This window comes from Physella acuta, unplaced genomic scaffold (genome assembly GCF_028476545.2).
Source record: "Physella acuta isolate Inbredline_101_S28 unplaced genomic scaffold, ASM2847654v3 ptg001219l, whole genome shotgun sequence".
NCBI lineage: Eukaryota > Metazoa > Mollusca > Gastropoda > Physidae > Physella > Physella acuta.
Genome location: NW_026732736.1, coordinates 62,108 through 134,196, shown reverse-complemented (window position 1 = coordinate 134,196; position 72,089 = coordinate 62,108). Strand labels below are relative to the sequence as shown.

General features: G+C 34.8%; 3 protein-coding genes across 6 annotated transcripts; 2 read left to right on the top strand and 1 right to left on the bottom strand.

Moving 5' to 3' along the window:
• Nucleotides 1–18,244: 18,244 nt before the first annotated feature.
• On the bottom strand, nt 18,245–36,568 carry LOC131957194 (CCAAT/enhancer-binding protein zeta). Its single transcript, XM_059321922.1, has 27 exons — nt 36,448–36,568; nt 31,912–32,004; nt 31,121–31,411; nt 30,738–30,840; nt 30,044–30,232; nt 29,781–29,848; nt 29,444–29,569; nt 29,071–29,116; nt 28,864–28,907; nt 27,181–27,259; nt 26,737–26,821; nt 26,159–26,255; nt 25,525–25,609; nt 25,147–25,261; nt 24,348–24,489; nt 23,951–24,031; nt 23,695–23,742; nt 23,318–23,501; nt 22,839–22,975; nt 22,367–22,466; nt 21,720–21,849; nt 21,101–21,189; nt 20,626–20,689; nt 20,029–20,222; nt 19,595–19,679; nt 19,108–19,229; nt 18,245–18,521 (listed from the first exon to the last, which is right to left on the bottom strand). The coding sequence occupies exons 1-27, from the start codon at nt 36,529–36,531 to the stop codon at nt 18,358–18,360; spliced, it is 3,045 nt and encodes a 1,014-aa protein (XP_059177905.1). The 5' UTR covers nt 36,532–36,568; the 3' UTR covers nt 18,245–18,357.
• A 1,171-nt stretch (nt 36,569–37,739) lies between these two features.
• Nucleotides 37,740–46,804, top strand: LOC131957198 (pre-rRNA-processing protein TSR1 homolog). The gene is made up of 20 exons (XM_059321928.1): nt 37,740–37,895; nt 39,889–39,950; nt 40,071–40,151; nt 40,512–40,624; nt 40,806–40,998; nt 41,089–41,159; nt 41,249–41,432; nt 41,547–41,747; nt 42,520–42,646; nt 42,748–42,812; nt 43,046–43,171; nt 43,324–43,394; nt 43,547–43,639; nt 44,033–44,198; nt 44,331–44,382; nt 44,665–44,870; nt 45,249–45,351; nt 45,609–45,749; nt 46,192–46,266; nt 46,367–46,804. Exons 1-20 carry the CDS (start codon nt 37,799–37,801, stop codon nt 46,579–46,581), a joined length of 2,442 nt encoding a protein of 813 aa, XP_059177911.1. The 5' UTR covers nt 37,740–37,798; the 3' UTR covers nt 46,582–46,804.
• Nucleotides 46,805–47,405: 601 nt separating this feature from the next.
• LOC131957197 (phospholipase DDHD1) lies at nt 47,406–64,296 on the top strand. 4 transcript variants are annotated; one of them, XM_059321924.1, is made up of 17 exons: nt 47,406–47,487; nt 48,574–49,297; nt 49,757–49,915; nt 50,100–50,228; nt 51,185–51,323; nt 52,029–52,144; nt 52,589–52,695; nt 52,893–53,004; nt 53,611–53,687; nt 54,117–54,184; nt 54,905–54,980; nt 56,185–56,334; nt 56,972–57,194; nt 60,096–60,224; nt 60,918–60,941; nt 61,690–61,710; nt 63,120–64,296. In XM_059321924.1, the coding sequence occupies exons 2-17, from the start codon at nt 48,832–48,834 to the stop codon at nt 63,278–63,280; spliced, it is 2,157 nt and encodes a 718-aa protein (XP_059177907.1). In that variant the 5' UTR covers nt 47,406–47,487; nt 48,574–48,831; the 3' UTR covers nt 63,281–64,296. The 4 variants fall into 4 exon arrangements, with proteins under 4 accessions (XP_059177907.1, XP_059177909.1, XP_059177908.1 ...); XM_059321926.1 differs by lacking the exon at nt 60,918–60,941; XM_059321925.1 differs by lacking the exon at nt 61,690–61,710.
• The last annotated feature ends 7,793 nt before the right edge of the window (nt 64,297–72,089 follow it).

Genomic DNA, 72,089 nt, shown 5'->3' with positions numbered 1-72,089 from the left:
TTATGATGTCGTATTAAGTCTAGTCTGAGGTTGTCTGCTCCGAATAACAAAGTTTGATTGCTCCGAATAACAGTGGCGCCTATTTAACGTTTGTATGCTCCGAATAACATTGGCACCTAGTCATTGTTTGTCTGCTCCAAATAATAGTTGCATGTAGTGAGAGTTTTAATACTTCGAATAACATTAGCACCTAGTCAGAGTTTGAATGCTCCGAATAACAGTGGCCCCTATATACACACCGGTTCTTGCATCTTGCTAACAGTGGATATTGTTGATTATATATATCTGTATATAAAATAGAGTATTCTTATTAAGGTTTAAAAACCAACCCACTCTTTTATTATTTAAAGCCAAAAATATAAATAATGGCATATAATTATACTTAATGAAAATGCTTCGATGTTTATTTATTACTTTTTTTTATAAAAGCGTGTATTTCTGTATTATTATTATATTTTTTTTATTTATATACCAAGTTCAAACCTCGTTATGCAATATTAGTACTTTACATCATCATCATCATAATTTTCTTTTCCCGTTTGTTCCAAACACACATTAGGCAGATGAAGTAGAGTTAATCTGTATCAGTGACATCGTCATAAGGGGAACGATGTGGTCAGCAGTATGCCCAGCTGTCTTGGTGAGTCAGGTACCCATAAGAGCTGGGTGGACTCAGGGACGTCGTACGGACTAGAGCCCGGTTTTCGAACTCGAGATTTCGAGAAGAATCTGCATTGACACGTAACCATTTCTCCGCTTTCTTTGATGATGCCAGCATTCCCGAGTAATTACAAGATGAATTCTTAAATTTGCGGTATGATTCCCCGTTACGTTTCGTGTAAAATGAAAAACTGCTCACACAATTTTGGTGTAGTATGCACCGTTCATACCCAAACGTGACATTGATTGCCTTTCGACTTTTAGTTCCTTTTGTGTCTACATATCTTTGCGAGAATAGATTTTCAACACTTCTCCAATTAAAACCAAAACATAGAAATAAATTAAAAGCTGAGAATGACATGAGGTTGGCGTTAACAAAAACTCAACGGCGAATTTTGAGGCTAGTTAATAGCATGCAATTTTACCCATCGCTTTAAAACAGTTATCAAGAATAATTCATATAAAAAGTCTACTAGATAATCGTATTTTAGTGTTTATTTTCCTTACTAATTTCGACTTTTTAATTCTATTGGGGTCACGGGTCACTTATTTTTTATAAAAGGAGGTCGCCACTCGAAAAAGTTTGGGAACCACTGCCTTAAACCAGAGGCGTAGTGAGGGGGGGGGTGCAAATGAAAAGTTCGAGGGGGGGGTGGAAATTGAAAGTTTGAGGGGGGTGCAAATGAAAAGTTCGAAAGGGGGGGGGGTGCAAATCGAAAGTTTGAGGGGGGGGGGGGTTGTTAATCAAAAGTTCGAGGGGGGGGGGGGTGCAAATCGAAGGCTTGAGGGGGGTGTACATCAAAAGTTCGAGCGGGGGGTGCAAATCGAAAGTTTGTCCTCGGGCGCCGGGAAGGGTCGCTACGCCTCTGCTTTAAACTGTGCTCCGATAATACTAACGGTTATAAATTCAGCATGTTTTCTTTATCATTAGCAGATTTACGTCATGGTATCAACCCCCCCCCCCCCCCACACACACACACACACATACACACACACACTACCCTTCCATTCGTATAGGGATTTGTCCACTTTCTCTTAAAAGACTATTGAATTCACACTAATTAATCATTTAATTAAGTGAAATTATCATTTTTCTGTATCTATTTTGCTATTTTTTGCCTTTGTGTCACTCCCTAAATGGTGTTTTTCGTGAAACTGGTGTTGTATTAAAAATCTTTTTTTTTTATCTTTTTTTTAATCCATTTTATTTTCTTTTTTTTTTTTTTTCCCCTCCGACATGTAATTTACAGCGTCAGTTGTGTGTGTTCGCTTTAGTATTAGTTTTCATCACCGGCTTGTGAGGACTGATACAGATTTACAATAGTAATATTTCTTTCTTACTTGTAGCATACTTTCATTCATTTAAGATGGTTTACTTATACATAGATCTAATACAAAACGTCCAAATGTAAAACAAGGTAATTAAAAAGTCTAGTGACAATTTTAGCGCAATTTCCTTATGTTATCTAAAAATAGCTCTGTCGTATCGTAAATCAAGAGCAGGGTTAGTAAAACCATTGGTTAGTTATTAAAACATTTTTTAATTTAAAAAATTTTTCAGTATTTTACATGTTTTATTTACAATAGAGTTACATGACTAAAAACCATTGCGCGCCTAGCTACCGAACGTGATGTCGCAGCCATTGAACGTGATGGCGCAGCTATTGAACGTGATGACGCGTGTGGTGTGGTTGGATAAAAATGCCTACTAATTCGGTCCAAATTTTAATTAATTCAAAAAAATTTTTGTGACCGAACGAAAGGATATTTTTGAAATCTTTCTTCGGCAATATTGTTCTAAATTATGGCAGGAATCGATTGGTACATGTTTCAAGTCGCTAAGTGGTCTGGTTGCCGAGATATGGGCCAAAAACTGCATTTTTTAAAGATTTTTTGGCTTTTCCGGGAAATCCATGATAAGAAACCCGGAATTTTTTTTTTTGCCTATGTTCATCCTCGTAACTTGCTTAACATAATTGCTTTTGGAACTAGTCCTCGATATTGCTTCGTTGAGGAGGAGATACAACTTAAAGCTGCGGACACACATCCATTCATTCATACATACATACATTCATACATCCAGAAATGACGGGTTAATAAACGCAATTCTCCAGAATGTAAATTGCGCTAAAAAAAAAATATGTAATGTCAACATAGTAGCAAAGTTAGTCCCTTGAAAAAGTCTTTCCTCTTCAGTTTTTCAACGTTTCATCTAGGTAGCTAAATCAAGAACATAGCCTCAAACACGACGTTCACAAACAAAAGCTATTGTTGCTAACACCACAATAATTTGATCCAATCAAATCAAGTGGAATGCGTCAGGTGATCTCCCCCCCCCCCCCCCCCCCCCCCGCGCCGCGAGAGACCGCACGATTGATCTCCCCTTTCGGGAAGATAGATGTTTTAATTTGTGAAACAGCGACAACTCATCTCTCAATGGCTGCTCTCCCCTTGGGGGCGACATGTCCCATAATGTAATTGTTCGTGCCTTTAGGGGTCATCCATAAATGACGTCACACTCGTAGGGGGGAGGGGGGGTCCGTAATTTTGTGACGATGTGTGATGAGGGGGAGGGGGGTTCAGATGTTGCGACGTCACATTTTTGCATTATAAAAAAGCAATGTTAGAAAACGAATTTTAGACGTTATTTCGCGTTTTAGATAACTGTTTTAATAAATTGTAATAGTTTAGACAAGATTTTGGAAAAATATCAATGTTTAAAAAAAATTCAACTGCAATTTTGAGGGGGGTTGTAGGTTGAGGTGTGACGTCATTTTAGGGGGGGGGGTCTGGCTTTTTGTGACGACGTGTGACGGAGGGGAGGGGGGAGGTAAAAATCGTCAAAAAAAAGCGTGACGTCATTTATGAATGACCCCTCAGTCAACACTTATTAAACCAGTGTGTGGGGGGGGGGTGGGTTGGTTTTAGTTTAGAGAAAAGAGACAGCACTATCAGCCTAGCGCCCGTTGTACCCTTCCTCAACGGGACATTTTTCTCGTAGAATAGAATCTCATAGGAAAAAGAATTGCGCACCAAGCGAACGCCAAAACAAAATGTGAATAATAGTGCGCAATATTATTTGTACTTTATAACAGACAGACAGACAGACACATACACACACATACACACACACAGACACACAGACATACGGACAAGATTGCAAAATTATGTTTTTCCGTATCAGTGAGGCGTAAAACGTCGAGATTTGTAAAAATCTCGATTTTTTTTTTGCACGATTACAAGACTTTCTCTATATTTCGTATATACGAGAAAGTAAAAATTCAAACCAATTTGATTTCTTTAATAAGAGTATTAATCGCGAAAAAAATGCAACTAATACTTTAATTAAAGAAAACTGGATTGTTTTTTATTTCTCTTTTTTTCAGTGCGTTTAAAAGATACTTTTTAGAAAAGTATTTAAATTTGCTTTATTTTCAACTTTTTAGTAATTCGTTCCTATTGAACTCGACACCACATACGACTAAAGATATTTGCTTTAAAACTGGACAAAGGTTTTTAAATTTGCTTTATTTTCTACTTTTTAGTAATTCGTTCCTATTGAAAGTGGATCAAAATAATCTATATTACTGGATTTTATTGTATTCGTCTACTTTGACTATTAAATTCTAAACGCTAACATTATTACTACTCTATTACTAAATATAGATCTAAATCTTGCCCGACATTAAAGTCAAGATAACAAATTTAAAATACTATAGAAATAGCATTAACTTATTTGTGCAACAACAACGACTTTACTTCCAAGTATTCTGCATTTCATTTGTGTTACAAGCCCATCAGTAAAGTAAACATAAGACTTCAGGCTCGTGAAGTTTTTCATTTTTACTTTTTTTAGTTGAAAACACAAAATAATTAACAATGTCAATATTTTGAATTTTTTTGCCATATATTTAATATCATCCACGAAACTGTCAATACGAAAATAAGGATCTTCAAATCCTGAGGAGAGTTCAAGTTTTTTAGCGTATTGTTACTGTTCTGCGGGTGCGAGGCTCTTAACATATAATGAACACATTTTCAGACACGACCAGCGATAAGCATCAGCTGTTTGTTTACTGGCGGTGTTCACCACCAAGGCGGCGAACGTAGGTATCACGTGATTTAGGTCCCCTGTTTGCAATGGGTCTATAAGGCTCAAACCAATAGCTCCTGGCAACGGTATTCGACTAAAGAGCCCAAAACAATTGGCTTTCTGGTAAAGTTAGACAAAACAGTAAGTTTCACGACATGGGGCAAAACAAAAGCTCAACACTTATTACGACAGGAGCAAACGCAAAGCCAGAGCTTAGTATAGGCTTGAGTTTAATATTAAGTAGCGTTAGCAGTGGACAGCCTCTAAGACACGGCCATCGGAAAAACTCCCGAGTACGACGATATCTGAACATCAATTTTGTCTTTTATGAAGTGCGGAGCACGTTTAAGAGTGCAAACGCAAACACAAAAGACAACACAAACACAACGCAAACACAAACAAAAACCCAAACGCAAAGTCAAACGCAAACGCTTTATCAAATGGCTTTATGAAACAAACGGCCGTGTTTCCAACTTAAATGCTCATCAGCGAAATTAGCCCTATTCCCCCAACCCGCGATGTAATTAGAACCCACGCCGAACAACACGCTTTCCTGGGCGTCCGCGCCCAGAGATAGCCTTTCCCACATTCTGTGATTGTCCATCCGTTTAAATAACAGAAAAACAAAAAATAAATATCGTGATTTTAAGAGATTATAGAAATATTAAAAAATAAAGCGGGAGTGATCTCCCCTAAACTTTCTCAAATATTCTTATATAACACTAGATCTAGAACTCAGGGGCGGGGGTGCGGACCGCACCGGGTGACACCATTGGGGGGGGGGTGACACCAAGGTAAAAATTGCAAAACGTACAGACTATAGATAAACATCGTTAACATTAAATCAGCAGTGATTAAGCTTACACACATACATGTACCCATACACACACACACACACATATATATATATATATATATATATATATATATATATATATATATATATATATATATATATATATATATGTATTTTTTGGGATGGGGGGGGGGGGGTGACACCACGAAGTGCCGCACCGGGTGACACCCGACCTAGCGACGCCGCTGCTAGAACTTTAATTATCATAGCCGAACTATAAACAGATCCAGCCTCGAGCTGTTTGAAAATGTACCAGATTCTAAAGAAGGTTTCCTGTAAGTTCGAGGGTCTATGTCATCATTTTATGTTTTAAAAAATTAGCTCCGGTTAGCTCCGCACACCGTCAATTAGGCAACTTAAAAGTTACTTTAGTGGCAATCTGTGACGCAATCGGATTTAGGCGTAGGGATAGTGCTAGTTGACTAGATCTATATCAATAGGAACTAAATTATTTAATCGAATCCTTTTAAATCACAGAAAACCACTATCGTATGGGGGTTCTTGATTGACGTTGACTGTTGAGCAACCCTTTTTTTTTTTGTAGAAATAGTTAGAAATAGTTTAGGGGGGGGGGGGGTAGAAATAGTTTAGGTTTTAAAAGTAGTGTACATGATTGTTAGTTTTTAATGTTTTAGATTTAAAGAATATATAATAGAGAGTATAAAGTATAATAAAAAAATTGGGTAGTATTTAGCCGTGATAATCTCAGTAATCCTACTGGGTAGGCCAAGAAATGTCCATGAGTTTCTCACGTGTATCTGCGACCACCTCGTACAACGTATGTGGAACTCTTGACTTCAAATCGAGAGCAAAAACTTATTGTACGACTAAATCACAGCATGTTGAGCACCTTGTCGTCATTTCTACCTGGTAGTTTAGAGGACTCACATTAGGGGGTTGGGGGGGGGGGGGGTAGCGGGTATTTGGTTAGAAATAGTTTAGATCTTCTGGGATAGTGAAATGTGGTTAGTAATAGTGTAAGTTACCGTAAGAAGAGATGTAGGTATAAAAGTAGTGTGAATGATTGTTCTATTTAATGACTAGGTTAGAAATAGTTTAGATACCTTAGTAGAGTATCGTGTGGTTAGTCCTGTCTTGTGGTTAGTCCTGTCTTGTGGTTAGTCCTGTCTTGTGGTTAGTCCTGTCTTGTGGTTAGTCCTGTCTTGTGGTTAGTCCTGTCTTGTGGTTAGTCCTGTCTTGTGGTTAGTCCTGTCTTGTGGTTAGTCCTGTCTTGTGGTTAGTCCTGTCTTGTGGTTAGTCCTGTCTTGTGGTTAGTCCTGTCTTGTGGTTAGTCCTGTCTTGTGGTTAGTCCTGTCTTGTGGTTAGTCCTGTCTTGTGGTTAGTCCTGTCTTGTGGTTAGTCCTGTCTTTTACGTTACCTGAAGGTTGAATATGGGTTTAAAAGTAGTGTACATGATTGTTATATTTTAATGTTTTAGATTTGAAGAATATATGATAGATTAAGATAGTATTAAGTATTAAAAAATTGGGTAGAATTTAGCCGTGATAATCTCAGTAATCCTACTGGGTAGGCCAAGAAATGTCCATGAGTTTCTCACGTGTATCTGCGACCACCTCGTACAACGTATGTGGAACTCTTGACTTCAAATCGAGAGCAAAAACTTATTGTACGACTAAATCACAGCATGTTGAGCACCTTGTCGTCATTTCTACCTGGTAGTTTAGAGGACTCACATTAGGGGGTTGGGGGGGGGGGGGTAGCGGGTATTTGGTTAGAAATAGTTTAGATCTTCTGGGATAGTGAAATGTGGTTAGTAATAGTGTAAGTTACCGTAAGAAGAGATGTAGGTATAAAAGTAGTGTGAATGATTGTTCTATTTAATGACTAGGTTAGAAATAGTTTAGATACCTTAGTAGAGTATCGTGTGGTTAGTCCTGTCTTGTGGTTAGTCCTGTCTTGTGGTTAGTCCTGTCTTGTGGTTAGTCCTGTCTTGTGGTTAGTCCTGTCTTGTGGTTAGTCCTGTCTTGTGGTTAGTCCTGTCTTGTGGTTAGTCCTGTCTTGTGGTTAGTCCTGTCTTGTGGTTAGTCCTGTCTTGTGGTTAGTCCTGTCTTGTGGTTAGTCCTGTCTTGTGGTTAGTCCTGTCTTGTGGTTAGTCCTGTCTTGTGGTTAGTCCTGTCTTGTGGTTAGTCCTGTCTTGTGGTTAGTCCTGTCTTGTGGTTAGTCCTGTCTTTTACGTTACCTGAAGGTTGAATATGGGTTTAAAAGTAGTGTACATGATTGTTAGTTTTTAATGTTTTAGATTTGAAGAATATATAATAGAGAGTATAAAGTATAATAAAAAAATTGGGTAGTATTTAGCCGTGATAATCTCAGTAATCCTACTGGGTAGGCCAAGAAATGTCCATGAGTTTCTCACGTGTATCTGCGACCACCTCGTACAACGTATGTGGAACTCTTGACTTCAAATCGAGAGCAAAAACTTATTGTACGACTAAATCACAGCATGTTGAGCACCTTGTCGTCATTTCTACCTGGTAGTTTAGAGGACTCACATTAGGGGGATGGGGGGGGGAGGGGAGCGGGTATTTGGTTAGAAATAGTTTAGATCTTCTGGGATAGTGAAATGTGGTTAGTCATAGTGTAAGTTACCGTAAGATGAAATGTAGGTATAAAAGTAGTGTGAATGATTGTTCTATTTAATGACTAGGTTAGAAATAGTTTAGATACCTTAGTAGAGTATCGTGTGGTTAGTCCTGTCTTGTGGTTAGTCCTGTCTTGTGGTTAGTCCTGTCTTGTGGTTAGTCCTGTCTTGTGGTTAGTCCTGTCTTGCTGTTAGTCCTGTCTTGTGGTTAGTCCTGTCTTTTACGTTACCTGAAGGTTGAATATGGGTTTAAAAGTAGTGTACATGATTGTTAGTTTTTAATGTTTTAGATTTGAAGAATATATGATAGATTAAGATAGTATTAAGTATTAAAAAATTGGGTAGAATTTAGCCGTGATAATCTCAGTAATCCTACTGGGTAGGCCAAGAAATGTCCATGAGTTTCTCACGTGTATCTGCGACCACCTCGTACAACGTATGTGGAACTCTTGACTTCAAATCGAGAGCAAAAACTTATTGTACGACTAAATCACAGCATGTTGAGCACCTTGTCGTCATTTCTACCTGGTAGTTTAGAGGACTCACATTAGGGGGATGGGGGGGGGGGGGAGGGGAGCGGGTATTTGGTTAGAAATAGTTTAGATCTTCTGGGATAGTGAAATGTGGTTAGTCATAGTGTAAGTTGCCGTAAGATGAAATGTAGGTATAAAAAGTAATGTGAATGATTGTTCTAGAAATAGTTTAGGTCGAATATATGTTTAAATGTGGTGTGTATGATTGTTAGGTTTGATGTCTATGAGGAAAGTAGATGTAAAGTGTGTATAGCATTCCCGTTTTGTTTTAATTTTAACCTAAGGTTGAATATGGGTATAAAAGGGACGTGGTTGATTTTCCGTTAGATGTTTCGAATGTGAGTAGATGTGAAGTATATTATAGAGAGTGGAAATTACTAATATAGTGTGTCGTTTTTAGTTTTAAGCTGTGATAATCTCGATTTAAAAGATATTCGTTTAAATCAATGTTGACTTTTCTTTTATACAGAAGCTGTGTATGATGATTATGAGATGGAGAGCATCGACACATCTATGTAGAAGTTAACTCAGTTGGATCTCGTTTAAAGAAAGAGAAACGAAGGTTGAGGGGAGGGATGTTGCAAAGGACCATCTACGGCGTCGTACACAACTGTCGATGGACCCATGGACTACAAGAATTTGCGCAACTTATCAAGGGAAATAAAAACTTTGCTGCGGACATTTCATCTCGAGTTTTGTATAAGAATGTCGAAATCCGAAAAAGGAATAAGTGTATATGATTGTAAAAGAGTTGCCTCCCTGTAGGGGTGGAGCTGATGGTTTATGATTTACGTCCTGGTGGCTTTTCAAACCTTGGTGATGGACTACTTGGTGCATGCTGTTGTTTTGTACCAATACTATTGTGTTGATTCTATTTCCTTATATTCTTCGTGAATAACATGGTTTCTAACAAGTCTATTTAAAACAGTGATAGTGGGAAATGGTTGTGTTTGTTGTATTATGTATATAATTAAAATCATGTATTATGTATATAATTAAAATCATTTTACATGTTTACTTAATATCAATGGCTTTTTATATATATATATATATATATATATATATATATATATATATATATATATATATATATATATATATATATATATATATATATATAAACTATTGTAGAAGTGCTCAGCTTGTTGTATTACACTATTGGCAGCTGTGCTAGTCGGTCGACTATAATTATATATAAATCGCAGAATTTATTATTCTGTACGCAAAACCTTGCTGATTGGAGTTTTTTTTGTGTGGCTATTTGGGTTATTCAATCTGCAGCTTTTTGAAAAATTGCAAGATCTAATTCATCACTTACCGATAAAACACACGCACACACTTATACACACATACACGCGCACAAATGGGCTACTCATATAAAAACATTAACAGAAATTGTACGAGTCTGCCGTACGATGCACACTAAACGTTGTTGCGAAAGTCCCGGAATTATCCAGAATTGTTGTTTATGTCAGTGGAGTGTGTAGATAAATAACATATATTGTTACATATATTGTTACATATATTGTTACATATATTGTTACATATATTGTTTCATATATTGTTACATATATTGTTTCATATATTGTTACATATATTGTTACACATATTGTTACATATATTGTTACATATATTGTTACATTCATTGTTTCATATATTGTTTCATATATTGTTACATATACTGTTACATATATTGTTACATATATTGTTACGATTATTGTTACATACATTGTTACATATATTGTGAAAGTTGCTGGGGGATCTAGGACAAAATAGTTTAAATAAGGGACAAAATACGTGGACAGTGGGTAAAGTGAAAGGGACAATGGGACAAATGGATTATGGGGTTGAAAAATTAACAACGTGAATTGACACACGGTAAAGTAACAACGTCTAGGATTATGTGTAAAGTTACAGTGGGCAATATGTCAGGTTTGAATATTGGGAGCCGGACGCTCTCCTAAATGCAGCTTTCCCGAAGGCCATTTTCCAGAATTGGGGACACTTGCCTTTTATGTCTTTCACTTTCATACAGGTTGAAGGGTACCGCAAAATGTGCTAAACTATACAATACAAACACAAAATGTGCTAAACTATACAATACAAACACAAAATGTGCTAAACTATACAATACAAACACAAAATGTGCTAAACTATACAATACAAACACAAAATGTGCTAAACTATACAATACAAACACAAAATGTGCTAAACTATACAATACAAACACAAAATGTGCTAAACTATACAATACAAACACAAAATGTGCTAAACTATACAATACAAACACAAAATGTGCTAAACTATACAATACAAACACAAAATGTGCTAAACTATACAATACAAACACAAAATGTGCTAAACTATACAATACAAACACAAAATGTGCTAAACTATACAATACAAACACAAAATGTGCTAAACTATACAATACAAACACAAAATGTGCTAAACTATACAATACAAACACAAAATGTGCTAAACTATACAATACAAACACAAAATGTGCTAAACTATACAATACAAACACAAAATGTGCTAAACTATACAATACAAACACAAAATGTGCTAAACTATACAATGCAAACACAAAATGTGCTAAACTATACAATACAAACACAAAATGTGCTAAACTATACAATACAAACACAAAATGTGCTAAACTATACAATACAAACACAAAATGTGCTAAACTATACAATACAAACACAAAATGTGCTAAACTATACAATACAAACACAAAATGTGCTAAACTATACAATACAAACACAAAATGTGCTAAACTATACAATACAAACACAAAATGTGCTAAACTATACAATACAAACACAAAATGTGCTAAACTATACAATACAAACACAAAATGTGCTAAACTATACAATACAAACACAAAATGTGCTAAACTATACAATACAAACACAAAATGTGCTAAACTATACAATACAAACACAAAATGTGCTAAACTATACAATACAAACACAAAATGTGCTAAACTATACAATACAAACACAAAATGTGCTAAACTATACAATACAAACACAAAATGTGCTAAACTATACAATACAAACACAAAATGTGCTAAACTATACAATACAAACACAAAATGTGCTAAACTATACAATACAAACACAAAATGTGCTACACAACATATTTTTTATTTTCCGAACGTATTAATTTAATTAATGTCATTTAACCAGCATCAAGACCAACGGACACGGAAGAAACCCAGAAACAACCGGCACCGGCATGGACGAACATGAAATTGTAGGACGTCCTTGAGTGTCCACCCAGCTCTGATCAGAGGCGTAGCGACCCTTCCCGGCGCCAGGGGTCAATCTTTCGATTTGCACCCCCCCCCCCCCACTCAAGATTTCGATTTGCACCTCCCTCAAGCTTTCATTTTTATTTTTCCAACCCATTTTGGCGCCCCCTAAGATCGGCGCCCGGGGACATGTGTGTCCCGTCCCGTCCCCCCCCCCCCCCGCCCCGCCCCCCTCGCTAAGCTACTGGCTCTGATCGTTAAAACTTACGCTTTCTAAAAAATGATGGGAAATTTAAAATTATTCTTTTTATTTTAAAAATTGGGAATTAAAACCATTTTTTTTTTAATTTTTTTTTTAATTTCTGGGATTAGACGAAATTATTTTAGGATTTCGCGAGACAAGCTGTGATACAATATTCAAATAAGGTTCGATGCAATTTTCTCTTAGAAACGCATTAAACTATTATTTTAAGTGTTACGCGTACATTTCTGAAAAATCTGTCAAATCCTGTCAACTTTTTTTTGCCAAATATAGTATGCATCGTTTCAGTGTCGTTTATTCTATAATCCGCTCACTAGATTCGAATTGTTCAAAGATAGTGAACAATGAAATGCCACCTGACAGTTTTTTTTATTTCGGTTAATTTTTTTAACAAAAAATGGGAGGGGGTCGTCTTGTTGATCCATTATTACTTAGCAATCTCACCCTTTATTCTCCCCCCCCCCCCCCCCACTTGACTAATCATCACACCATATTGACCAATACCAAACCCTTAACTAAACTCTACAGTACCAGATCGTTACCGCCGGGTGCGTCTAATCACTTCATCGATTCCACCGCCTGACTTTTCCTATCAGCCCCACCACCAGGAGCGACGTTATTACCGTCGGCTTTGGACCCCCTGGGGCTGGGGGAGACTCGCCGGAATCAAAAGAGCTCGTCTATATAGTAGGTGGTCTGGGGTTTTTTTTTTTTGTTTTTTTTTGTCCCTACCGGGCGAAGAAAGGGAAAAAAAAATCAACGTGTGACCTTAGTACCTATTTCGGTGGTCTGTTTCCGGATGGGGTAGATTTGACTGCAGTGAGTGGGGGATTATGGGAGCGGCCAGGGCTGATGGGCAGTCGGACACAGGAAGTCGTGACGTCATTAGGGGAGAGCTCCACCCCGGAGATACAAATCTGAGAAGCGACATAGCGAGACGCTCCGGGAATACCCTTTCCACCTAAATAGAGTACCAAAAAAAAAACGAAAGAAGCGGATAATGATTCTACATAAATGAGATCACGCAATTTTGGCTGATTCTTACTCCCCCAACTCCCCCCATCCTTTCTTCTATACGTACTTTATTTCACCAGTCAACCTCCTTCTCCCCCCTCCCATCATCTTAAAGTCACGACATTATTTAATGACGACACCAAATTCTATTTGTATTTCAAGTAAAAAGTTCAACTTTTATTTAATTTTGTCTGGCTCATTTATCAACGATGAATTTAATGTGCGATTGATTTAGTATTTTTTTCCCCAAATAATTTAAAAAATACGCCGTTTAATTATTTGATTCAACTTGGAGACAAGTTTTTCAGTTTAGATCTTTCAAATTTTTTTCTCTTTTTGCTGAAGATTGGCTATAGATAGAGTCTTTCTGCTATTTAATTGGTTTTTTTTTTAGGAAGCTCTTTATTAAACTACAATTCTGTTTCTTTGTTCTTACAGATACTAGTAGGGATAATTTGCTCTAAAATAAATAAATTTTAGGCATTAGCATGTTATGCGCTATACAGGTCGTTGACTCCAATTTCAACCGGCTTTTTTTTCTGGGTTTGCCCCATTAGCTTTATCGCCCCCCTCCCCCCTCCCTCCAAGAGCAATCTGCAGTTCAGGAGTGTTTTAATTGATTTTCACATTAATCACCCCCCCCCCCCCCCGAAACGTTGGTCAATAGGCATTAGGCACGTGGGCGTCCGCAGGATTGGCGGTTTTTTTTTTTTTTTTTTTGCAAGGCAGGTTATGCTTACAGGCGTAGTATAAATATAATTAGGATATATATATATATATATATATATATATATATATATATATATATATATATATATATATATATATATATATGAATATTTTTATCTCGTTTCTTTTTTTTTTGTCTCTTTAGAGTTTTTAAAATACATAAAAATACATAAATTATTCGGGAGCAAAAATAACAAATGCAAGGCATTGAAGTGTTAAAGTGTCGTGCGATACGCGCCATATTCATCAATCTGATAATGAGTCGTGTTTCCCTCCTCATACCCAGACCCCAAAAAAGTCTGGAAGAAACACTGATCCCACCCACGCTATATTTATCAAGTAAACCATATTGTTGTAACAAATAGAGTCGCATTTCCTTCTTAGACACATCCCCCTCACCGCAACACCATCTATCCTACCCAGGCAATCTTTTTTATCTTAACCATAATCTTGTAACAAATACAGTCACATTATCCCCCTTACCCCATATAACATACCCTGGCATCCTACACATCTTAACCTTATCTTGTAAAAAATAGTAATTTAGCATAGTATTTACCATAGTAATATTTCCTTCCTTCCTCCCCTCCCCCTCCCCTCCCTTCCCCCCCCCCCCCACTTCCAGACTTTTTTCTTCGGGGGGGGGGGGCACTTGATATGTTCGGGGGGAGGGGGGGGTCTACATTTTCCGGGGAGGCGGACACTAGTAAAAGTATATGTTTACTATATAAACTCTGTTCCCCCCCCCCCTCTACACTATCCGCACTAAACATATCTTGTAATAAATACATTTAAATGTTAATTACGTCTGAAATAGAAATAGCCCGACAACTTTAAAAAAAAAAAAACCGCCCACTTTTTCCGGAGCGTACCGACTGACCCGAGTCTATTACGTGAAAGTTCCGAGTCTAATTATTCTTGACCAATTAGTCTAAGAAACAAAGGTCGGCCTGACATTTGGACTGAACTAGAGCCACCCCGGAGTTTGTGCCCCCTGGGACGTGTTGCTCCTGTATCGAGTTAACCATGTAATTGGTGGTGTAATGGATAATGTAAGCCCGGGCTTCATTTTAAACCTTTAATTATAACCTTTGTCGATTAGATGTAATCTTTTAATAATAAATAAAGTAATCTTCTGGTTAAACAAATTTAGATGATGTAGAAAGTAGATCTTAGATAAGGTGAATGGATTTCTCTACTCCCCCCCCCCCCCCTCCCGACTCCCTTACTGGTTAGCTTGGAGCAATTAACTCCCACTCTCGAAAAGTCTCCCCCCGCTCGTGAAATGTCCGAAAAAAACTCGTGTCTAAGTAATTCTAAGCACACTGTGGCCAGGCTCTTTCAGGTAAACCCCCCCCCCCCCCCATCCCACACGAAATAATATATATATTAAATATAGATATAATTTATAAAAAAAATACTGTCTTCCTTCCTCCCCCATCTTTACTTTTCCTATTCCACTTCAGAGTTTCTTCCAGGCATCTCTTCAAGTCAGAGGCGTAGCGAGGGGGGGGGGGGGGGGGGGGGGAGGGGGGACATATGTCCCCGGGCGCCGACCTTAGGGGGGGGGGCGCCAAATTGAAAGTTTGAGGGGGGGGGTTGCAAATGAAAAGTTCGAGGGGGGGGTGCAAATCGAAAGTTTGTCCCCGGGCGCCGGGAAGGGTCGCTACGCCTCTGCTTCAAGTGCACCCCCGGAGAAAAAAGTCTGTAAGAAACATTGTTCCACTCCCCCCCCCCCCCTTCCCACCGCGGTGAAAGAAACCCTAAGACACTAAACTTTAAAAACCCAAACCATACAAGAATATAAGAAAAATAATTCAAAGCATTATGTAAGCCTACATTTTGTTCTTTTTTTTTTTTAACACTGCATGTTCTGTTAGGTCCCTGGGGAATATCAGCTATTCAAAATTCTGCAGCAATATCCGGAGTGCCCAAAAAATTGCTTGAAATTTTGAAGAAAATTAAAATTTTCCTTTCACTTTTTAGAATAAGGAGTCATCCATAAATGACGTCACGCTTTTTTTGGACGATTTTACCACCCCCCCCCCCCCCCGTCACAAAAAGCCAGACCCCCACTAAAATGACGTCACACCTCAGCCTACAACCCCCCTCAAAATTGCTGTTGAATTTTTCTTGAAACATCGATACTTTTTCCAAAATCTTGTCAGAATTCTGTCAACAGAGTATTTTGATCAATTCCTATTATAATTTATTAAAACCGATTTCTCAAACGCGAAATAACGGCTAAAACTAGTTTTCCAACATTGCTTAACTGTTTATTATAATGCAAAAAAAGTGACGTCACACCATCTGAACGCCCCCCTCCCCCTCATCACACACCGTCACAAAATTACGGACCCCCCCCCCCTACGAATTGTGACGTCATTTATGGACGAGCCTAAGTGAAGGATGGTTGACATTATGTAGAAATACATTTTTACTTCAAGTGAAAAACTATTTCTAACAATAAATTAGATTTTATCAATTTAATTAATTTTAGCATATTTTTTTTTAGTTTAATTTAAATCCAAATAATATAATTTTTTGTTTCCAAATGCCAATAGTTCATAAGCAGCGACGCAACGAAACTCGATTAAATTTTAAGTTTAATCAAAGCAGGGAGATAACCGAAACAACAAAGCTTTAAAACTGAATTAAAAGCGTCCAAAAAATGGGCAAGAGGAGATTTAGAACACTGAATGAACTATCATTAACAGTGTCTTGTCCACTTTTTTCTCCGCGGGGAAGGGGGGGGGGGAGGCACTTGAAATTTTCGGGGGAGGGCGGACACTGTTAAAAGTATATATTTTCTATATAAATTCCATTTCGTACAGGGGTGTAGACAGAAGAAACTGATCATTAACCTGTGTTATTTTAATAACAAAGAGGTTATCCCTGTCTATTATCAGAAGCTCATTCATTAGAAGCTGGTTGTTTTATTTTACTGTGACGTAGAATCCTTGCTAAACTTTTTAACAGGAGAGAAGCTTGCTATTTTTTTTTTCTATCTTTTTTTTACATAAATTTTGTTTAAATAACGGCATTAAAATTTTATTTGAAAAAAAAATGTAACCATGTAAAACTACTACTTCAAATTGTTGTCTATTTCTAATTGTGATTTGAGAACTGATGTACTGTGTGACCTTCAGTGTATAAGCCACTCCCCACCCCTTCTGATTGGTAATTATGAGCTTTGCCACTCATTTCACTTGAGAAAATGTTTTTTTTAAATATGACGAATATCTTTGCCCATATTACCTTAGACCCCCTTTGAAACATATTTCAAGTTAAATGTGAGATGTTTTACAATTGATGGTGTTACTTTCTAAAACTATAATAAGACTTTAAAATCCCCTCAATAGCTTCATGTTTGAATAGATATGTAGAGATTCAAACCACAAGGACACATTCTGTACCAAATTTGTAGGTTGGTCTTTAACTTTTTATCTCAAAATGGCAAACTTTTACATAGAGAGGGATGAGGGTTGTGTTGTTTCTTTCAGACATTTTTTTTTCAGTAGGAGGGCAATTTTGAAGTCATTTTCAATATAAATTATTTATTTTTTCTCTATCATCTGGTGGCAGGTGGTGATAGGCATGGGGGAAGGGGGGGGGGGGGGGGAAAGAAAAAGCATGTGCTTGTGTATTCACCAGTTTTTATAACCACTGAACTAAGCTGACCAGTGTAACAAAAAACAAATGTACTATTGCATGCCCTTACATTGTCCCAGCAATGTGGCTATAGACAACAACAGGTCATCATGGACAGCTCTTGTCAAAGAGTACATCACTCACATCAGTCTAATGTAGAAATGTTTATATAAACTTTGTATCTGGATCTATTGTGTCAGTCTCATCAGTACAACACACATCAAAGTTACTGATATCTTGTAAACAATTTGTTTTCCATGTGGCATTTGTACTGTCAACAACTCCAAAACATAATTGTGACATAGGCCATTATTTCATCACCTGCATTTTATAATTGAGTTAATTAAAAAAGTTTTTTTTAAAGTGTGGACAAGTTATGTGGCATTTGTACTGTCAACAACTCCAAAACATAATTGTGACATAGGCCATTGTTTCATCACCTGCATTTTTTAATTGAGTTAATTAAAAAAGTTATTTTTTAAGTGTGGACATGTTATGTCTAGCAACAAAATCTGTAATTTGTTTTGTGCAACAATAATTGAGAGGGGAAGAAATCAGGTTAACATTATGCTGTATTCACCAATTAACATATTCATATTCGTTTTTTAAATTATTTTTATTGACAGTTCATAGATCAAAACCAACAACTAACAAAGCAGACAAATAAAATAAAGAATTTAATTAAAATATATTCATCATCTTTTAAATTTCTTTTTGGCTACCAACTTTTTCTGCCCTTGTGAGAATTTGTTTTTAAGTGGCCTCCCTTTGCCACCTTTATGACCTGGTTTACCTCCCTTCCTCTTCTTGTCCTTGAGCCAGAATTCCCTTTGTTTCTCCCATGCCAGTTGTTTTTGTGCTGTAAACAATAACATACACAATTGGTTCATGTACAAACTTCTCCAGGTTTAGCATTTGTAATCAAAACACATTTAAATATTGGGTGCTACCAAGATAGGAAATATCTTCAAAATATTTAAAACATTAGAAAAGATTTTAAATTATTTTGTGTAGGGGAGGGGGGGGGGGGGAGGGGAAGGGTTAAAGGTTCACTAGTGTTATGCTATTACATGCTTGTATATTTTAATATTAACATCCCGAGCCTTCATTCATAGTTACACTTTCGGACTTGGTGGTCTCACATGGGAGCTGAAGTAGAGTTTACCTGCTTCTGCAACCTTGGCATACTAAAGGATCAAGTGGTCGATACTACTTTACTCATAGTCAGGTACCCATCCAGAGCTGGGTGGACTCGACACCCTACAGACTTAGGCCAATTATCAGAACCCAAAACTTTGGGGTTAACAGTCATGAGCTCTACCCCCCGACCACACCACTTACATCCCTAGCATTGTCTTATAATGATGTACCTATTCTAACCTTAAAAAAACCTGAAACAACAGTCCATGAAAAAAAAATTCAAACTCTCAAACTGAATATTTTACCTGCTTTGTCTTTGTTTATCACATCACCAGTGCCTCCCAGCGAGACCTGGTTGCCTTCTGTTTCCTCCTCAAGCAGGTGAGCAAATTCTTCAGCAGACGCAAACAAGTTTGTAGTGTCGTCTCTGAAGTTAAAAAAAAACAATTGTTTATTCTTCCAATTGGTAGAATACAGCCAGCAGTTACAAACAGAACAAAGTGCAAACATGGAAACTTCTCTCCCTTTTTAAAAAAAATATAAATAGACCAAATTTGTAACTAGGGACAAAAAGTTTTAAGAAAAGAAATGTTGACAACACTGGTGAATAATAGATTAGGTTCATTCTATACTTTACATAATACATAATTTTCTTTCAGTTAGGTTTTGCGTTATTAAATACTCCATACAGATTTCATAAGCCAGGTAAATCAATGAGTATTCCAAAATCCCTTATTGACTCCACAATAAAATAAATTTGATCTCCACTTTGGTAATATAAAAAAACCTTACTTGTTTTTCTTCTTCCCAGCCATTTCTTTTCTCCCTTTTTTCTTGTTTTTGCCAAGGCTTGGCTGCATCATTGTTTGGAGTTCATCTATGGAAATACAACAATATTTTGGTTTGTTGTAATGGGAAGGCTGTTTTTAATATCTTTGCCCTTAAGGGTACTAGTTTTTACGTACATATTCAAACCACCCTAATAAAATGTAACCATTTTTTAATAAAAATACAATTTGATGATGAATTTAACTACCACACAAGGTAAGCTATGATTGTACTAGAATATATTTGTGTGCTAAATTTTTACAATACCAGTTAATTGTATTATATAATATAACTGTTAGCTGTAAATTTGTAAATGATTTCAAGTGTTAAAGATATGATTGGTAGTGACAATCCTCATGAGGCTGGTGACACTAATCAGCTAATTAATGACTAATTACCGTCTTCGTCCGGTGAAAACTCCACCTCCATCTGGCTGTCATCGAAATCCATGCCAGACATTTCCTGATTAAACTCCGCAGCCAGTTCATCATCAGAGAAATCCACATCATCATCGTCGTCAACATCATCAGCATCACTTTCTTCACTCTCAGACTCTTTAGCCTTAGGGGTTGCCTTGTTTTTATGTTTGTCTCTGTAAGTAACAAAGGCGTTATGCAGATTTTAGACAAATCTAAAAATAAATCATTTATATTCCGATACCTTAACACAAAATATATCATTATCGTATCATCTAAAAAATTACAATTTTGAAAAAATTGAACTGGATGTAGTTTCAATTTTTACACTTCTTTTCGAAAGAAATAATTTAAAAAAATGTTAAGTACTATCATGTTATATTTCAACATAAAAATAAAAATTTAGTTTGAGTAAAGTTTATTACAAAAATAGTTTTAAAAGATATTTAAAAAGTTATGCATGCAGATGAATTAAAAAATCCTGAAAACTACAAAACTAAGTATAATTTAAATCAAGAGGTAAGGGAATTAACCCATGAGGGAAAAGTCATCAAGACATGAGTTGTCTCATTAACTCACCCAGCAAAATCTAGATCCATATCATCCAAGTCATCATCTCTGTCAACATTTTTTTCAAAGTTATCTGCAGTTAGAGAAAAAACAAAATGACCATGAAACACCCAGGGGTTATAAAATTGTTAATATTTTCTTTGGTATGTAAGTGGTATGATTGATTTTGCATATATTATTTAACACCTTGAGCTCATTTATCTTATTTAATTATTTATTAAACTAGATTTACAGCACAGAATATTCCACACACCATTTTTTTAAAAAAATTTAATTTTGATTTCTGCTTTTTACATTGAATTTTATAATTAGTTTTAAATATTATTATAAATTAGCAATATTTCAAGAGTAATCTGTCAAAATGATTTTATTTCCTATGACGAAAGTTAAATTAGTTGTTTGAAAGTGCATCTATAAGCTATGTTTTTAAACATAATGATAAAGAATCAGAGAAAAAATGTCAACAGCGAATGATTTAACTTACCCAAGAAAGCATCAAACTCCTCATCTCCCACACTCCCATCATCACTGTCATCATTGTCTTGGACCCTGTTGGCTCTTTCATTGAAGTACCTGAAACATCAATAAACATTTTAGTACTGTAAAGCCATGTAACCATTTGGATTATAAGTCAAGTAAAATGTTGAATGTCTCAAGTCTGTAGGATGTCAATGAGTCCATCCAATACCTGACTCATTTTAGGGAAACAAAGACGGCTGGGCATAGTGCTGACCACACTATCCCCTTTATGTATAGATGATTGAAACAGATGAACTCTACTTTATTTACCCCATGTGTCTTGGGCACGAACAGGAAAAGACGATGAAGATGAATGTCACATACTTGTCAAACATCAACTTATGTCTACTAATGTTCTGCATCATTTGATAGTGATATGTTGAATGTCATGTAATGTATTGAATACGTAACATTTTGAATGACATCTGATCATTATAGAACGTAATGTAATGTATTGAATTTCTTTAACATTACGGATGTTGTCTGATCATGCTGAATGTCAAGTCAAATGTTTAATCAACGCTATAAGGCAGACTGAACGTCACCTAGATATGAAAAGTAAAACACCTGGCTGTAACTATTACCTGTAAAAGAACTTCTCATCCTCAGGTACATTGCTCTCCCCCAGTTCCAGAAACTCCCTAGAGTTGACAGGTATGGCCCTGATCCCTCCAGGTCCCGCTTTCTTAAACTGACCCCACTTTTGTTGTTGTTCTGTTGATGGTAGGGGTGCAAACAGATCAATAAAAAATATTTTTAATGGGTCTAAGAATGATAATCAAAAATTACATTAAGAGGAATGTAATTAACACAATAATTTTTTAACTTCAGGTATGCATCAGAATAAATAATAAAGATATTTTTACAGTAAAAACTTCACATTTAGGATAACATGGTCAAGCAATAAACACATGCACACATAACTAATAGATAACCAAATCTGATCAGAGAAAGCTTAAGTGGGCATAATCATACAATCCTTATACATGGCAAAGTTATATAAACAGAAAACATATTTTTGCACTGCATAGCTAGGCCTTGAAACATGCCAATTAAGCCTACTGTCTTATAAACTAAAAACTTATTCCATAATTTCAATAAGTTTTACTGTTCTTTAAATAGTTTTTCGGAGAAGTGTAGACTGTAGTGTATGAATATACCTGACCAAACAGAAACACAACAGATATCTGTGTTACACGGTACATAAAGAGGAACTAAGGTAGAAACGTACCACCCAGATTTTTCTTGGGATTCTTGTAAACAAACCTATCCAGAAAGCGGGCCAAGGTGAAGTCTTTAACTGGATCACCATCGTATTCTATAGGCTCCTCCTAAAACAACAAAGAACAACTACATTTAGAATTTAAAATTAAAATGTTGTGCATTTATGATTAAAAAACTGCCTTATATTTGCAGCATAAAATATAAATATGATATACTTTATTTTAAAAATTACTATTAAACAAACAACAAATAATTCATATCCTGTATAATAATTGGCTGTAACTTGAGTATGGGGGGGGGGGGGGGGAGAAGAGAGAGAAAGAGGGAGGGTGAACACAACAAATATTTCAGAATTAAACATATGCTTTTTGTTTTCTTTTTTTTTCTCCTTTTTATGCTTGTTATCCAACAGGTTGTTATGCTTGTTTTAAAATTTCTATATAACTAGTATTTATCCTGGTACAAGAAACGTGACAGACCTTAAGGATAGATGCAGCGTACAGCCTGACAGTGGGGTGGTAGTGTCTGGTTAACTGCTGCAGCTCCCACACAAGTTCCAGCTCGGCACGGGAGTACAACGGGTTTCTGCTATAGGGGTCATAGTCTGCTGCATGACCTGTGAAAGATGTTGCCATACGATCACATCCCAATCATAAAACATTTGAGACAGTTTTATACATTATTCTTAATTGTTATAAAAACTTCTGCCAAGGGATCATGCTTTGCTACATTACTAAAACTAGCTAAAGATAAATGACAAAAGTGCACAGAAAATATTTTTAAACACTTTTTGTATAATATAAAGGAGCAAAAATATAAGCCCTGCATACAATCCCATAATATGCTAGTCTACTTCATATGGAGGTCTAAGAAAGCTGAAACATTATATTTAATTTGTAAAGGGTAGAATCTACATTTAATACTTAGTTTTAACTTAAAAAAAAACAAGGTTACCTACCTTGTCCACCAACATTTTTCCGATGAACCCAAGACGACTGGGTTTTAGTCTGTGTGTTGGTCTCAGTGTTACCCTTGTCCACCTCCTCTGTCATGCTGACCTCTATACTAGGTGTCACAGTACTATCGTCAGGATCTGGTTGGTCAACAAAATGTTCCTCGTCATCATCATCAAACCACTGACCCTGCAATAGTACATCAATATCCCAATTAGTGAGCTGGCATACAACTTCTAACCAACAATATCCTAATTATAGAACTGGCATAAATCTCTGACTGACCAACAATATAACAATTACTGAAGTGGCATACATCTGACTGACCAATGAATACATGTGATAAACTAGTTATGAATACTTTTTAAAAACATAGACTTGCCTTTGTTATTTGCTTTGACTTTATAAGGCCGGGCTTCTCTTTCAAAATCTGAAAAAAAAATATTTCTTATAACGCTATGTTACAATCAACAAGATTTTTAAAAATGAGAAATAAATTAATAAATATTTTTTAATGTAAAAAGTAGTTGTACATTTCATTTTTTAATATTGTAAAAACAGTAATGCCTGAGAGTAATACAAACAAACAAAATATATATTTAAAAAAAGATTTATGAGGTGTGTTAGTTAACTCTTACCTGAGACAAGAGGATGAGAACACCACAGATAATCTGAGGGGGCTGGGGCGAATACACTTGCAATATCCTCTTGATAAATGCCTGGAACAACAGAAACAAAAAAAATATTGGTGCTATTATTAACGCTATTTTCATGTTAAGCAGTCATGAAAGTACCTGTTCATTTGATTTCATGACAGATCCTCATGTCATATATTACAAGTTTACTGAATAATATGTTTAAATTTTAAAGAAAACTTATTTCCCTGTCCATGCAACATATATTTTAAAAAAATCAGTCTAAGACAAATCACATTATCAGTTTCTCTAGCATTGTGCTGACCACACTATTCCCTTGCATGCAGAGGTCACTGAAACATGAAGAAACAGGAAAAGATGATGATGATCAGTCTCTTACCTTGACTCTACGATCCACTATATCCCTGCGCAAACTTTTAAACAAAAGATTCATAAAGATGGACTGCTTAGAAGAGTTGCTTAGCGCTGGGTCAGCCAGCTTGCGGTACAGGCACATATAGTAGCGGTCAGAGGTGCTGGAACTAAAGGATAAATTGAAAATTACTCATAAGAAATATTGGACTTGGAATTTTGGCATTTAAAAATAGTGTTCAGCTGGTTTGTTTGTCCTAACTGAGAGTTATGCTATAGGTAGTAAAGTTCCTGTTAAGACCTAGCAGTACATTAAGTAGATGATCTTGCATATGAAGGGATAGTGCTAGTATGCCCAGACACTTTTACTTTCCCCAAAGTAAGTCAGGTACCCATCAGAGCTGGATAGACTCAGGAACGTACAACAATCACAAGTCCGAACCGAGATCCGAACTCGAGACCTTTGGGCTAGCAGCCAAACACTCTACCATTCGACCACAACATCCCATGATGCTAGTAGTAGAGGTAGTTCTTGATAAAGCCATGTATTGGCCTATACTGGTAAACATATGCTGAAATTTAGCCACAATGAGAAGTATTTTGTCAAGATTGTTGTTTTCTACCAAGAATTGCAAGATATCATGGCTAATGGGCATGTATTAGAAGAACAAATATTTTCTGAAACAAGTAAGTCATGTATTGTGACATGACAAAAAGGGCATATATTGTGGAACACCAATACAGTGGCAAAAACTTTACATGACAAGAAGACAGTGTCATTTATTTTGACATGACTGCCATGGGTAGAATGTCAGAGTATCACCTACGTGGAGTCTGTCACCTGGTACAACAACATCAGGGCCTGGATACCTGTGTGGAAGTTGACCGACGGAATTATTTTATAAACCGCATCCATCTGCTGTGCCAGTTCTTCTTTGTTTGCTGAAAACAAATTCAGATATTTCTTTATGTATACATAACTGAAAACAGAATATTGTTAAATGAATACACCACAAGACATTGTGGAAATTTTAAAAACGTTTCACAATTTTAGTAGTGATAAATTTTTTTATTGATTTAAATATTACCTGATGAAAACATTAAATAAATGTGAAAACAGATGTAAGTAAAATTACTGCAAAACAAACAGGACATTACAGTAAAAGTTTTAAAAATGGGATGACTCAGAGAATAAATGAATTAACCTTTAGCAAAGGCATATGCCCTGTTGACGCCAGAAAGCAGAACACTCATCATCTTGTTATCCACCTCACCTTTCTTTAAATAACTCTGTGTACAATAAATGAAAGATTTTTTTAAAAACTGTACACACTTAAAAAAAAAATGAAACAAAAAAAAATATCTCTAAGGAATAAAATAAATTATTGGCTCTGTCTGGAGTTATTACAAACAAGTTAAATTTTAAAACATATTTTTTTTTGTTGGATGGGGTGTCAAATGGTAGAGCACTCAATGGCTAGCCAGAAGGTTTTGAGTTTGGATCTTGTACTGGAGTTGGGAATGCAGAACGCAGCTGAGTCTACCCCGCTCTGATGGGTACCTACTCACTAGAGGGCACAGTGCTGACCATACCACCCCTTCATATGTCACATGGTCAAGAAAAAATAACTTTTTTATCTGCCCTAATGATCATTAGGTCTAAGACTTTACTTACTTTAAATTTTGCATTCCAACAATCCCAATTATTTTACTACCATAATGCTTAATAGAAGTCAAACGTTAAACAATGGTACATAAGCCAAAAAACAATTTACAGGCAACCTGAAAAATTATTGCTTTTTAAAAGAACAGTACTTGAAAAAAATTAAAACAACTCACTTGGAAAAAGAAGAAATAAATCTGGATAAGTTTAGAGGCAAGTTCATTCTCTTGGTGACTCAAGTGTAGCTGAGTTAAGTAGCAGATAGCATAGTACCTGTCATCAAATTAATTTTTTTTTTAATTATTTGATTGTAATCTTAAAACTACATACACTTAACTCAAGTGCATTGTGTAAAATAGCAGCTAGCATAGTACTTGTAATCAAGTTCAGTATTACATTTTTAACTTAAAATTATATGCACTTGATGAAAAGTATGAAATATAAAGCTAATTACCCTTCGACCATTGATTAAATTTTAATAAGTGAAAATGCATTCAACAAAAAATAATTGCCACTGAAGTATGAAATGCCTCAAATCTACTGAAAAGAAGTGAGTAATTTCTATACTGAAGAGCTTTTGACCTGCTTGTTCAAAAGTCCTTAAGATTTCAATAACTATGATGGGGTCAACATCTTATGCAACTACCTTTACTTTCACAGACATGTACTCATCACAGCTCAGTGGGCAGAGACCTAAAGAACTTGAGTAGTAAATTAGGTAAACTAAAACTGCACTGGTTGAAGTCTGACTTACTGAGCTCGCTGTGAAACATTAGGCCTGTACAGAAGCTGCTCTACTTCTCTGACAATGACAGCTTTCATGTTGGGATGTTCATCAACTGAAGACAGATACAAGTGAAAGAAATAATTAATCACTAACTTAGAACATACAACTGAAGTAATGTAGAGTGTTGTCTATAAAAATAATCATCTTAATCAGGTACGTAAACAAAATGATAACTGTCTCACACTCAGATACAAGGGTTGTAAATAAGATATGACAGCTTTGCCTCATTCATTCAAGTATCATTTAACATACTTTTATCCCCACTTAAAAGACTAATGCCATGAGATAATTGAAAGGTTTTGTTGCAGAAAAATATTTTAACATTTTTATCACCACTTAAAAGACATGCCATGAGGTAATGGAAAGGTTTTGTTGCAGAAAATATTTTTGTAGCTAAGACTGATGAATTACCTAGTTTAGTCAAAAGGTACATAGCCTTAGATTTGATGAGTGGATCACCGAGTTTATTGACTAGCATGGGGAGCAGAGCCTGAATGAAAAAAAAAAGTGTTAGTTTTTTTTAAAAAACATAACTGATTACTACAACATTACCTTTAACAAAACAAAAAAATGTCAACATTAGAATCAGTTTGACCAAATACAGCTCATGGCCAGAGTGCTAGGATACACATTAGGCTAATCTGTTAGACCACATTTTATTTTAAACTACAAGAAAAATTACTATTCAGTAGATTTATTCACACACATGGATGTGAGAACCTGTTGCCATCTGCTTACACAAGGGAAGCAGCAAGATGTCTTTCACAGGTGTGACCAGGGGTTTTCACAAGTAATGTGCTTAAGGGGATATGCGCGACAAAAAACCACAAAATTTCTTGTTTTTCGTCATGATGGGTTTCTTGCACTTTTGCATACTTTGTCCATTTTTGTATTAGGAAAGTAATAACTTTAAAGAGAAAAAAATTTTTTTAGGTGTTTAAATTAACATTTTTATGACCCTGTTAATTAAAAATAATCAATTTTTCCCAGTCTTACACGCTCTCTATGAAAAGTTTTATATCCCTCATCATATTGTATTTGGCATCATTGGAAAGCTGGATTTCTCCTTTATTTGATAATCTTAATTTCCATCATCTCGGAAACACCCAAAGCTTACAATCGGCTTTGCAGTTTACCCAGATATGGTATTTTCGTGACCTACTTTTCGTTACTTTTGGCTGTTTTTCTCAGTTCGAATGTTTTTAACACTATAAAGCCTACTACTTTTTTATTTATTAAACAATTGCAACCATATTTTCAGTATTTGTTCTTCGTGCAAAAATACAACTTTTGTCACGAGGGAATTGTGATGGCTTACATAGAAAAAAAGTATTTGGTAATTAATATGCAAATTTTGAAAATTTTGAACACTAAAAATTGTACGATTTTGTAGACTTTGTAAAATTCTTACTAGTAGTTATTTCAAAAAGTTTTCGTGACAAAAGTTTTAATATATCCTGAAATATAAGCAGTTTAAATTTGATTGCTCTAGGTGCATAAATAAAAAAGCCTTAGCCTTTTTAAAAGTACCAAAAAATTCAAAATGGCGGAGGTTTTTTCGGGTTTCCATGACAACCAAACATGTTTTTAACCCTTTTTTTGCTGTTTAATACTTACTTTTATATGCCAAACATGATATAAGTATTCAAAATGCTTTAGATATTAGATTGTAAAAAATAGGAAAAAACATAGCATATCCCCTTAACAATTGAAATAGTTTACTAATGCTGTGTTAAAAGGTCACTTCTCAAGATAGAATACTTGACTTTATTTATGTGGGCCGATTGTAAAGGTAAGGGGGAAGACTGATAAGTTCAACGCAGAGATGCTTCAGCAAATCCCTGATTAGCTATAGGGCTGTGTCTTTAAAAAAGCTATTCCTTCTTTTTGTCTAGTTACAGAAATAATTTTCTGATTAATGGTAAATATAATTAATGACTTCTAAAAAAAATGATATTAAGTACACTGACATAATAAACCTATATTTAAAAAAAAAATTATTGCAGACATTGTAAAATAAGCATACTACTTATTATCCTAAAATAGATGTTGCCTAAAATAAATTTTAAACTGCTCTAAACTAATCAAACTTACATTTTCTTGCTCAGGCTTGCTGGTTAACAAATGATGTATTGTACCTATTAAATACAATTTTAATAATTAAAAGAAAAAGCTATAATTTTTTTTAAAACTAAATACTACAGTTAGTAATCTTTCTACTAACCCCCTAGTTAAATTTGAATTACAATATCTCAACTAGAAAATGTTAAGACAAGAACTGTAACTCTCAAACCAACTTACTAAGTGCTTTTTCCTTTGATGTTTGCAAAGTATCAAAAGACATCTCCTGAAAATCAACATAGTTTTGGTAAAGTTTTTATAAGGAAAAACAATATTTCCACAAGCTTTTTTAATACACATCCTACGAGCATTTTAGTAATGAGTTAAAGAGCAAATTACAAAATTTTCATTAACAGAGAAAAAAATTCAGAGAGCAAATTATCTTATGGTTATCTTTAGTAAATATGAAAAGCTATAAATCTAAAGTAGAGAGAAAATAAAAAATGATCTGTCACAGTTTGAGTATAACACATCATACTAAGTAGATTTGATTTTTCAGAAACTTTGACCCACACAAAAAATAAAATAAATCCAAAATAAAAGAAACACACACCCCTAAGGTCTTTATAAACTGTGCATATTTTAGTTTGAGTTGATCTTCAAAGCTCCACATCAACAGGATCCTGTCTCTTGTGTCAAGATTTCCTTCACTCAGTTTTAATATCTCTGTCAACGGTTGCTAAAAATAAATTGATAGCCAGCTGAATGGCACAGAAATACAACATATTCCAAATATTAATAAACAGTATTTATTTGGGATTGATAGGATGTTGTAATAAAAGAGAAAGATTAATTATAAGAAGAAAAAAAAATGAAAAAAGTAAATTCTAATTTACCGAATATTTGTAAATCCTAAATAAATATGGTATCTATTGAAAAAATATTTTTACCTGTTTAAATGCTCTTAATTTCCTCTCCTCAGGCAATAAACCAGATATAAATAAATCTCTTAAAGTATCTGTAAGATGTAACAGAGTAATACTGTAAGTATTTTAAACAAAACATACAAAACAGAAGTAAATTGACACATTCATTAGCCAATTTTTCAGTTGAGGTAAAATATGTATTAGCTAATTTTTTAATGTCTACAAATCTACACACATGAATATAATTCTTCTGATAAAAATGTATGCAAGAAAACTATGAGACCAACCAACAGCCATCATAGCCTCTCTTCTTCCTTTTTTGCCTGCCATTGCAATCAGCGAATCTATACTTGACATGTTGTGTACAGGAGATTCTTGTATCAACAATGTCAGGGCAGCCATCTTGTCAGACAGGGTACCCGAAGCCAGGACTGTTTTTAACCAACGAGCTTCTGAATTTTTAGTGCCTGCCTTCTCTGAAAATGGAAAAACGCTTTTTGTAAGCTAAAGTTTACTAAACCTCTTGGAGATTTTTAGTGGTGTAAAGGAAAGATGAAGCAAATTAAAAAGTTTCAATGGCAACTTCTTCAGGTATAGTGTTAATTTTTTTTAGAACACAAATGTAACAAATCTATATTGGTAATCAGGATGGTAGTAAATAATTGCAATGGATAATTGTTGTCTCCAAATATTAAGCAAGCACAATGCTTAAATATTGAAGGATTTGATCCAAATAGCTCAGGTGTATACTCAAAGCTACACACCTTAGTTAATCTTAAACTCTCTGATCAATAAAAGGTATTTTTTAAAATAGGGAAATTTAATTTTAAAGTTTTTGTAGATTACAAAGAGTTTTCATAACTGTAACTCATTAAGCTTTTAATACCAACAGCAGAGACAAGCATGTACAAGCAAATTGGCAGAATTGTTACGATTCGTCACATCATTTTCTAGAAGACGACAACAAAGCTATGTACTAACCTGTGGAGTACATAGAAATTTCTTCCTCAAGTATTTTTTTTGCCAGTTTTTCTGCTTCTTGTAAAACTGTTCCATCTGGTGGTTGATCTGGTATAGGATGAGCCTGTAGAAAAGACAAAATTCAATACAATTACTCATTTAATCCCGTATTAACAAGACTTAATCTCAAAACTTCAAAGAATGTTACTTTAAAAAATAATGTCTAAACACACATTCAACACAAACAAAACGATGCCTCTATATACATGGGAAAATGTTTTCAATTGAAATTTTATCAACTAAAACATTTTGAGTGAACTGTTTAACTGAAAAATGGGCTTCCTCAAAGCAATGATTGTATTACATTTTCAGTTAGTTTATCATAATATGTAAGTATATGTTACCTTCTCCTCTCTCCACATTTGACCAGGCTTCAGTAACAAATTTTTTCTTGCTTTAGGCAACTTCAGAAACTGCAGAACAGGTTTTAAATCCTCTGCCTTAACAGGGGGTTTATTTTTTTCTGCATTTTTCTTGGTAGAGGCCTGCACATCCTTTTTCTGCTTAGTTGTTTCTGTTGTAGCACTGGATTTGTTAGCTTCCTTTTTACTTTTATCATTTTTACTTCCCTTGGCTGTAGCTACAGGAAAAGGTCTGTGCTTTTCAACTCCAAGCTTTTGAAGAAAAGCTAAAATCTGGATAAATATTAACGCTTTTTAGGGTACATTTCATGATAAATCCTGCAGTTAAGACAAAACACTTTCCTGAAAAAAAATTACCATTAAAATTTTTTAGTAAGAAATATGCATTGTCCATTCCTCAGAATTGTTCTTTATTAGGCAAGGTGACCTAACAATAGTTTGCTAAAAAATTTCTGATAGTGTTTCTATAGGGGAAAAATATATTAAATGAAATATACTATACTATTAAATGTGCTTAACATTTTATTATCCTTGTGTAACTGGTATGATATGCAGCAATCTTTTGCTTTCCCTTACCCTAACCTATGTCAGGGTGGCTAAAGTGGACGTTCCACAGACTCCAGATATATAAAGCCTTTAGACTAAATTTAACATGAACAGTTGTGTCCTGTTTTAAGATGTTTTAACATGTAACCTGCTCAGAATTAATAGAATAAAACAATCAACATTAAAAATTTTACTACCGAAAAGTTGAGTTTCTTTTTAAATTTTACCTCAGACTCAGGGATGTCTTCCCCATTAGCATCCACATCAACAGCTGATTCTTCATCAACATCTTCAACATTTTGTAATATCACTTTGTCTTCCTATTAAAGAATACAATGAAAGTCAATTTTTAATTATAAGTAGGATTATCATAAAGAAACAGTCAGAGTTTCTTCCAGGCATCTCTTCGGGGGGGCGAAGCCCCCCCCCCCCAAAAATTTTTACCGCCCCCCCCGAACGAAATGAAATTTATATAATTTATATAGAAAATATATACTTTTAACAGTGTCCGCCCCCCCCGAAGAAAGTTTACCGCCCCCCCCGAAAATTTCAAGTGCCCCCCCGGAGAAAAAAGTCTGGAAGAAACACTGGGAACAGTTGATATAGAATATAGGTAGATCATGGGTTGTTTTTGTTTTTAATGCTTTTTTTTAAAATAATTTTTCACTTAATATAGGCCAGACCAATACGATAGTTTTTCTTACTATTTGTGAAATCTACTTAATTCTCAATTTAAACATGACAACTGAATAAAAAACGTCCATACTTTATCCTCTAGGCACTAAATTTGGGGGTTGTAGCGAGTTTAGACTAAATTATTGAATTTTAAATTTATTTGTCACTCACAGCTATGATATGACGGATCATCCATGACAACCTGGTTAAAAGTTGAAAGGTTTAACTTTTTAAGTGACCGTGAAATAGATCTAATTTTTTTTCACAAGAGAGTTCCTAAAAGTAGAATTGGCCAGTCTATCGTCGGGTAATATTTTTAGAGGAAAAAAATTTAAGAGAATGTCATCAGAAAAGAATTAAAAAAAAGACAAGACAGAAGTGATTTTTGAATTCTTTTATTTCTTTAATTTTATGACATTTTTTATTGTACAAAAGAGCAAAATAAAAAACCATGCCAGGTAAACGTATCCATTCAAATAGCGGTCACGTGGTCAAAAAAAATAAAAAAAATGTGGTTGTCATTTCTCGGTCGATCTTATAAAAAAACGGTTGAAGATATTTGATTTATTTTTTCATAGAATGATAAAACTAATAATGCTTTACTATGGAAATCAATTTTGTGAGAGGGAGATCTATATTTAAAAAGTTAAATTATTTTGAATGACACCGACTTTAAATTTAGCCTACATTCCCCAAAGCAATTTCTGAAAATGCTTTTCTGGCATATTTAACCTTGCCACCTATAGCATGTTTTTATAACGTGAAAACCCGCCATTTTACTCGTGATAAACATTTTTAAAAGTAATTCTAAGAAGGTCTCTGGAACTAAGTCGAAAAACTCGCCGGAAGTCATGGTCCGATCCTTACGCCATGTTCTGGTTAGTGAGCCTCCCTACAATTAATTATTATTCTTAGCCATTTCAGGGCATATATTTGTAGTTTCAACAGCAGTACTAAATAATTAGAAATAGGGCTGTCTAAAAATACAAGATTTGAAATATTAAAATTTTGATTAAGTTTTAATTAGGCCTCTGCGCTAAAAAGTCGCAAATTACAGCTGTAATTGCATTTTCTGTATTCTTTCAAGGGCAGTTATTATTGTAACTTTTATTTGTTATAAATTGTGATATGATTTTTTAAAATAAAATTGTTTAAGATTATTTTGCTGTTTTTATTTTTTTTTGTTTCCTGGTGTTATCTCCCATTTACAGATTTTCTGTTAAGCCAGCTATTAAAAAACAAAAAAATTAATTTCTCAGCTTCTAATTAAGCTAGCACTATAAATTAAGTATCATTGTGATTCTTAATCCCACCGGTAAAAATTTAGAGAAAACCCTTGATATTTCATAGTATCCGCCGCCAACCAATCAAACGCGCGCTTTCAACGCGTTTTGGTTGGCGGCTGACGTCACGATGACGTCACGCGACCCGTAAACACGGCGTTTTTGGAGCTAAAAAGGGCCGAAAAAGCCATTTTTTCTACGTGTAGTTCGGATTTTTTTACGTTTTTTAAAATGGGCCCGAAAATGACACTTTTTAGAAATGGACATAGCCATTTTTTCGAAGAATTTATTCAAAAAAGGGCCGTTTTGAGCTATGTTTCGATGTAAACAAAGGCCCATGTCAGCACGTGTCAAACCACGTGAAGGCACCCGATCGACGATTTCGGTCACGCATGAGTGGTTTTCGTACGTTCTCGTGAACTAAATACCAGTTTCTTGACAACAAATTGGAAAGCGACAATTTCGTGAAAATTACGACCCTAGAGGAATGTCTTTTGAAGATTATTAAATAAAAATCGATGCATTGGCTACATGTGTTGATTCTAAAGTTGTCTATAATTGACTAGTAGGGCATGCTGAAACAACGGCCTTAGGGCGCCATGTAGTGTGTAGTTTCGCTAAATGTAAATTAATCAGCCCGGCCGCAGATCGACCGCAAACTGTTAAATTTGTTGAATGTGAAAAGCATACTACTTACAAATTACTTTTGAATATTCACATCACACAAAATAATCCCAAAGAAAGCACAAAATAAAATCCGTTAGAAAAGCATCACCGTGAAATTTGAAAACCACAGTATGTCAACCAGCCATCTTGGGCTCGATCTAGATCTAGAGGTCATTCATTAGCCTACACATGTGCCTTGGCAACAACTTTAGTTTCTGATGGTACACGAGATTTAGATCAATATAATCAATATATTAATTAACAAACTAACTGAATTCCAACATTCTATCACTATAATCCTAAAATGAAACAGAATTTGAAGCACAATGATCTAACGAATAAATCCCACTCTAAGTAAGTGTCGCAGCTTTAATCCTGGTTACAACCGTAGTGTGTAGTCGTGTTGTGAGTAAACTTGCACGAGATACAACACCGACCTAGACCTTCCTGATGTGTATGGCCCCAAAGTTAAATGCTGGGAGTAGGGGAGGGGAATTTAACACCAGAATAGATTTTTTTCAATAGTTACGTCACCAGTAGTTCACGCATCCTAACGGGGTTGAAAGTGTAACTTTATATTCAACTAGGCAAAAGGTGGAGGGGTGGGGTCATTTAAACGACGGAGCTATATTTCTAGTCGAAGAATACGGGGAAGCCGGCATTTTATTATTGTCATTGCTATTGAGTACAACCCTTTATTCTAGTTTAATGCACGACTAGGCTACTCATTACAAAATCTAAAAAATGTCGTTGTGCTACCATGCAAAAGTAGCCTAATATTTCTACTGAATGGGGTAGGTATTTGACTTTGTTTATTGAAATGCAGATCCCATTAGCCTAAACATATTTGGATGAACATTTTTGTTATATCGAAAGGATTAATTTTATAATACAATGCATATATTCTGGCAGTCCTTCAAGTTTTTGGACAATCCATAACTTGTATTTCAAAGATTGATAATGAGCGGGATGCACTCGATGTTTTAAGTGCTACATTCGGTAGCTGTTACTTTGTGCATGACAGCATCCCAATAGTTCACTGTTAATAATGTAAACTGAGCTTGACGAGACTCCCATCGCCAAGCAATTGTATGATGATAGACCCAGCAAGCATCACTCGTTAAATTCGACATCATGGCTATACCAGTCCTTGATTATTTTCATTACTGCCTCGAAACGCCTAGTTCTTGGTTTAAAAAAAAAAAAACCGTCTCCCCCCCCCCCTTTCACAATTGCGCCGACGTCATCATAGACCAATACCACGGTGCATTTTTTTTTCAACGAGTATAACACACCCCCATCTCCCCCTCACAGCAAGCGCCAACAACGGTCACCCAAGGCCCAAGGCCAATAACACGCACCACGGTGGATTTTTTTTTTACCGAGTATATACCCTACCCAACAGCCGCCTTACAGCATACCGCTAGTCTTTACAAACGGGGTTAAAAGTTTAACTTTGAGTTCAAGAAGGGGAGAGGGTGGTATTGAAACAACGATGTTCTTTAATATGTTTAATAGTACAAATACATAGTAAAAAATTATACTTACCAACTTCTATAGCATCATACATAATTTTATAAATTAGCAAATTAATTAACTAATTAATTAATTAATTAAATCTAATGATAATGAAGGGAGATAGTTTATTTTGGTTAAGGCACGACACACAACACTATGCGTGCGTGGTATGTGGCCTGACCGACCGAAAGGAGATTGTTTATATTATTGTTTTGAGTTTATATTTAACTCAATGCAACGAGCCCGCCGGTTGGTTGAGGCCACGCCGGGGGGACGATCTGTCCGGGATTCAAAGGGTCGATTCTAAATATCAATTATCATCCTTAAAGTCTATCCCCGCCCCCCTTTCTAGACTTAAATAAAGAGTGGCGTGTGGGAATGAGTGAGTGTGGGTGTGTGTACTCAGTAGTGAGTGTACAATACAGTAGTGTACTGCTGTGATGACTAGCCAGTGTGTGGTAGTGTGTGTCGTGTTGAATGAATGATAATTTAATTTTTAAATTTACAGCAGCTGTGTTGCTGTTAGATTTTAACTTAGATTTATATCTAAATCTAGTATATATAGGATATATAACAATAAAATACTTCTTAACAGTTAAAACTTTTAAAGAGTTGACGTACCTCTGTTATCAGATCGTCTATTTCTAAGTCTGTTTTATTTTTTTGTCCGCGTGCTTTAGCATCTTTCTTCAAAACAGGTGCCATTTTAATTTTACAATTTTTCTTTTGGCATTATCTCCCCATAATGGCCAGTCAAATATTCAGAAAGTGAAGAAAAATATCATAAGGTCTGACAATCCAAAACAATAAAAGATTTTTCTGAATATTGTTGAAATCAATTTTTATTAAATACTCATAATTGATTATTGTTTTGTTGAAAAGAACTGTATTGTGCAATGATAATTGCAACTCGTTACTGTTTAGCTAACAAATAGTCACAATTTCGTAACAAATTTTCAACTTAAAAATCGTGTAGCTCAAAAAAAAAATCCTTCCCGGCGGGATATGATTTTTTTTCAGGCATCTCATTGGAGTATCCCCCTCCAGACTAAATAAATGTATAATTTATATAGGCCTACAAAATATATACTTTCACCAGCGTCCGCCTCCCACGGAAATGTTAATTGCGCCCATCTCCGCTGAAAGTTTTAAGTGCCCTGTCTGCCTTCTCCCCGAGAAAAATGGAACCCTCGGCAGGATAAATTTGTATCTTCAGATTTGTATCTAACAGCCAGAAACGCAAGGCCCTAAAACGAAGTAACAGTTTTTGAACCACCTCGTCCGATGTAACCGATTAACATAGGGCATTAACATGAATTAATGGAAAATATGTACTTTTTTTTAAAGATGATACGACATATTTCTTACTCCGACGTAAGCGGAGCCCCCCCCCCCCCCCCCGAAGAGCGTTTTACACACTCTCACGCATACACATGTGGTGTCGGCCAGAGTTTCTTCAGGCATGTCTTCTAAGAAAAGTCTCCCCCCCCCCCCCCCCCCCCGATCGAAATTGAATTTATATAGAAAACATATACTTTTACCAGTGTCCGCCCCCCGGAAAATGTTGTCCGCCCCCCGAAAATATCAAGTGCCCCCCCTCCGGAGAAAAAAGTCTGGAAGACAACACTGGTGTCGGCATTAAAAGTTAAAACTAATGCTAAACTAGTTAGGCTACTGACTTTGACATAATTTTCTTCTTGAAGAGTTATTGGTAATTAGTATCGCCGTTAAATGTTGATAAAATATGGATATGATCATTTGGAATAACTTATTTATATATTTTAGCAAAACTAATTTATAAATCTATTTTATTTTATAAGATTAAAAAATGTAATAATTTTTACTTATGATGTATTTTTTTAAATAAATTATTTTTTATCTGAAAAATTACCATTTAGATCTAGATCTAGATCTAGGATCTGCGCAAAATTATTCCAGTCTAGGTTTTATTAACGAAAGCGAAAATTGAAACATGGCAGGTGGGCATAGATCAATTTTAAAACAAAAAAACAAAAGCCATAATCATGGCAAACACAGAAGCAAGAGAAATTTAAAAAGAGAGGCTCATGGTAAGTATGCATGCCAGTCATTAATTTTAAGATTCAAATAGTAAACTCTTTTATTTATTCATTAATCATCCTTTATATTTCGTTGCAACCTGTTTTCGAGTACTCATCGACATCAAAATTTAAGTGTGTGTAGCAGAACAAGAAAAATTGTTTTTAAATTTTAAATTGATCTAAAAGAGAAGAAATGTTTTGAAATTATTTCTGTAACAGCGTGTTCGGGCAGAAGAGCATATGACTGCTAACTCTATAAGCCTTAAGTAAAAATTAAGTTCATTACTTTGGTCTTTGGGCAGATGAGTCGTTGATGGCCAGTTGACTCTTGACTTCTTCACTTCAACTTCAACCAGGTTTTCTTTCTGGATACTTTGATTCAACTCAGAACAATCTGTCCTAGATGCGTTGTTGTCCCCAGCTAACAAGCCTGTAGTTGCATAACTCAGGACTTCTTAATAAGCAATCTTGTTCACTTGTTGGGTAAACCTCCATTTCAGCGTATTTTATTCTCAGTTGCATGTTTACCTCCAGTTGAGCGTATTTTATTCTAACAACCGAAACACACCAAAACATTAGGAAAACACGATTTATTTTTTGTATTGTATTTTTGTTTTAGCAAATGAATAAAAATGAATATTTAAAAAAACACGACTTGTTTATTTGTATTGTATTTTTAAAAAATAAGGCATTTGTCTCATGGTGAAACTGATACACTGTTAATCATTCTGTTTTATATTTTTGTATTTATGCAATAAATGTACAAACTCTTTTTTTTTTTAATTTGACAGTTTTGCTAAAACTGAAAAAATTTTTTTACTATAGAGTTGTATGTTATTTAAATTCATAGTAAATCTACCATCCTTCCCTTTTTTGTATGAGTAAATTTCTGACTTTTAAAAAAAATTGATGTGGGGTCGTCCATAAATGACGTCACACTCGTAAGGGAGAGGGGGGTCAGCAATTTTGTGACGGTGTGTGATGAGGGGAGGGGGTGGGGTTTCAGATGGTGTGACGTCCCTTTTTTGCATTATAAAAAAGCAATGTTAGAAAAACAAGTTTTAGCCGTTATTTCGCGTTTTAGAAAACGGTTTTAATAAATTGTAATATGAATTGATCAAAATACTCTATGTTGACAGAGTTCTGACAAGATTTTGGAAAAATTATCGATGTTTTAAGAAAAATTCAACAGAAATTTTGAGGGGGGGGGGGGGAGGGTTGTAGGCTGAGGTGTGACGTCAGTTTAGGGGGGGTCTGACTTTTTGTGACGACGTGTAACGGAGGGGAGGGGGGAGGTAAAAATCGTAAAAAAAACGCGTCGTCACAAAAAGCAAGACCCCCCCCCCCCCCCCAAAAATGATGTAGCACCATCTGACCCCCCCCCCTCCCCCTACGAGTGTGACGTCATTTATGGACGACCTCTAACATTATTTTTTTTAAAATGACAACGTGAGTTGTCACACTTTCTCTAACACTCCAAGCCAGCCCTCACCAAATTCCACCCCCCCCCCCGGCCCACTTTTAGCAGCATTATTGTGCCTTTTAATACTTTTATTCAGTTTAGTTGAAATTGGAACACTTAATTGTACAAAATGTGCATCTCTATTTTTGTAACCAACAAACAAAGCACTTCAGTCAGTCTCTTTGTTGTTTTTATACAATACAAATAAACAAGTCGTGTTTTTTAAATATTCATTTTTATTCATTTGCTAAAACAAAAATACAATACAAAAAATAAATCGTGTTTTCCTAATGTTTTGGTGTGTTTCGGTTGTTAGAATAAAATACGCTCAACTGGAGGTAAACAAGCAACGGAGAATAAAATACGCTGAAATGGAGGTTTACCCACTTGTTGTTCTCTCCTGCCCATCCCCTTCTTATCTTAGTCGCTGCTAAGTGAGTACAAGATATTCTTTGTTGATGTTAATCTTATAGGCTTTGTTTCTAAGTTAGATTCACATTTTCATAATACTAAAGAATGTTATTGCCACATGTTTTACAGGAAAAGTCAATGTTAAACAAATAACTAAAGATAAGAAGATAAAAGAAGTATTGCGCCAAGAGGTATTTCAGATTTCTAATATTATTTCATTTTTAAGCTGAAAAGTAAATAGAATCTACTAAGTGACATGTGGTATTTTTATATTTATTTGACAAAGAACATTTTTGAAACATCTTTTACAGGCAGCTGTAAAGCGAGTTGATGGCAGGGGAAATACTCTTGATGAAAAGCGAGGAGTTGCAACCCTTCCACCTCGATTAGTGGTAAGTTATTTGGGTTTACCAAATTATTTATGACTTAGCTTTCTCATCAAATTCAGTTATGCCACAGCCTTTGGTTCTTTATTCATCCAGATCAGATCCCTAGTAGGCTTGTTTTTTTTTTTTTTTTTTTTTTTGTTGTTTGTTAAAAATTTGTGGTACTTTAACAGTAATTTTCTCTAGTTTGGAAGTACAATGTGGAAAATTTGTTTTAAAAATTCTGCTATTGCAGCTTTTAGTGATAAGTTAGCAACATCAGCTTTTTATTTATTTATTTTAAACAGCCTTTCCTGAAATACAAATATATTCTCTTTAACTTACATTCTAATTACTAATATATTTACATTTTAAAAAATTGTACAGGTTGTAGTCAGCCTTGAGAAGTCCGTTAACACAACAGCTGTAGTAGATTTACTTAAAGAAGCAGATCTGACTGCAATAACCAACAAAAGTGAACAGAATGTCTTGCACGTCAGGTCTGTATTTTCCGACTTTGCTCGACCATCACACTCTCATCCTGTTGTTAATCATGTTTGGTCTTATATTACTTATATTGTTAAAGATCGGCAGTCCATATATTTTCTCTATAATTCATATTTAAATTGTGTTAACTGACATCACTGGTTTTTAAAGAACTTTTTTTTTGTATTGTTTCAGTGCATGCAAATTAAAAAATCGAATGTGTTTTATTACCCCGGAGTATGGGAACCTCCAAGAATTATTGGATGCCGCCAAAGCTGCGGATGTTGTTTTGTTTGTTGTTGGGGAAGATGGAATGGACAAATATGGAGAGCATTGTTTAGCCTGTGTTATGGGTCAAGGCATCCCAGCCAGCGTGTTTGCATGCCAGGTTAGTTTAACAAATGGAAGTTGAATTTTTTTTTAAACATACAAGAAAACTCCTTTCTTGAATACATTCAACATATTTTATTCTTCCTAGGGACTCTCAAAATTAAGTAAAAAGAAAACATCAGATGCCAAGAAATTAATAGACAAACAAATAGAAAAAAGGTTTGTATTATTGTACTTCCCTTTGTAGATGTAGCTTTTTATGAAAAGAATTACTAAGCAACGGCTTATGATCATACTTTTAATCTTAGTTTTCCAGACTGCAAATTCCGCACGATTGACACATGGCAGGATGCACAGGCCCTTTGGAGACAAGTAGCAAATTTAGCGCTAAAACCATTGCATTTTCGTGATTCTCGTCCTTATCTTCTTGCTGAAAAGTTAGAATTTGAGCAAAATGTTGAGAACGATGCTGATGCCACTGAAGAAATAAATGTAGGTTGAGTGATTTATTGTTACTAAAAATGATATTCATAATTTGTCATACTTATGTGTCAAAAGTTTTTTGATTCATTTTCCTAAATTGTTTCCTTTTTTATTTAAATATAGGATGCCGTCTTTGGTACGCTTAAACTGAGTGGCTACTTAAGAGGGAAAAGTTTAAATGTCAATAAGCTCGTGCATTTACCAGGATGGGGAGATTTTCAAATGTCGCAGATAGACCAGTCTGATGACCCCTACCCTTTAGTTGTAAAAGGAAATAAAGACAGAAGAAAAAAAGAGGATGGAACTGATGATGAGATGAAAGAAGTAAGTTTTAGAGATTCTATTGTCAGTTTCATTTTAAGTTGTACTATGCATGAAAGATAATCTAAAAATCAGAGCACATGCATGGTTATCCAAAACTTTTTCGTTTGCTACCCAAGTTTGTAAAATGTGTGCAAGTGCAAGAATTGCGTAATTATAAATTTATTTTCATCTGTCTGCCTTGAGAGCATTGTTGAGCAGGTTATACTCAGGTAAGAAATAAAGAAAGTAGCTTATATGTGGCACTGTTCTGGTTCTGGAGATGTGTAACTACACCACTGAAACATGTGCTTTTGTAACCCCTTATTTGTTTACTCTGTAGGGGTCGGCGTGGTCGAGTCGGTAAAGCTCATGGTTGCTAAACCGAAAAGTCTCGAGTTCGAACCCTCGAGCAGATGAGGCTCGTTAGCTGGGGACAGCCACTCTTCTAGGAGAGACAACTCCAAAATTAAACAACTGCTGCCTTGTAGTTTGTTCTTGGTTGGACAAAGACTATGGAAGCAAATCCAAAAAGAAAAAAGCAGGCTGAAATCGGAGTCAATGGCCTCAATGGTGCATAACCAGTTGACACGTAACACTTAATTGTGTTGGAGGCGTGGTCGAGTCGGCAAAAAGTTCATGGTTGATAAATTCGAACAAAGTCTCGTGTTCAAACCCACTGGCAGATAAATCTCGATCCCCTTCAACACTAATAATTAAGAACGAAGAAGAAGAAGTTTACTCTGTCTTATAATCAAGTAACATCTTCATAAGGTTTATAATTATTCTCCTACAGGTGACACCCAGGAGTTTTTGTCTAGCCAAAGCCACAAACCCTGAATCTCTTCAGTCTGAAGTTATTCCTGATGAAATGGACCAGGAACAAACATGGCCAACAGCTGAAGAGTTGGGAGAGGACAAACGTGGGTTTTGTGTTACAGTTTATTATCTAATTTTATAGCAATTTAAGGAGTCTTTAATTATTATTTTTATTCACTTTTCTTTTTTTATTTTTCATTTTCAGCTGTCAAAGTGAAATCTTTAAAAGGAGTTTCAGATTATCAGAGAAATTGGATATTGGATTTAGAAGTAAGAGAAGAGTATCTGACTGAAAAAATAGAGATTAAAACGTTTTTGGTTAAACAGTAGCTGAATATCTGTCTTATAAAATACATATTGATTAAAAAGTCTTTGGATAAACAGTAGCTGAATATCTGTCCTATAAAATGCATATAGATTAAAAGGTGTTTGGATAAACAATAGCTGAATATCTGTCTTAAGAATACATGAGGATTAAAATGTGTTTGGATGTGTTTTTGAAGGATGGTTCAGCTGGCAGTGATGACAGTGAAGATGAGACAATGGAGGATGAGATGATGGCTGATGCCAAAAAACCTGAAGGCAGTGATGAAGAGTTGGAAGAAGAAGACGAGGGTGGTCTCGATGCAGTAAGATTTTATCTTTTTATTGCATATGAACAGTAATTCTGTTTTTCACACTTTTTTTAAATGCGTAATTGATTTGTTGACTAGTATGCTAGTATTTAGAGGATACTTGCAAACAAATGTTTATTCCTTTTAAAATGTTTCTTTTTCTCCAGGCTACAGCAACTGAAGTTGATGAAAATGAAAATTATGATGATCAGATAGACTTAGATGAGGATAAAAAAATGTTTGTATTTAAATAATAGATTTTTAATTATAGTTTTTACAAACTAATTAATTCAAATTTAATATAATTTATTTTTGTTATAGTCACTAGCTTCATTAAAAATGTTAAATCACTGTGTTCATTAATCAATGTTGTTATCTATACTTTGGCAGGTATGAACGTATGAAAGAAGAGAGGCTGCATGTGCACTTCCCTGATGAGATAGACACCCCAATTGATGTTCCAGCTAGAACGAGATTCGCTAGGTATTAAACTGTTATTTTTTCTGTAAAGTATTATAATGTGTAAATCTGAGCTACACATAGCACTTTACAATATATGCGACCATGAGGTGCATCAATTCACAACTTTGTTGTCAATAGCAGAAAATTATGGATTTCATTATTGGAACAGTAACTAAGCTTGGTCTAAGTTAGCAAAGAAGGGGAAAAACTAATATATGCAATAATATAAACAATGAAAACATCATTATTAAATTAACAAATGCATATGCTCATGAGACAAATATTATACATACAGTGTGTACAGCTGTTACTTTTTTTTTTAATTGTCGTTTTTTATTGTTCATTTCTTTTAGTTCTAAGTAAATTAACTGTTCAATTAAGACACTGTATCATAAGCTTTTAATTCGATTCCAGGTATCGTGGTATGGATAGTTTTCAAACAACGGTTTGGGATCATAATGATTCTCTTCCCTACGATTATGCTCGTATTTATAGAGTCAATAAGCATCATTATAAAAGATTAAAGAAAATCTCTGTCGTTGACCAAGAAGATGATGCAACTGATAATCTTCTTGCTGAGGTAACTATAAAAAATGTTTTTTAGTTAATTGTTTTCAGATAAATAGACCTACCTGAATGGTAAAATATAAGAGATATATGTTTATCTGGTTCAAGGACTATTTGCTTTAAATTATTCTCAAATCTTTTTCAGCCTGGAAACTACATCACAGTGCATGTGAAAAATGTTCCAAAGTCTTTTATGGGTTTGTGTTTATGTTTTTTCATCTCCACACACTTAGTATTCTTGTTAAGTTTTTAAAAACTATTTCAATCATTTTGTGCAAGTGCTATTTTTTTATTTCTAATATTTTTAGTAATTTAGCTAATTTTAAAAGTAAGCAAAATGTCAATTATTTTGTTTACACATTTTTTTTAATCACTGTTCCTATTCAATTTTCTAATACCTTATTAAAAACTTAAGACATAATTAACAAATTAATATATGTTGTTTACTTCGCTAACTTTACTTGTATTAAAACTTGCAGATTTCCACAAACCTGGGAACCCTGTTACACTGTTTGGGCTTTTTTCCAATGAACAGAAGATGACTTTGATCAGTGCTCTCATATCCAGGGCACCAGGTTTTAAAAGCCCAGTCAAGGCCAAAGATCCTCTTGTCTTTCAAATAGGATTTAGGCGGTTTTCATCCTGCCCTATTTTCTCGGAGCATTCTTACCAGAATAAGTTTAAAGTAAGAGGATTTAAGTTTTCTTTCTCTTTCACTTGCTGTGTGAAAAATTTTGGTCACGTATTCAGTTGTAACATACCTTTGTGCACTTATTCTTTTGTCTCAATAAATTTATTTACAAATAAATAATTGTTTACATTAATTTGTATAATGTATAATTTTGTAAATAATAATTCATGTCTACAAAATGTAATGTGTCTTGATATTTTCTAAAGGAAATGAAATTGCTCAAGCGCTTTAGCATTGTTTTGGAAATGTTTTTAAAACTTAAATTATCCTCTTTTTAGGTTATACTAGAATACTGGTGGAGAGTAACTTAATGTAAAGAAATTTTTGAAATGCTGTTTGTTTAGCCAGTACTAATTAATTTGTATTTGACAGATGGAGAGGTTCTTGCCTCAACAAGGTTTTATTGTTGCTTCAATGTTTGCTCCAATTATGTTTGCACCTGCGCCAGTTCTTGTGTTTAGGGAAAATGTAATGCGTAAGTTTTAATTTTATCTTCTTGTGTGTACAGTAACAGATTGTTATATAATATATGATTTAAAATTAAAGCTTCTTTTAGCTTGTTTTTATTTTCTTTTTATTCTGTAACAACACATTTAAACATTAATTAAAGTGTTTAAATATTGTTTAAAATTAAAATAAAATTTAACTTGTTTTTAAGTTCAACTTGTATTAGTTAAATTTTAACCAACTTCTGCTAATGCTGTTATAAAGAATATTTTGTATTTTAAACAGAGAAGTATGATCTTGTGGCTAAAGGATCCCTGATGCCACTAGACACAGACAGAATTGTGATCAAGAGAGTCGTCCTCAGTGGTGCACCTTTCAAGATAAACAAGAGATCTGTTGTTGTCAGATACATGTTCTTCAACAGAGGTATGTTGACACTGACACTACTTTGTTTTAACATTCAACGTCATTAAAAGGTTTTACTATCTCACTGCTACCCAGTGGGTTGGCATAGTCAAATGGTAGAGCATACGACTGTTAAATCGAAAATCTCGAGTTTGAATCCAGGTTCAAGTCCGTAAACATCCTGAGTCCACCCAGCTCCAAACTGTACCTGTTAGGGAAAGTAAAAGAGGGGGACATAATGTTGACTACAATATTCCTCTATAAGTCAGTGTCACAGAAATGGGCGAACTCCACTTTCACCTTAGACTGTCAGGTTTAAAAGGGAAATTTACTTTTATTTTACTGCTCCCTAACATGGTAGTTATGTTGTTACATGTATATTCATGATTAACTTATTGTGTTGATAATTTTCAATTATCAAAAAACTAAGTATTTATAAAATGTTTATGTAATGTAATTTCAGAGGACATAGAATTCTATAAGCCCATAGAATTAAGGACAAAATATGGAAAAAGAGGACATATCAAACAAGCATTAGGTAAAAATTTTAATTTTATTTGAAAACTGAGTTTTAAATTCCTGGGTGTATTTTACAAGCAAGAGGATGAGCATTGTTTAAAAGTACAATATATTTACAGGAACCCATGGGCACATGAAGTGCACATTCAATGGGCAGTTGAAATCTGAAGACACTGTGCTGATGAATCTGTACAAAAGGGTCTACCCTAAATGGAGTTATGACCCCTGTGTCAATATTCTACCTCCTGTAATGGAAGATGGCAGTGTTGAGGAAAGTGATGAAGAAATGGAAAAAGAACCAGAAAAGGGAGAGGCATTTAAATTGTTTGATTAAAGCTTTTTTTTTGTCATTGTTTATTGTATGTAAAAATCACATTTTTTACACATTAAGATGAATTTTTGGGAAAATGAAAAAAGGATTCAGACAATAAGGAATGGTCTTTCAGATGTTTAAAAAAAATTATGAAACAATCCTCTAAAATGTTTTTAAAGTATAAAATCTGTATTGTGTTTACACATAGTATGTAAATAGAGATAATTTCACAAATAAAAAGATGTGCAAATTTGCTGTTTATTTTTTTTTGTTTAGAACATCTTTGCCTCAATTCTTTTCTTTGAAAAGTATTACTTGAATTACATTGCATCAGTTATAAATACATCAATGATAATTCTTAACTGCTGCACTAAACATGAACAATCATTTCAATAAATTATTTAATTAGCCATAAATCAAGATAATCATTTTAATTAATTACAGACTGCAAATGAGGCTTTAAAAAATTACTTTTGGCACTTATGTTCATTAACAAGCTAACAAAGTTTTGATACAGAATTGGTTCGCCTAAAAATAATTTGATATGGTACCAGACTGGGATACTGTACCTGTCAGAAATTCTCTTATATTTACACTAAAATAAATGTGATTCTCCCTAGGATCATGCACATTACATTCCACATAATTGACATTTTTGACACGACACCCCCCCCCCCCCCCCCCCCCATATTAACTATCATCCAAAAACCACTTTTACCTATATGCTGTAAAGTGTCTTTCCTAAAGTGTTTGAACTATAAATAACTTCTTGGTGTTGGAAATTCCCACTGGCGCTGCTTTCTTTATGAGTGTAAATAGGCGTTCCAAGCGCACTAGTAAACTTATTGAAAAAAATAAAAAGCTGCAAGGTCTTGAAAAAAACATTACATCTAATGATTAAAATAATGCCTTAGACTAAACATCATTGTAAGCCTTAAAAATTAAACATAAACCTCTAAATGGAAAAATAACATACCCAATAATAAATAAACTATCGTACAACTTTTTTTGTGCAATAATATTAAGTGCTTCATACTCTAGATCTACTTAAATTTAAAAAAAAACAAATTATACATTTTAGTTAGCTTCATCATTGCTTGAAAATATTTCTTGATGATTTTCAACCAGTAAAATAATACTGATGTAGATCTAGACCTAGATCTAAAAATTTGTTATCGTATGCCAAAATGATACCAAGCCATATTTAGGACTCATGGACATATGTAAAAAAAAAAATTGTATCTTCTGAATGCTTTAACTTTTACGTTGCGAATTTACCGCAATATCAGTAGAATGTCTAAAAAATGAAAATCTGAGGTTCAGAAAGTGTAACGTCGCACTTAAATCTTGTAAAATTTAATTTTTAACGTGAATTTTTACACCTATTTCGGATTTATAATAATATTTTGGTAAATTGTAATAAAAAATATATTAAGCTTAGTTCGTCTTGTAATATTTTTTTAAAAAATAGTTTTTATAAACTTGGGGGGGGGGGGGGGGGGGGGGGGGGCTGAAGTGTTTTCTTATTTTCATTGGGGGTTGGGTACTTTCTGTAACTAAGTGTGAAAATGAGGAAAGAAGTGAGGAGGGGATCGTTTATAAAGTCTTTACATTTTTTTTCCAATATAAATGCGGCACTAACTTTAGCTTTGGTTAGCCATCTAACGGAGATGCCGATTCAATTAATTTTTTTCTATGATTTAGATCTAGATTATGTTTATTTCTAGTTAAGCTAGCTTAATGATTTTTAAAAATAGTTTCATTAGCCTAACATTTGATAGACGAATAAAAATAAATTAAATATCTTCCTATTTATTTAATCGTTTTCGACAAGCTGTTACTTCCGACGGCAGGTCACGGCCTTTCTATGGTCATATCGATATCATCATTGATAAAGAATGTGTCACCTTATAATTTACAAAATTTTTCTCAACCAGACTATGCATAGTTAAATTGTTAGAAACTGCTTTTATCTCTTCTCATAAATATTATTAACTTCTGTTAATCATATAGTACTAGTGTGCTCGAGTGATCGAGTTGCAATACAATAATCGACTACAAAGTATTGAAAAAGTCCATCAACAGGTGATAAGGAAAGTAGAAAATATGAACGTCAGCTGGTCTTGAATCACTCTGGTCAACATCAATCAAACTCAAAATTTTGTCTCGACTATTGTGCAATAGTACCAGATAGTGATGGATTAAACAAGAAATTATTTAATAATATTCCGAAATACAATGCAATGGAACTAAATTTATCATCTGATATTAATGCCATTATCTTTCGCTTCTTCTTCGCCTTCGTCGGGAATGTCATCATCGCGAAGTAGCAGTAGTTCAACATCTTCGAATGTAATAAATGGCGATAAGCTTTATCCTTCTTTGGAGAGTATTTGTTACAGATCATCAGAAGAAGATGAAGATTTTGATACCATTGCTCTGGACGAGTCCCATTCGTCATCCTCAAGCAGCAAGCGATACTTGTATCCACAGAAAGAGTTTGTTGAAGAACTGAGACCAGAGGAAGTAAGATGGTTTCACAAGCTGCAAACAGACACAGGAAAAAATTGGACTGCATTTATTGGCTATGATTCCCTGAGGATAGAATGTAGGTATCGAGCATTGAATTTGAGTAATGAAAATGGAGATATCGATGAAAACGAGAAAATTTTAGTTCGTGGAGGATTATACGAGGTTGACATAAAGGAGAAAAAATGTGTTCCTGTGTACTGGTCAGGTGAGCAATTTAAATTTTAAATTAATAGTAATTAGGCCTAATAGTAATAGGTCACTTTTAAATATTTATGCCTAATTTTTAATAATGAATGTTATTTTAGTTTAAAAAGTGAGAGAGGATCCCGTTATCTAATTCTAAAATCTAAATCCTTAAACCCTAAAAATCATAGTAAAGTTAAAAGAAGTATCATATAGAAAATATAGATAGATCTATTCTATTCTATAGTATAATATGAGTATAGTATATTAAATATTATCTGAGTTATAGCTTAATGACTTAACTTAATGGATTTTGTTGCTCAACAAAATTGTATGAACCTAAAAATGCATTTTGTTGATTAATGATAATGAATTTCATTTCACTTTGCAAATTTAATGATTGCTTTATAATTATCATATGATTTATTCTCAATACATTGGGCTTTTTTGTTTGATAAGAACATATATTATACACTTGCAGAAGAAGATTCAGTGATTCTTCGAGGAATCTGGTTTGAAGAAGGCAGTTGGCAACCTCTTGAAGAATCATTTGCAAACCAAATTGAATCAGAGCATATGGCCAAGTTCCAAGGTCTTCGATTAGAAGAAGCTCCAGAATCACAGAAAGGACCTAAACCAGGTAAACTGAAGTGAACATTTTAATGTTTTAAAAATGGATAAATAGATTTTAATCTGTTAAAAACAATACGACTTTAAAAAACTGTCCAGTTAATGGGTGATAACTTTTTTCTATTTAGCGGTACAGTACATTAATTAGCTAGTGTATGACACTATTTATTTTTATTGATAACCCTCCTATCTAGTGGTACACAACCTCAGATTCAAAGACTTTCATGTTGACTGGAATGCCTCTAATGAAGTCCATAAATACAGTGAGAACACATCATCAAAACTCTTGCGCAATGTCAGGCAGAGTATGGGTTTGCAAAAATGTAAGTACTTTGGGGAGAATATTTATACAGGTGTTTGATAATGGAATCTTTTTTAAAAAAGGGGTGTTAGGTTACTGGTAGTTAACTAAATAAAACACACATGGCTGGCTAATGTCAATGCTAACCCTAACCCCAATCCTGGCCCTACCATACACCTAACCCTAATTTCTAACCATAAAATTAGTCGAGATTACAATACTACTAACAACCCAATACACCTATGTTATGGAAGAGTCTATTATTGGACATCAGTATCTATAATCATCCATACTTTGTTTTGCTTGTCACAATCTTATCTAATCTTAGTCTTCTTTGCTTATTCGACTTTCAGTGGAGCATACTCTTTTTACTACATGCTTTTCTGACTTTTGCAATTTTTACTGTTTCTGTCCAACTCTTTCCACTAATCTTCATGTCTTTTGCACTTTCTCAACACCATGGGTTTTTGGGTTTTCCTCTTTTTCTTGATCCGTGTGGATTCCATGATGATGTGCCTTGTCATGTAATACTTGTTTCCATTTTCCTCAATGAATGGCCTATGCTCCTCTACCTCCTTTTCCGAATTTCTTTCTCTACTGGGATTTGTCCTTTCCCATACTTTTGTAAAGTATTTTCTGCCGATATTTTAAACTAATAAATGAAATTTATGGAACAACTTCTAAAAAATGTTTTTATTTTTTACAGAGCGCAAATAATTCTGATGTTTTTTAGTTTCTTCAGTTATGATAAAAGATTAAGAACATTCTGATTAAACCGTGACAAGAATCTTGTTCAACTTAATTTTCCTAATTAACAAAGTTATTTTACTAAACTGTAAGCCCATCTTACAGCTTTGAACCTAAAAAACAAACTTTAGACTGCTGGGTTAGCAATCATCATATCACTTTGCCACCCCTCATATTTAAAAAAGAATGTATTAACAAACTTAGACTGTATCTAATGTAAATTTATTGCAGCTGGCAACCGACTGTTCAGAGGCTACTGTTATGAAGCAGTGATGGACGATAAGCCCCCTGACATAAACCATCTGGTGTTTGTCATTCACGGTATTGGCCAGAAGATGGACACAGGCAGCATTGTGCGATGTACCAAAGAGTGAGTAATCACAATGTTTATGTCAGATTTTTATGGCCTGCTTAGGTTTAACCACACATTTATGTCAGATTTATATGGCCTGCTTAGGTCTTAGGGTGGCAACAACCCCTAGGTAAGTTACTCCCTGGGTCATTAGGTCGCCCCCTCCTGGGACATAGACCGCTGATAAGCGCTTTCTAGGCATCTCTGTCCTGGGCTAGTCTTCCCAACTGTCCCCAAGTGTATTCAATCTTCTTGGTGTCCTCGTCCAGGTCATGTCCTCCCCGGGTAATGCTTGAGACTTGCTGTGAGAGCTCATTGGGTTACTGGTTTGAGAAACAATTGGCTAGTTTATTTTTGTCAAAGTCCACTTTTACATCATCAATGCGATTATGATGGCCAAATTATGTTTATTTTCTTAGTCTTAGAGACAGAGTAAAGTAAAATGGTAGAGCACTTGGCAGCTAACTTGTAAGACTTGAGTTTTGATTCTGGGCTTGTCTCTGAGTCCACTCTGCTCTGATGGATACATGACTCATGTTATGGAAAGTAAAAGTGACTGGTATACTGCCGACCACACTATCCTTTCATATGCAGAAATCATAGATCAACAGATGAGCTATATTTCCTCCATGGACTCACAATTTTTAAAAAAGAGTAACTTTTTATTATTTGCACATGATCACTGTGATTACAACTACTAATTGGTATGTTTTAATCCCACAGTCTAAGAGACAGAGTAAAATACATGAGAAGTAAAATGTTTCCAGACTTTGATTTGACCAACAAGAGGGCAGAGTTCTTGCCTGTGCAATGGAGGTCATCTTTGAAACTGGATGGTGGTAAGTAAATTTTGGCATCACATTTTCAACGTACTTTATCTCTGGTTAATATGCATATTGAGGTACTTTTCTTTGAATCCAGTTATCAGAATAATTAAATGCAATATGTTTTCTTAAATCAATAACAATACTTAAGTCAGTTAAACTTCACCTTAGCTCTTAAATACTAACACCATTATCTTTTTGTGTGTGTTTAAACATGGTACTTCCTGGTATAAAAAAATGAAGATTTACATTTTAAAAATTATTTTATATGTGATTCTGAGAAGTAATAGAAATACAGTTTATTATACGCTCATTAAGCAGTGTGTATTATGTATATAATAGATACTTTAGAAACAGTGATCCTTTATTAGTCTTGGTGTAATATGTATGTTACAGTATTACATATGTTACAGATATTGTATACCCTGTATTAGCCTGGGTGTCTTATGTTTGTTACAGATACTGTAGAAACAGTGACCCCACATAAAATGAAAGGTGTGAGGAATGTATTGAACAGCTCAGCTATGGATGTGTTATACTACACAAGCCCTCTGTACAGATTTGAGGTAATATCCAATTCTCTTTTTATCCACTATTTTATGCAGATCCTAGTCTATATTTTTCTCTCATTTATCCAATAAATTATACAGATCCTAATCTATATTCTTTACTCATTTATCCAATATTTCATATAGATCAGATGCTGTTTTCTTTACTCATTTATCCAATATAATTTACACAACAAATGTTTCCTCCTGTCTAGATTACCAACAGCTTAAAAACTGAACTGTGTCGACTCTATCAGATGTTCTGCTCTCGCCATCCTTACTTTGAACCCAGTGACGGCAAGGTGTCAATTGTTGCACATTCATTAGGTAAAAACAATCAGTTATAATTCCCCCCCCCCCCCCCTCTCTACTACAAGTCTGGGTTGATTTTAACTTGAATTTCTTTTCCATATTAGCTTTTTAATATAGTGTGGTAAAGAGTGAAACTTTTTCATCACCATCATCTCTTGTCACTAACGGCAGCTCTCCAGAGTTCTCTTTCCTTCCTGAGCATGGGCAGCCAACTACAGCTCTCCAGAGTTCTCAGGCCTTCTTAAGTATGAGCCGAGTTCTCTTTTCCTTTCAGGCAGCTGTTTAAGAATATTTGGCCCTCCTCCAATTCTCAACTGCATACAATATACTTAAACCTTCTAACATTTTTTTCATATTGAACTCAGTTTTAAACTGTATCTCTTGTTTTTACAAAAAAAAAATTATATATTTGGTAAAAGTTGGTACATTGTATCTAGTAAGAAAATAATTGGTTGCTCTTTTCTACTTTAAGAATTCTGTTGGCAATTTTTTAAATTTATTTGTTCTATGAGAAGCGAGTATGTGGGAATGCAAGCATGTATAAACATGATTTTTATAAAGCTAATTCACCATAGGTATTTAAGAATTCATTGGTTAATGTTTGTTGAACTGTTTCATCAGGCTCTGTGATATCCTACGACATCATCACTGGATGGAACCCATTGCACTTGTATGATCAGCTGATCACCTCATTGATTGTAAGTTTGAAAACAGTTAAAATCTTTGTTTGCCTAGATCAGTGATTCCCAAACTGTGTGACATTAGATGACTGTCATATGAGATAGATTTGCCAGTGGTAAATTTTTAAAGAGAGGTAACCAAAATAATCTAAGTTCTAAAAGACCTAAATAAAATAATAAAGGTGTGAGTGAAAAAACTAAAAGAAAGTGACATGCATGTTCTTATTCTTACAGCTGGGGTGGGAAGACTAGCAGAACTTAAATTACCATATGAGAAGAAAATGTATTGTGGGAATGTTGATATTGATATATATTTATAAAAAAATTAATTATTGTGGAAATCGTTAGAATTTACAACACTTGATTAAATTGTGTAGTGTAAGATATTTTAACATTGTGTAACTTTTATGGCTTTGACTAAACTGATGGTCCTCAATGTATTGATAGGATGAAGAGGAAGAAAAAGCTTGTGGTAATAGTGAAGTTCTGGAGGATGTGCAGGCAGCTAAAAATAAGTAAGATACATAACAATACATTGTATTATATATAACAATACATAAGACACACAACAATACATAAGATACATAACATTACATATGATACACAACAATACATATGATACATAACAAAATATAAACTACATAACAATACATAAGATACATAATATTACATATGATACATAACAATACATATGATACATAGTGTTACATAAGATACATCCCAATACATAAGATGTGTAACAATACATAAGATACATAACATTACATATGATACATAACAATATATTAGATACATAACAATACACAAGATTCAAAACAATACATAAGATATGTAACATTACATAAGATACATGATGTCACATAAGATACATAGTGTTACATAAGATACATAGCATTACATAAGATACATAACATTACATTAGATATATAATTTTACATAAGATACATAACATTACATAAGATACATAACTTTACATGAGATACATAATTATACATAATATACATAAAGTTACATAAGATACATAATGTTACATAACAATACATAATACATAACGTTACTACACACAAAGGTTTTCTTCTGTTCATTTGCATTAAAAATGACATCTTAATCCTAAGTATGGTGATCTCCTGCACAGGAGTCCCACAATTTTTAGCTATCAGCCTTTGACACAACCTTAAACATTCCATATCATAATGCCCATGTAACAATAAATACTTTTTATGAATTACCTAAAGAGTTAAAGATCTTGATGCGTTGATGAAATCTATTCAAGGCAAGCAAGGGAAAATTGTCAAGTCCATTCCATTCAATGTAAGCCATGTCATGTTTAAAATATTAATTTTAACCACAAATGTCCTTTCCTATTGTCTTTACATGGTGAGGCTGCTAATACAAAATTTGAAATACAATAATATTTTGCATTTTATGGGGGGGAGGGAGGGAACAAATAAAGGATTCACATCTATTCACAGATATACACTATTGTACAGACTTTCCCATTCCTATTAAATCTTTCAACGTTGTTAGAATGATAAACACTTTGTATACAACATAGGTGATCAACTACGAAAAAAAGTTTTTATGTTATTGAACACACCTCACCAATGGATAATAATAATGTTGATGATGATGATGAATGACTTGTGTTTGATTTGAATGAGGATAATGATGTAGGTGATGAAAATAAGATGATTGTGTAGCACAGCCGATAAGAGCTTGGCAATTGATATAAATCACCAAAGGTTATTCTGTCCAAGTTTGTCCTAAACAGCATAAAGAAAAAATGTTACTTAAAAAATGCAGTAAAGAATCTAGCAAAATAATGAAAAATAACATATTGTACTTAGATAAGTAAGCAACAACTTATAAAGTAAATTTATTGATATTATATTATATTTTTAAAATATCCAAACAATAATGAGTTATTTGTTAAGATAATATTATTCAAATGAAACCCAATCTTTTATATTTACTAAAGTGCTCATTTGAACTTGAAGGTCTGTGTGGCATGTGAAGTAGAGTTGACCTGTTTCTGTGACCTTGGCATATGAAAGGATAGTGTTGTCAGCACTATGCCCAGCTGCCTTAACTTTCTCTGACATGAGTCAGGTACCCATCAGAGCTGGGTGGACTCAGGGATGTCCTACAGACTCGAGCCCTAATTTGAACTTGATACTTTTGGGTTGCCAGTCAGATTCTCTGGTATATTACATATTATTTCCTAATAATCTCCTATGGGGTGGCGAGTCTTAGTGATAGAGAGTTAGACTGCAAACCCGAAACTCTCTGGTTCAAATGAGTAGAACACCCTTGAGTCAGTTTAGGGAAACAAAGGCGGCTGGTGATAGAGCTGACCACATTAACCCCTTGTATGTCAAGGTTATTGAAAAAGATCAGATACATTATTGTACAGACTTTCTCTTTTGTATTAATCAGCCCCACATGTCTTGGACACAAACAGGAAAAGATGACGATTATTTCCTAAGGCTAATCTTTTATATTATTATTTTTGCAGGTAGAAAACCTGTTCTGTATTGGCTCCCCTTTAGCTGTGTTTTTAGCTCTGAGGGGTGTCAGACCTGAGGGGAATGGTTCACAGAACCACATCCTCTCTACCTCACTATGCAAGCGCTTGTTCAACATTTTCCACCCATCAGACCCTGTTGTAAGTCATTTTAACAAGGGAGACAACTTTTTTACAATTTAGTGACATGGGAAATAACTTTTTGAAAGGGTCATTTTATGAATTACCATTTTTCCTTTTGGTTCTTTGCGAAGGATCAGGCCTCTGTTAAAGCTTTTCTTTCCCCACTGTCTCCTGCCACTCTTTTCAGCTATTCCTTATTCCTTACTATCCTTTGAGCCTCCTCCAGCATGTTACATTGCCATGTACTCATGGGTCAACCTCTGCAGTGTTTAAAGTACATGTTTATTTCTCATGCTGTTCATTAAATAAAGGAATTTAAAAACTAAGTTACAGATTCTAAGGCATATAAAAACTGAATGAGCAAAACCTTTTTAAAAGCTGCAGACCAAATGTTTCAGGAACAAATATTTTACAAGGAAGTAAATTCAATTATAATTTCACAAAGCTATGAAGGCAATAACATGTTTTGATACATTATTTAAAATAAGCTTAACCTTGGTATTCCCATTCTCTACTCAAATGGGTGTCAAATCAGGGTCTACTATACTTTATTTCTAGTAAACATGCTAACCATTAAACTACTTAATATTGCTAGGATTTCTCTGTTTTCCTTATACTAATTTACATAATTCTGTATCTTTTTTCCCCCTCATAGGCCTACCGTCTGGAGCCTTTAATTCTCAAGCATTATTCCACCATCATGCCTTTGCCAATCCACCATTTTTCTGCCCCCAAGAAGCTGCCTTATTCCATGTTTCCAGCCCGCGCCTATGCAGCATTGACAGGTACTGTTGATGAGTTGGGCAAAGAGAAGCCAACCAAAGAGGAGGACATTGGAGAGACTAGTGTGAAGGAGGGGGCTCAGAAATTCTCTCTTGGTGAGTGCTTTCTGTCTTTGTGTTTTATTACATGGGCTCTTCAAATCAAAGTTTTGCTTCAGTAAAAAAAATGTACGTTTGGTACTTGGGCTATTTGAAGTTAATTTCTGGAGTCGGGCTGTTTAAAGTTTTAGTTTTAGGAAAGAGGGTTGTTTAAAGCTTTCTTTTGAAACATAGACTGTTTAAAATTGACATTTGGAACATGTGCTATTTAAAGTTGACTGAAGGTGGATGAGCCTTATACATATGGGTGTTCAGAAAATAAGATCCCATATATACCTCTGTTCTACCAATGGTAGAGCGTTCACCTGCCAGCCCAAAGCTCTCGAGTTCGAATCTCGGTCCAGACTCAAGAGTGCAGGACATCCATTAAGAAAGTAAACGTGGCTGGGCATAGTGCTGACCATACCATCCCTTCAGTAAAGGTGGCTGGGCATAGTGCTGACCACACCATCCCTTCAGTAAAGGTGGCTGGGCATAGTGCTGACCACACCATCCCTTCAGTAAAGGCAGCGGGGCATAGTGCTGACAACACTATCCCTTCAGTAAAGGCAGCTGGGCATAGTGCTGACCACACAATCCCTTCAGTAAAGTCAGCTGGGCATAGTGCTGACCACACCATCCCTTCAGTAAAGGTGGCTGGGCATAGTGCTGACCACACAATCCCTTCAGTAAAGTCAGCTGGGCATAGTGCTGACCACACCATCCCTTCAGTAAAGGTGGCTGGGCATAGTGCTGACCACACCGTCCTTTCAGTAAAGGCGGCTGGGCATAGTGCTGACCACACCATCCCTTCAGTAAAGGTTGCTGGGCATAGTGCTGACCACACCATCCCTTCAGTAAGGGCGGCTGGGCATAGTGCTGACCACACCATCCCTTCAGTAAAGTCAGCTGGGCATAGTGCTGACCACACCATCCCTTCAGTAAAGGCGGCTGGACATAGTGCTGACCACACCATCCCTTCAGTAAAGGTGGCTGGGCATAGTGCTGACCACACCATCCCTTCAGTAAAGGTTGCTGGGCATAGTGCTGACCACACCATCCCTTCAGTAAAGGTTGCTGGGCATAGTGCTGACCACACAATCCCTTCAGTAAGGGCGGCTGGGCATAGTGCTGACCACACCATCCCTTCAGTAAAGTCAGCTGGGCATAGTGCTGACCACACCATCCCTTCAGTAAAGGTGGCTGGGCATAGTGCTGACCACACCATCCCTTCAGTAAAGGTTGCTGGGCATAGTGCTGACCACACCATCCCTTCAGTAAAGGCGGCTGGACATAGTGCTGACCACACCATCCCTTCAGTAAAGGTGGCTGGGCATAGTGCTGACCACACCATCCCTTCAGTAAAGGTTGCTGGGCATAGTGCTGACTACACCATCCCTTCAGTAAAGGTGGCTGGGCATAGTGCTGACCACACCATTCCTTCAGTAAAGGTGGCCGGGCATAGTGCTGACCACACCATCCCTTCAGTAAAGTCAGCTGGGCATAGTGCTGACCACACCATCCCTTCAGTAAAGGTGGCTGGGCATAGTGCTGACTAACACTTATGACAGCACTAGAGAGGCTAAAAAATACCTGCAGCAGAATTGTGCTGCAGTGGATCCTGGGCCACTGCCAGATCCAGGGTAACGAGATTGCAGACCAGCTGGCAAAAATTGGGGGAAAGAAACCACAACCGGAAATTTCGCTACACCCAAAAGAAATAAAAAGAATTATAAAAAACAAACAAACGCAAATGTGGTCTGTCACACACCCTCACTACATTAAAGACGACGGCTATTATAATTTAACACGAAAACAACAATACATAATCTTTCGACTTAGAACAGGCCACAACAGACTAAATCAACACATGCACAGAAAACTGAAGGTTGGGTGTAGCGAAATGTGCCCTTGTGGCAAGGCCCCGGAAAACACTGAGCACGTACTCCAGGAATGCACTTTGTATAGCCAGGCACGAGACAGACACTGGCCCCAGCCCACCCCACTCAGGGAAAAATTATATGGGGCACCTGACAAACTGGAGACCACAGTCCGGTTTGTCCACGAAGTTGGACTTGTTGTCTGAATCCTCCACCATATTCACAATTAAGAACGAAGAAGAAGAAGAAGTGCTGACTACACCATCTCTTCAGTAAAGGTGGCCGGGCATAGTGCTGACCACACCATCCCTTCAGTAAAGTCAGCTGGGCATAGTGCTGACCACACCATCCCTTCAGTAAAGGTGGCTGGGCATAGTGCTGACCACACAATCCCTTCAGTAAAGTCAGCTGGGCATAGTGCTGACCACACCATCCCTTCAGTAAAGGTGGCTGGGCATAGTGCTGACCACACCATCCCTTCAGTAAAGGCGGGCATAGTGCTGACCACATTATCCCTTTAGTAAAGGTGGCTGGGCATAGTGCTGACCACACCATCCCTTCAGTAAAGGTAGCTGGGCATAGTGCTGACCACACCATCCCTTCAGTAAAGGCGGCTGGGCATAGTGCTGACAACACCATCCCTTCAACTGCCTTAATTACTTTAAAGGCTGGGTTCCATTTGATAATATAATTTAAAAAATTAAATTCAAATATTTAAACCTGTTCTGTGATTACTATGATAAAATGTCTATGCAGCTCTTTATAAAAAAAAACCTTCCTTCCACAGCTAGTTTGTTCAGTTTTTAAAAAAAAAATCTTCCTTCCACAACTAGTTGGTTCAGTTTTTAAAAAAAATACTTCCTTCCACAACTAGTTGATTCAGTTTTTTTTTTTTAAAATTCTTCCTTCCACAGCTAGTTGGTTCAGTTTAAAAAAAAAAAATCATCCTTCCCCAGCTAGTTGGTTCAGTTTTTAAAAAAAAAAATCTTCCTTCCACATCTAGTTGGTTCAGTTTTAAAAAAAAATCTTCCTTCCACAGCTAGCTGGTTCAGCAACAGAAAGAAGAAAGATGTGGCTGAAAAACTGACAGCTGAGCTCCAACTGATGAACAAGAGGGGGAGTGAAGCTGCAGTCCCTTTACCTGATGCAGACAACTTGGACAAGACAGGTACGAAATGCTTTCATCTTTTCCATATGCATGCTGTTAACAAGATAACTGGTAACATCTGTGGTACAGTTTTTGTTTGGCCATGTCTTCAAAATCACACATGCTGCAGATTGTGGTGCGTTAAACACTAGATATTTCCCCAAGTCTAATTTTAAACTTAATCCCTTAAGGATTATGATATGTTTATTGCAGATTACCATGTTGTGTATATGGTCATTCCATAACAACCATATTTCTCTTGCATCTCATTATGTGTATAAGTATAAGAATCCCATATCAGATAACCCTTTAAGCTGTTTATTCAAATGCTTTTCAAATTTGATATTATGGATATTTGATCACAAAATTGCATTGATTATTTATGTTTCTTAATCCACTGGTAGGATACAAATTCTGAGGTTTAATCCCTAAATTGTCGTATTTAAAAAAAAACAAAGACCTCCTGCTCGTCTATAGATTTAATTTTTTTTAAATTCAGTTTTATGAGAATAAACAATTTGTCCATTTTCTAATCTCTAGTAAATGATTATTGATGTAAAATATTTGAATTTACATCTTCCATTATTATTATATTTTAATGAGTTATAATTTTATAAACCTTTGCAACACAGAAAATATTACCCAACACAATTTTTTTTTAAAATAAAAAGCAAATATTCAAAATTTACAAAGATATTTTTTGGATTTACCTAGTCAAACGGGAAAAACGTACCAATGGTAAGTTGCCAAGTCATGTGACATGGTATGTGCCAGCTCACTTGACACAACATGTCAGGTTGTGTTAAACAACTTTCCAGTGAACCAGATTCTTAAATCTTTTCCAGTTTATGTTTTTTATTTCTATATTTCTATTGCTTTAACTTTAAAAACTTTATTTGCGAATTATGCCTTTCTCTCAATTTAATTTGGCATACATTTAATATTAAGGGCAGCACAAATAAAGAATCCGTAAAAATAATTTGTGAATTAAACCAATGTAGAGTGAAACTTTATTTTAAATCTACAAAGATATCTCTCCTATTTAAGAATCCTTATTATTTGTTCTACTCCAAACAAATTGATGCTGTGTTGGATATCGTAAACATGTTTATGATGGATCAACGTTATCTTGATTTAAATTTGTTGTCAAAATAGTTTTTGACATCTTGGTGAGATTTTATTCTCCCTTTAATTAGCTCAAACAGTGTTGCCGAAGACCAATTTACAAGAGATAGTTTTTATCATGTTAGTGAGACGTAGGTGCCAGAGATTGCTAGTTCACCTTACCCCAGATTTAGCCTGATTCAGTGCTCTGATTTTTTGTCACAAAGTTATATTTTTGCATTATCACATTGAATTGTTATTATTATAATTATAGAAATCATTGATTAAATTACAATTATTTAAAACTTAACCAACTTTTTTTTTTTTTTCAGGAAATTGACATACTCTTTTAATTAATTATAATTGTCTCTTACCTTTTTAGAAATGATGTTTCATCTTTTTAGTAAGGATTTAAATTAATTAATTTGTGGGTTGACAAACATCCTATGAGTTGTTATACAAATACCAAATTATCATGGGTGTTGCGCTCTACAAAAAAAAACATATCCCTTTGCTTGTGTGGATCAGTTATCCTTTATAAAAACATATTGCAGTGGGTGGTTGGATTAGTTGTGCTAGAAGAAGCATATTGCCATGCTTGTTTGGATCAGTTTATCCTGTATGAAAACCTATTGCCATAGGTGGTTGGATCAGTTGCGCAGTACTTACTACAGTGGTCTATAATCTCCCTTTGTACAGCTACTTAAAAAATTAAGAAGCCTTCATAACCACATTACCCATGTATAATGTATGCTCTCTACACCCCCTGGGTATGTTGGTGTTACCATAACCGTTCTTCAAACAACACATACTACATTTCTTAGTATTTTTTATCAGAGAAATATTTAGATTTTTACAAAGTATTTCCCCCCTCCCCCCCCCCCCAAATAGCATGAGTGATAGATAATAAGTAGTAAATTTGAATGACCTTGGAATACAATTTTTCAATATTGGTTTCCTTATTTTCAAAGAATTTTCACACTTCAACTATCCTCAATTCAATGTCTCCTGCATAGACATAATGTGTATAAGTATATTCAGAGATGAAATACATATATACATCATTGCTATATTTTTATATCAACTTGGAAGGTGTAACTTCTTTGTATTTTTGCTGTTGATTTCTTTGAAGCCTTATTTTATTTGGACTTTAAAAATCCCACATAACCACAACAATGAAATTTTAATTTTATACATCCATGTTACAACTGTTTTCTATGGTAAAGAAGTTTGTTTTTCAACCCCACATACAATCTAGTGGAATGTTTTTACTCAATTTGCTTGACTCGAAGTATGTTCATGGTTATGGGTTGGTGGTTATGGCATATCTATATAACATTCTTTTTTTTTTTTGTTTTATGTTTAAATATTTCTGCCTACAAAATGCAACATATTGAACATATTATATATCTCCTTATGTAGTTTTCTTTCATTGTTAAGAATAATTAACATTAAATTACAAATTTAATGTTCTTGCTTTGTAAAATAATTTTAGATTAATGATTGGTTTTTACTTTTTGTTAACAGCTTTTAAAATAATAAACAGTAAATATGTAAATTAAACAGATAGATAGTTAAGGCTAAAACTCTGAAACAGCATAAAACAACATAAAAATAAGGCAATTTTTATTGAAATAAAAAATAATAGCTTTTTAAAATAGTTTTAGAATGTTATTTTTGGGGTGTATGTAGATCTTAGTTTACACTATGTTGTTACATTAGCTAGCTAGTAGCATTATCTCCCTTGAATGTTTTTAAAGTTAGAGTTCTTGATTTGCTTAACCTGTGAATGTTTTTCTGTGACTATTCCAGAGCTGGAGTACCGCATGGACTTCCAGCTGAGGGAGCAGAGAATGGAAAACAGCTACCTGTCAGTGCTCACCTCTCACACGTCCTACTGGCTCAACAAAGACATTTCATATTTCCTGCTCACACACTTGCATCCAGAGCTACAAGAAGGAGAAACACCATGAAACTGCTGCTGGTTTTATTTTATCTCACCATCTTCATCTTGATCAGAGCTAGTTTGTCCAGGGCGTCGAAAGGGAGATAATTAAAAGACCAAGGGACGTAATCATTGCTATCATCAAAATATATGAGTTATAAACTAAAACCATTTGAACCATCTCAATCAGCTACGTTCAGTAATTAAAAAAAAAAAAGATGCAGCTAAAACATGGCGTTTTGTCAAAATTTAATTTTGCAACTGTTTTATTAACAATTGCTTCAGTTCTTAAATTCAAACTTTAAAACAGGTTGTTTTGTTTTTCTTAAATGCATTTTAATTAAGTTCAATGGATTATTTTTTTTTTTTATTGATTTACCTGTTTCAGAAATTGTGAAAATTTGATCAATAATTGCAATGTAGAGCTGTTGAACAATGCAACAGATGGGATTTTAACCTTTTTTTTTTTTTTTTGTGTTAAGCTTTTTCATGTATGTGTAATGTTCCAAATGACAGCGCTCTCTATCCACATACCATTAGATCAATCATATTAGTACTGTGGCAGATGTCTCGATAGAAATATACCTTTTAAATAATCATTTAATATGCTGTTTTCAACTTTCTTTTGTGTAGATTACATTGATGCTGGAGCTTTCTTACTGCAAAAAATATATTTTCGATTGTCATGTTGTTTAAACTACTGCTTATATATATATATCTTATTTATTTCAGCATAATACGGGGAACATTTTGAAAATGAACTGCTAATATTTTTACTAATAATAACAGCTTTTGTTTTCTCTAGATTATTTTGTAACGTCTTTTCTAGTCGCTTTGTATTATTTTATTACTCAGTTTTTATTTGAAAAACCTAAAAATTTGTTACTACTAGTTACACAAATTTGTTTACAATTTTTTTATAAATTAATTTATCAGCGAAAAAGAAAGTACAGTTTTATAGCCTGATATATTTAAAATACTTAACCATTGTCACCTTGTTCGCAAAAGACCTAATTTAAATATCACATAGGGGTGGCCAATAATGATGCCACACTCCTAGGGGGAGGTTTCATAGTTTTGTGACAATGTGGGATGAGGGAGGGGGGGGGGGGGGGGGTGGTTCAGATAGTGTGATGTCACACTTTTGCAAAAATTGTCAAAAAAGCATAACTCCACTTAGGATGAACCATACTAGTTTAATGGGACTTTATGTTGAGTCAAACTTTACTAGCATAAATAACATAACTAATTTCTTATAAAGATTATGTTGTGGTCAGATGTTGTATACAAAAATAAGCGTAGAATCTTTGTTATTCTGTGATAAGCTTTAACTTATCTACCCTGTACATAATGGTGTAAAAACTCATTTGGCTGGTCTTTCGCTGTTATATAAGTTAATTGATGGTCTAAAGGCAGTTAAATGTTTGTGATATAGCCTGGTGCAAGGGGTCGGCCTCTTCTTTTTTGTGAATTATTCCTTCTTGAAGTGATTTGAAAAGCTGTGCTTAAAGTTATTATTCTATAGTCTTGATACCCAACTCTAGAAACTACATTACTTCTTCCTTTTCTTAGGGTGGCAGTTTTGTAGAAGATAAAATACATTAAAGAACATGTTTTAAATTCCAAGAAACATGGTGAGGGGTGGAAGCAGGCGTTGTAACTGAAATAGCAATGTAAACAGAAATTCTTCCTTGTGACAGTGGTCTGTCGTGAAAGCTCTATTTTTGTAGAGCTGATTGGCAGAAGTGGTTACACGTCTGACTTGGTGCCAATTTGGTGCCGTGTGGAATGGTAGGTTCGGATCCCGTTGGGTTCTGTCTGTTCTGTCTTTACTAGGACTATATTCTGTACCTTTGTCTACCCTTGGCGTTGAAATATCACTTTCTGTTTACATTGCAAATTCCAAGAAAGACAGATGGCCGACCCCCTTGGTCATTTTTAATATTGCAGCCTGCCTAGTTGTGTTCTATAAAAGCATTGCGCATTGTTTCTAGTCCAGATAGTTAGAGCTGTAGATGATACATTCTTGTGGGGCAGTTTCTCGTAGTGGCTTATGAACTTTATTCTGTGATTTTTTATTGTGTTTCTGTGATTGACAATCTTTCAATATATTTCAATGAATTTTTTGATCACCTTCATGATTGCTAAATTTAAACTTACTTCCCCCTAAAACTTATCTCCCTTATTGCTAGCAAAGCAATGTAAGGGTCAACGTTTGACTACTGTTATAGCTGATTGTAGTCATTTATTTAAGATGGTATCTCTAAGAACTAAAAAAGTACCAAAAATTACTTTCTTCTTTTAATGTATTGATTTAAACACTTGCCAGATTTTTAACTGTTGTAGATGCCACCAAAATAACAACCAACTAAAATGTGGCAATAATTTTCTTTTGTTTTTATGTTCTTTCTATTTTACTTTTTCATTTCTTTACATTAACATTTGCACAACTTGTTATACCATGAAAAAATGAAGCTAAAATGTGTTTTAATTTTTTTAAACTATTTATGCTATTTTGGTTTTATTTATTATAAAATATCTATGTATTCTACAAATCAAACTTTTTACTAAAATTAGATGTAATTATTTTTTTAAAACATGTATGATCTCTTGAGATTACCTTAAACTATTTGTGCTATTGATAAGGATGAGATCCTTATCGGAGAATATTGTTGCTAATATGCTTAGGCTATGATTGCTAATAAATGTTTAGGCCTGTGGGCTATGTGTTCAAACTATGTGCAATCTGATTGGGGCAGCAGTATCCAAGTCTTCTGAGCTGAAGTTTAAAAAAACAAAGACTTAGTTTTGTACCCTGTGCATTTTTAATTTGATGTTGATATTGCTCACTCTTCATGTAATTAGTCTTCGTAGCCGGAATGGGTTGTGGGCATAGGTTGGAGGAAAAATAATCCCATAGTCTAATATATTAACACTAGGGTTATTTTTAGAACCTGAGGTTAATAGTGCCTCAACACATATGTGTAATGTTCATTTACACAACTTTAATGTACCAGGTTTTTTTTTAATTGAAAAATGTATTCATTAGCAAATTAGTGAGTTAATTATTTTAAAGTGTGCTACAGGTTTTGTTGTCAGGTTTATGTTTATAAATTTAATTTTGATGTACTATTACTAAATCTACTTTCATTGTTGGAAAAGCTCGCTGTTTGCCAAAATGTATGCACAAGAGTATTTTTGTTGGCATTCTACAAGAAAGAGGAATAAATTGTCAATAAATTTATTTTTTAAAGTTCTAGTGAATTTTGATTAGGGGTGAGTTCTTTGTAAACTGTGTAGAACGCAAGTTTTTTCAATTGTTCAATATTGATTTGCATCATCTATTTATGTGATAACCATTCCATCTTGACCAGACTACTAGATTTTATTTATGAAGAAAATCTATCTATATACAATTTTTTATTTATTAATAACTTTTTGCCATTAATTTCTTTTTTTTTTGGTTTGCAATCAATTCTGCTGATTTAATACTATTGACTTTTCCCCCCAGTATTTTTGTTGTCTATGCTTTTGTTGACCCCCTCCTCCCAACAATATACCAACCTTATATTTTGTAAATCCTGTTTAACTTAAATTATAAAGTACATTGGAGCACACTTCTTAAGTGAGAAATCAAATACACCAATTTGTTCCTTATTTAAAAATAATGAAAGAATGATAACATTTTGATCAATTCTCTATAGGTTATGGTTTTTAGATAACTATTTATAGGCTGGTGAACTTTAACTAATTAAGGAATCATTTAATAAATTATTTAGCTGGAAAACATTACATAGTTAGATAAGCTCTATTTTTATATTTTATATTTTAAAGTTAAAGACCAATTTCTTTCTAATAAATTCCTATATCTAATGCAAGAAGCTGCATTTAATATTTAGTATATGGTTTGAAGATATAGGCTTGTGAATCATTTTATTACGTAAATGATTTCAACCCAGCTTGGATAATGCTAAAAGTCTCCTATATGTTTGCTGGCTGCTCTATATTTTGATGCTTTAGTTTAGGCTCATTCCTATGTACTACAAAAAAAAATTGTTTTTAAAACTACCTGAAGTTTTAGACAAGGTTAAAGATTAGGGTTAGGGTAGCAAAGCCGTTGAAAATATTTAATAACTTTAACAAAACAAACTACCAGTAGTAGCATCTATATATATATAATTCTCTTCTGGGAGACGCTAGAAAACAAGCTGTAAACGCGCTCCCTACCACCCCACCCCTACATGGTCTTAGTGAGCTGTGTTCACTGTAAATGTTTACAAGCAGAGCTGGGTTTAGTGACGACTATTAGGGGCAGATAATTTAGTTTGAAACGATTTTAAACGAAGGGGAGGGGGGGGGGGGGGGGGTTATGGTCCTTAACGAGCTACTTATAGTGTTTTAAAGAAATATTTTCAGTGGCAGCGTTGGTACTGTCGAATTCACAAATTATGAATTACTGAAAAGTAGAAAAAACAACAACTAAATAGCGGCGTATGTTATGCCGCGGGCCGGCTCGTTCCTAAATAAATCTTAACCGGATCTAAAGAAATTAATGTTAAAAGTAAAAAAAGTTACTCGTTTTGATAACGGGATTTTTAGTGCTCTAATAGTCTTGTTACATTTGGATACGTTATATGGGGAGCTATAACCAAGTATTATTTTGAACTAGTCATCTTTTTTAAATGAAATTTTTCATTCTTAAATAATATTTAAATATAATGGTTCTTGTAAAATCAGAATTGTTGTAGCACATTTAAGGTTAGGATAGCAAAGCTGTTGATAATCTTATTAACTTAAATAAAACATCCTGCCACTGGTAGTTTTCCTAAATAAATCTTAACCGGATCTAAAGAAGTTAAAACTAAAAAAAGTAACCCTTTTAGATCTGGTGGTCAATAGTGCAGATGAAGTAGAGTTTGGTCTAAAAAAAGGGGTGAGTTCTCGTAACTTTGGGTTGCAATACATTGAGAAGAGCTCCCAACTCAAATAAATATATATATATATTTTGTAACTATACTTCATCTAGATCTATATACTTGTATTTAAACAGTTTTTTTGTTAACTTTCCATTTTTGCCTTGCAATCAATATTGTTGATATTTTATCCTTGATGCTTTCATATTTCTTCATTCCTCTCCCTCCCTTTCCATCTAAAACTCTATACTTTATTATGTATGACTATGAATGTTTATTCTTATATATAACAGATTTAAAAGCCAAACTGTTATATTGGCCAATAGCATTAATTTTTAATCAGGGCCAACTATTTCCTCATATTTCCATTTGGCTAAAATTTTCACAATTTTTCTGTTTTTGCTTTGCTTTGTTGATGAAAATTTTCTGCTAAAGCTTTAAAATATTAGATAGCTTTGGGTAACGGATTTTGTTACTCCTTTTTATTATTCAGATTTAAAATTTAATGTGTACATTCCTCCTTAGTGTATATAAGTGGGTAGACTATGTTCTAAGCTTACTGAACTTTATTTTATCTAAGGCCCAAAGTATGATTAATCACATGTATTGTATGAAATATCGACTTGATGTTGCGCTGGTTAGATTTTGCTTTTTAACTTTATACTTCAATGAACCATTTGCTTAAGACTTTTTTCTTTTGTAAATAAAACTGTCAAATAAAAAACATCATCAAAATAAGAAAACAAAAGTTTTAGCAGAAAATGTTCATAACAGTATAAAAAAAAGCCCTAGTCAAATTAATTTCATTTTTACCCCTGGCACAATCTTTCCGCTTTGAGATGTCAGCCGTGTTTCTTCCAGACTTTTTTCTCTGGGGTGGGGCACTTGAAATTCTCGGTGGGGGGGGGGGGGGGGGGGCCACAGTTAAAAGTATATATTTTCTATATAAATTCCATTTCGTTTGGGGTGGGGGTCCACATGCCTGGAAGAAACACTGGATGACAGTCATTGTGAAATTTTAAGAAAATTCAAAGTAACTATTTTTGTAACAGCGCAGCTTCCATTTTTTTGTAAAGTTTTACTTTGTTACATTTGATTTTAATATTATAATAAATATTCATTTTAAAAATACTCATTTTAGTTTTGAGGTCATAATCGAAACTTCTTTCCAAAATATTTACTAAACAATTTCTGTATTTTAATTTAAGTTTATAAAAAAAAATGTGTGGTTTAAATTTTCTGAAACAGCTTCTACACTTGTCTTTCAAAGCTGAAGACTTTGACTTTATGTAATTAGGATATTCTATTTAAAATTTGTATTGTTCATTTAATTAAAATGATTTTTGCTATCATGATGAGCAGCTAATAAATGATGGTTCGTTCTTGAAAATTCTTTGTACCTTCTTTGTTTTTGTAAAATAGTAAGTTGATTTGATACCATCTTCAATTGATTTTTTTTTTAAATTTTTTTAAGCCATGCGTAGCTTACCTCCCCTTCTGTAGCAGGGGACGCAACTACGTACTTTAAAGAAAATCTATCAGAAATCGTCACTGTTGATGAATTAAATGTTCATGGAGAGGTCACGGGTGGGTTGAAGGTTGACCTAGTTGGATAAGTAATCGCCGAAGCATGAATCTGTAGTGCTAAATTCACGGTAAATACATGATCTTTTTTTGCTGAGTTCATCCACCTATTCATGATGCACGTAGATCTAACTTCAGCATTATAAATAACTGCGGTTTGTGATATAGAACTAACTCCTTTGGTTTTCAATCATTTTTTATCCACATGTGTACGCTATAGAGTTGGAATGGAAGAATAGCCTATTCTCAGACTGTACACGTTTAGTCTACTAAGCTTCTGGTACTCAGCTAGTAGTAACAGCCAGTGTCAGTGGCGTAGCCAGGATCGTCTCAAGGGGGGGGGGGGGGGGGGTGTTCCAATTTTTTACCCGGGGACAAACATTCGATTTGCACCCCCCCCCCTCAAACTTTTGATTTGCACCCCCCCCCCCTCAAACTTTCGATTTGCACCCCCCCCTCAAAATTTCGATTTGCACCCCCCTCATACTTTATATATATATATATATATATATACCGAGGGGTCTATGGGAGGGGGGTTATGACCCCCCCCCCTGCATACGGCACTAGCCTATGTATTCTTGTAGTTGTATGTAGCCATTCAGTAGTCTATGAAAAAAGTAAATGGACCGCATATAAAGCGAATCTAGCCTTTTGGTTGGTGGTGGTGGGACAATGGAAATTAGTCTTTAACACGACAACACGGATAGGCCCTAACTGCAAAAAAGTTACTCATTGGCAGAGTTTCTTCTTCTTCCAGGCATCTCTTCAGGTGGACGAAGCCCCCCCCCCCCCCCCCCCCCGAAAAAATTCTACCCCCCCCCCCCCCCGAACTAAATGAAATTTATATAATTTATATAGAAAATATATACTTTTAACAGTGTCCCCCCCCCCCCCAGAAGAAAGTCTACCGCCCTCCCCCCCAAAAAAAATTTCAAGTGCCCCCCCCCCCCCCGGAGAAAAAAGTCTGGAAGAAACACAGCTCATTGGGCCTACTGACTGACATGTATACTTTTTAGATAGAGTTAGATTTATGTTTAAGCGTTTTAAATGTAAATTAAATTCATATAGACTAAATATAAGGACAGTTGGGTATGCTTGTAGATTAAATGCACAATTTAAAATGATCTCGACTGTGCTCACTCCTAATCAGAGGCATAGCGAGGGGGGGGGGGGGGCGCACCGGGTGACACCATTTAGGGGGGGGGGGGGGGTGACACCAAGGCAAAAAATTGCAAAATATATAGAGAAAAACTTGAAAGGGGGGGGGTGCAAATCGAAAGTTTGAGGGGGGGATGCAAATTGAAAGTTTGTCCCCGGGAAGGGTCGCTATGCCTTTGGGGGGTGACACCATTAAGTGCCGCACCAGGTTACACCCGACCTCGCTACGCCACTGCTCCTAATCATATTGACTTTTTTTTTGTTTTGTCAGTACAGAACCAGCGAAAAATATTTATATAGATCTATTACTTAGTTTGGGTAAAGTAATATTTAATTTTAATTCTCGTTGCGCCGATTCCGCCACCACAGTGTATAGTCTATATTCTAAACGATTACGTTATCTTTTGTTGCTTTGTCGTGGGTTTTACACTTTTAACAAGGCAGTGATACCGTGATAGATCTAGACTCTTATCTCTCTACTGCATACTAACTACAAAGATCTATCATTTCTATACCCTGAATGAATACTGACTACCCTTTCTTTTCTGCTGTACAAAAACAGTGTCCCAAAAATTGTGGCTATTTGGTCACTATTTGGATATAGATCTACATCTATAATAGACAAGACTTTTCTACATTATATATTAATATATATGTGTATAACAATAGCTTGATCTATATTTTATAAGTATACAACTACATTATAACTTTAGATCTTATTATATTAGAGCTACTATTTATAAGTATTTAGACTCGTCGACTTTGCCTAGATCAAAGGTCGGCAACCTGCGGCTCGCGAGCCGCATGCGGCTCTTTTGATATCAAGATGTGGCTCTTAAGCTCCTTGAACAAATACTAATAATCTTAATAAAAAAATAAAATATTTGAAATTAAAAAAATGTTAGTGGCTCTTTAAAATCAGGGAAATTCTGAAAATTGTAACTTTTGGCTCTTCCGCTTCAAAAGGTTGCCGACCCCTGGCCTAGATATATAGTAGATCTATATAGATTTCTAGTATACCTCAATACAAACATACTGACTTATAAACAGCTGCCAAAGGTTGAAGGTTAAAGTTCAGAGCAGGCTGGCCAGGTTCAACTAAAGGTACTGACAAAGAAATTAAAATGAATCTCTTTAATTTTCATTCAATATACTATCTTCGGGATTATAAAGAATTATCCT

What these genes read in the sequence shown, in the direction of transcription:
- LOC131957194 (XM_059321922.1), bottom strand. Translation starts at nt 36,531, where the DNA reads ATGGCACCTGTTTTGAAGAAAGATGCTAAAGCACGCGGACAAAAAAAT. An exon ending in TCCCAAGAAAAATCTGGGTG is followed by an intron (nt 21,850 to 22,366) that starts GTACGTTTCTAC and finishes TACCATCAACAG; the next exon opens with AACAACAACAAAAGTGGGGT. An exon ending in GGAGTTTGATGCTTTCTTGG is followed by an intron (nt 20,690 to 21,100) that starts GTAAGTTAAATC and finishes CTCTAACTGCAG; the next exon opens with ATAACTTTGAAAAAAATGTT.
- LOC131957198 (XM_059321928.1), top strand. Translation starts at nt 37,799, where the DNA reads ATGGCAGGTGGGCATAGATCAATTTTAAAACAAAAAAACAAAAGCCAT. An exon ending in CCAGCGTGTTTGCATGCCAG is followed by an intron (nt 40,999 to 41,088) that starts GTTAGTTTAACA and finishes TATTCTTCCTAG; the next exon opens with GGACTCTCAAAATTAAGTAA. An exon ending in ACATATCAAACAAGCATTAG is followed by an intron (nt 46,267 to 46,366) that starts GTAAAAATTTTA and finishes ATATATTTACAG; the next exon opens with GAACCCATGGGCACATGAAG.
- LOC131957197 (XM_059321924.1), top strand. Translation starts at nt 48,832, where the DNA reads ATGCCATTATCTTTCGCTTCTTCTTCGCCTTCGTCGGGAATGTCATCA. An exon ending in ATTGTGCGATGTACCAAAGA is followed by an intron (nt 51,324 to 52,028) that starts GTGAGTAATCAC and finishes TTAATCCCACAG; the next exon opens with TCTAAGAGACAGAGTAAAAT. An exon ending in ACGGGAAAAACGTACCAATG is followed by an intron (nt 60,942 to 61,689) that starts GTAAGTTGCCAA and finishes TTACCTTTTTAG; the next exon opens with AAATGATGTTTCATCTTTTT.